The 70909-nt window shown below is 38.3% G+C and overlaps 8 protein-coding genes across 20 annotated transcripts; 3 read left to right on the top strand and 5 right to left on the bottom strand.

Moving 5' to 3' along the window:
* Positions 1–20860: 20860 nt before the first annotated feature.
* On the bottom strand, positions 20861–22369 carry LOC140839244 (uncharacterized). The gene has a single exon (XM_073205881.1). The coding sequence runs from the start codon at positions 22367–22369 to the stop codon at positions 20861–20863; it is 1509 nt and encodes a 502-aa protein (XP_073061982.1).
* Positions 22370–32444: 10075 nt separating this feature from the next.
* LOC140839531 (zinc finger CCCH domain-containing protein 30-like) lies at positions 32445–35929 on the top strand. Of its 3 annotated transcripts, none has more exons than XM_073206295.1 (2): positions 32445–32829; positions 33469–35929. In XM_073206295.1, the coding sequence occupies exon 2, from the start codon at positions 33490–33492 to the stop codon at positions 35656–35658; it is 2169 nt and encodes a 722-aa protein (XP_073062396.1). In that variant the 5' UTR covers positions 32445–32829; positions 33469–33489; the 3' UTR covers positions 35659–35929. The 3 variants fall into 3 exon arrangements, with proteins under 3 accessions (XP_073062396.1, XP_073062395.1, XP_073062397.1); XM_073206294.1 differs by having other exon boundaries at positions 32445–32729; XM_073206296.1 differs by having other exon boundaries at positions 32445–32649.
* A 5930-nt stretch (positions 35930–41859) lies between these two features.
* Positions 41860–44853, bottom strand: LOC140839532 (uncharacterized). 8 transcript variants are annotated; one of them, XR_012119747.1, is made up of 5 exons: positions 44307–44852; positions 43009–43053; positions 42656–42784; positions 42476–42546; positions 41860–42375 (listed from the first exon to the last, which is right to left on the bottom strand). XR_012119747.1 is itself a non-coding variant. In XM_073206301.1 (4 exons), exons 1-3 carry the CDS (start codon positions 44699–44701, stop codon positions 42486–42488), a joined length of 501 nt encoding a protein of 166 aa, XP_073062402.1. In that variant the 5' UTR covers positions 44702–44853; the 3' UTR covers positions 41863–42338; positions 42476–42485. The 8 variants fall into 8 exon arrangements, 5 of the variants coding, with proteins under 5 accessions (XP_073062402.1, XP_073062401.1, XP_073062400.1 ...); XR_012119746.1 differs by having other exon boundaries at positions 41860–42388; XR_012119745.1 differs by having other exon boundaries at positions 41862–42546.
* Positions 44854–45721: 868 nt separating this feature from the next.
* LOC140839534 (polyol transporter 5-like) lies at positions 45722–48269 on the top strand. The gene is made up of 3 exons (XM_073206303.1): positions 45722–45933; positions 46186–46548; positions 46892–48269. The coding sequence occupies exons 1-3, from the start codon at positions 45780–45782 to the stop codon at positions 47923–47925; spliced, it is 1551 nt and encodes a 516-aa protein (XP_073062404.1). The 5' UTR covers positions 45722–45779; the 3' UTR covers positions 47926–48269.
* A 270-nt stretch (positions 48270–48539) lies between these two features.
* Positions 48540–50425, bottom strand: LOC140839535 (alpha-1,6-mannosyl-glycoprotein 2-beta-N-acetylglucosaminyltransferase-like). The gene has a single exon (XM_073206304.1). It carries the CDS (start codon positions 50050–50052, stop codon positions 48751–48753), a length of 1302 nt encoding a protein of 433 aa, XP_073062405.1. The 5' UTR covers positions 50053–50425; the 3' UTR covers positions 48540–48750.
* Positions 50426–53236: 2811 nt separating this feature from the next.
* LOC140839536 (uncharacterized) lies at positions 53237–55420 on the bottom strand. 4 transcript variants are annotated; one of them, XM_073206307.1, is made up of 5 exons: positions 54982–55420; positions 54543–54647; positions 54353–54417; positions 53928–53978; positions 53237–53828 (listed from the first exon to the last, which is right to left on the bottom strand). In XM_073206307.1, exons 1-4 carry the CDS (start codon positions 55084–55086, stop codon positions 53930–53932), a joined length of 324 nt encoding a protein of 107 aa, XP_073062408.1. In that variant the 5' UTR covers positions 55087–55420; the 3' UTR covers positions 53237–53828; positions 53928–53929. The 4 variants fall into 4 exon arrangements, 3 of the variants coding, with proteins under 3 accessions (XP_073062408.1, XP_073062407.1, XP_073062406.1); XM_073206306.1 differs by having other exon boundaries at positions 53928–53948; positions 54353–54421; XM_073206305.1 differs by having other exon boundaries at positions 54353–54421.
* Positions 55421–56103: 683 nt separating this feature from the next.
* Positions 56104–59626, bottom strand: LOC140839537 (adenylosuccinate synthetase, chloroplastic-like). Its single transcript, XM_073206308.1, has 4 exons — positions 59164–59626; positions 57629–58321; positions 56861–57172; positions 56104–56416 (listed from the first exon to the last, which is right to left on the bottom strand). The coding sequence occupies exons 1-4, from the start codon at positions 59494–59496 to the stop codon at positions 56246–56248; spliced, it is 1509 nt and encodes a 502-aa protein (XP_073062409.1). The 5' UTR covers positions 59497–59626; the 3' UTR covers positions 56104–56245.
* Positions 59627–66407: 6781 nt separating this feature from the next.
* On the top strand, positions 66408–66905 carry LOC140839245 (uncharacterized). The gene has a single exon (XM_073205882.1). It carries the CDS (start codon positions 66408–66410, stop codon positions 66903–66905), a length of 498 nt encoding a protein of 165 aa, XP_073061983.1.
* Positions 66906–70909: the final 4004 nt, after the last annotated feature.

The raw sequence follows: 70909 nt of genomic DNA on the forward strand, positions 1-70909 counted from the left end.
ATAAAATATTATGGACAAAACATTTCAAGAAAACGAATTATTTTAAAATCGTGATGAAGGTATCTTCCGATCATATGATGAATAAAAAACATTTTTAGTGATTAATATCAACTCGTAGAAAACATTGTTCAAAAAAGTACAAATGAAATATATTGAATTCAGAATTTAGGAAAAAATATATATGAATTTTCATAAACTCTACATTATATCAATGTGTTCAATTTGTTCCATCACACCAAATCTAACTCGTAGAAAACATTGTTCAAAAAAGTACAAATGAAATATATTGAATTCAGAATTTAGGAAAAAATATATATGAATTTTCATAAACTCTACATTATATCAATGTGTTCAATTTGTTCCATCACACCAAATCTTTATATATCGTGCTTCTCTATGTGCCCACCATTAAGATGACACTTATATATTAAACACGATTAAATATATCAAAATTATATATTTACTAGATGAGTATCACTTCAGTGATAGATATAAAAATTAGTATGGTCAGTAGATAACATATCAAAATTATATATATAATTCAAAGTTTATAATAAATAATAAGGCAAAAACTTGGGTGAGACGGTCTCACAGATCGTATTTTGTGAGACGGATCTCTTATTTGAGTTATCCATGAAAAAATATTACTTTTTATTGTTAATATCGGTTATCCATGAAAAAGTATTACCTTTTATGCTAAGAGTATTATTTTTTATTTTTAATATCTGTAGGATTGATCTGTCTCACAGATAAAGATTCGTGAGACCGTCACGTACTCAAATAATAATTGATGGTAGAAACTAGAAAGATGAATTATTAAATTTTAAAGGGGAAATTGTTGTTCAGTACCCAAAGCCCCACCATCTTTCTTTTTACTCCCCATTTCCCAAAATATCCTTAATTTTTTATTTTAAATAATTGATTTTTTCTTTTTAAATAATGGCCCACCATGCTTCCGTAAAATAAAATAAAATCTTATACATCTTCGACCGGAGTACCACCGGGTTATATCCACCATATTTTACAGACTGCTCCTCACAGCCCAACCACGCGATCGCAACCGATGGTTACAGACGCAGACTCCTTCAGCAGCACTTGGCACAACTCTATTTCGTTTCCTACCTTAGAGTGTACATTATAAAATAAATATTTGAAAATAATACATGAGAGGGGCTAGAGCACAGATCTCTTTTATTCAAACACAAACATTTATTTATTACATAGTAACCTCCTGTAGAGAAGGAGAAATTTGTTTAGCTACTAATAGTAGCTGAACTCTCCGCACACATAAATTTGAAAGAGAAAATATTACAAATGGTTTGAAGAAAATGAAGAGGTTGATCGATGCCTTCATCTTCCTTCTGCTTCCTTATTTATAGAAGGCTTCTTCGGATATGAAACTCGGACTTCAAATCTTGATAAGCCTTTACAGCTTGCATATGGACCATGTAGTGGTTGAGTGATCCCTTTTTGACTTGTCTTCTTCTAGATTATTAGTTTAGAAATTAGCTTCTCATCTTCTTTTATTTCTTTGAGAAACCAGTGTCGATGAGTATGTAGGAGATCTGCGGTGATCTGATCTCCTTTCTCCTAAAAACGCTGAGCCAGCCATTTAAGAGCCTCAGCTTATTTTCTCTTATAACTGATTATCTTTTTCAAACTTTTAGATATAGCCTGATACATCTTCAAGTTTTGTTTGGGTGTATTTTACTGGTTCCATTCGTTCTTATTTATAGATAAAATTTCGGGACCAGTTGTCTTGCTTTTATTCATTGGATTCCCTTTTTTAAATTAGGTATTCAATGTTCCTTGTCATTTTCCACCTATTATTGGTGGTCCTTGAATTCCACTCACATAATTTTTCACATGGTGGTCCTTCTTTTCTTGGTGGGATGCTCACATGTTCCTTTTAACTTTGTCGAGGAATCTTTGGCTTTTGGTGTCCTCGAGGAAAACGTGAATGTGGTCCATCCTCACTTGTGCTTGTGTCGGTAAAGTGTTTCGATCAGATCTCGGTTCGAATCCTTTACCGAATTCAGGTTCCTTCTGGTTTCGGCATTCAAGGCAGATGTTTTCTGACCATCTTCCTATGTGTGCCATGTTACAGAATTTTCGGCGAGTTTCTTTACTGGCCGGCAGCTTGCTGTTCCACAAAAGGTTTCTCTTTTTCTCGAATAAATCTTCTGCAAAACTTGTTGTTTTTCCTGTCATGGTATTTAACAGGAATGATCCGTTCACTGAATGATTATAAAATTTGAACGGAAACTCGACTCCATCTCAGGGAGACAGACCCATAAACCCCAAGCTCTTCTGGTAGAAATATCATCTTCAGTAATTGAAGCAACCAGGGGTGTTTCTTCTGTTGGAGGATCCTTGATAAATTTTTGAATATTTGAATATGGCCTCCTTAACTTGATGAAATGAAAGGCTTCGTGAGAACCTTTTTCTGCCGGTTCTGGTGCTGCACTGAAAAAATATAGCTCCAAAACATCTCCTCTGGACAAATAATCATTATTCACCCAAGTCTCGTGAACAGCTTCCTGGATCCACTTTGGTAAACCTGAGATTTCCGGAAAGCTGGGTGATGTAGTATAAATTGAGGCGAGAGCCCCGAATTCATACCAAGCTTTGACCTCCTTAGGATAGGAATTAGGTTTCATCCATACCCTAGGATATTTCCCTGAAACATCAACCCTATTGGTGGCTGGGTTAATACCAATTCTTGTTTTTAATTTCTCCCAATTCTGTAGGTAAACCTGAAATGGAGAAATTGTAACTTCATTAATAGCAACCTTAGATTTGCCTTTGTCGATACGAGGCCTAAGGTTAATCTCTCCCTCTTCAATCCCCGAGGTGAAGGGTTGACTTGAAGACTCAAGATAAGGATCAGGAGTCTCAATTTTTGTTTCAGCCGACTCATCTGGTGATGATCCCGACTTAACACTTGTGCAAGGGGTATTTGATTCCCCCGCTACAGGTATAGAGTCCTGTACTCGAAAAATCTCAATTTGGGAAACCAATGGCTTCTTAATGCCTTGGAGGATAGGCCTTTGAATTACATACCATAACTGAGTATATGCCTGTAAACAACCTGTGATTCGATCAGAGACAATTCTCTTATCAGCTTGTTGTAGCCTTCCCGCAACTTCTGCGTTAACAGCCAACTTGTTGAACTCGGTTGGAAGCATTTCAAGGTGTTCCCCTTAAATGCCTCTGTATCTTGATAATAGCATCAATGTCAATGCTGTCCATCTCTTGTCAAAAAATTTGCAAGAATATTTTCATGAGATTTTATTATTATAATATCAAAAATATAACTTTGATATAATGCTTGCCATCTTAATAATCTGTCTTTCTCAGGTTTAGATTCAATTCTATTCCTTAAGAAAGCTTTCAACTGTGTATTATCAACTTTCAAAGTAAATTTCTTTGCAAGTAAAAATAATGGCCATTTTTCAAAAGCCCTTTTTACTGCATAAAATTCTTTCTCGTTGATATGCCATCTGATGGCTTCTGCATCTGAGAATAACCCACTACAATATCTGCATGGTTGTTCTCCATCTGGTGTGAGCTTAGTAAGAACTGCTGCCCACCAATGATCACTTGCATCGGTATATAATACCAGATCATCTTCGTCTTGCGGAATAGACATTTTTGGAAGATTTTTACAAACCTTCTTTAAATGGATAAGTCCTTCTGTGTGTTCTTTTGTCCATATAAATCTTGAATCTTTTTTCAATAATGGACTGAACACCTTCCTGTATTTTGCTAGGTTTTTGATAAACATCCCAGCAAAATTGACAACTCCTAAAAAACTTTGAAGTTGTTTCTTGTCTTTGAGACTTTCTGGAAAATTCTGCACCTTTTCAACTATGTGATCTTGCAGAATTATTCATGACTCATCGATTTCAATTCCGAGGAATTCAATCTTTCTTGTTGCAATGACTGCTTTCTTTTTAGATAAAATCAGTCATTTTTTTTGCAAACATTAGAGAAAATCTCCAAATGCTTAACATGTTCATTCATATCTTTGGATGATATTAAAACATCGCCAATGTAAACAAACATAAACTTAAAATAATCTTTAAAAAGATTATCCATCTTTCTTTGAAATATCTGGGGTGAATTAGCCAATCCCATTAGTAATACTTCCAAATATAATGTCCTTGAGGTGTGGAGAAAGCTGTGAATTTCTTGCTTCCTTCCTCCATCTGAATCTGATAAAATCCGGACTTACAATCAAATTTAGAGAATATCTTGGCATTGCATATGCAACTAATTAGATGTTCTCTGCTTGGTATAAAATATCCATCAAACTCCAGAATCTTATTAATTTCTTGATAATTAATAACTAATCTGGGTTTACCTCGTTTAATCTCACCATGATTTCTTACCAGAAGACCTGGACTGCTATATGGTGACATACCTGCTTTGATCAAACCAAGATCCAAATGTTCCTTGATTATAATCTGCATATCCCTTTGATCAATGATGTTCATTGGGATGGGTTTGCAACGGACAAATTCATACTCTTTGCCTTCCTTGATCTTAAGACAAGCTCTGAGTTGATTTCTGTCCCACCATGCCAAGGGATCCTCATTATAATTTTCTCTGATCCTCTTCTTGATATCTTCCAATGATACCTTAGCTTCAAACTCTACTTCATTTGTATGTAGAGTTATCTTAAGACATTCTATATCTTCTGGTTGGAGTTCTTTATCAGCTTTCAACTGGAGCATTGTTTCTCCAAACCGTCTTGAATCCTTCATTTTTGGGTTCAGAAGTTTTCCTGAATCACCACACTTGCTGCGAAACTGGATTGGCAATTTTCGGTAAAATGCCTCTCGTAGTCTCTGGACTATGATTTTGTGATCACAGGGTGTTGTGAACACTAATCGTCTAGTCTCATTTTCTTGAGTATATGATTAAACATTTGTAGGAAATTATTTCCTAACAATATGTCAGCTCCTGTATCATGAAAATAAATTGGTGGTGTCTTTACCTTGTACTAAGGTGTTTGTCCAGCACCGCCAATCATAATTTCAGTCATCTTAATCCCTTTACATAATATTAAGATTTTTCTGGAAAAATCTCTTCCAGCAATCTTTGATAGTTCTTCTTCCAAATTATTTGGAAAAACTCCTCATTTTGCTGTACATATTCCAGCACCTGAATCAATATATGCAGCAAAGTATTCTGCCTTATATTGTTCATACAACATTCCTACTGGAATGTATATGAAGAATGGACTACTGGTAATTGGATTTTCCACATTTTATCATCTGCCATAAAATCCATTCCATACTCTAGACGTTGCCAAGGTTTATGTTCCTCAAGAAATTCTAGTCCAAGAATCAGTCGATCTGATTCTTTCCCTGTAATTCCTTGAATGTGAACATCCAATTCTCCGATATTAATCAGTCCTTGGTAAGTTCCTATCATCGGTTGTTCCAATAGTATATTGAATTACAAGAAAATTGATTCATTTGTTTTGTAATATCAAATACTATTTCTACTTCCTTCCAGCCTTCTGGACATCTAAGTTTTCCCATTGTAGAAAAACTTTTTGGCTCCTGTTGGGTTTCTATGATCAGACGTTTTTCTCCACCTGTAACTTGTTATTCTATCTCCCTGAAAAGATAGTCTTCTTGATTCCAATCTAAGACTTTGATTCCTTGGTAGAATCGGTTTGTCTTGTATTTAGATATCTGTTTCCTGTATTAATGGAAACTCTACTCATTCTGGATAAACTGCCTGAGCAACTTTTCCGAATATTTCAGGGATTTCAATAAACTCATTTCTAATAAACAGTTCAGAATGATGTGTATTAGATAGAGCACATGAAATTTGATAGGTAATAGAATATGGCCTATTACCTTCTTTCATCAACCTTTTTTCCTTGAAGTTCTGATTCAATGTCAAGGCTCGGCTGAATCTCGATCGGCCAGGTTGTAGGCTATCCTTGGATAGATTACTACTATAATCTTTCCTGCACAGAGATTTCTGAGATGGTTCCCAGTACTGAATCTTGTAGATTACCCATTCTTTTATCGCATATAGCAATATCAATTGGTAAATCTATTCCTTCTTTGAAAGTAGCCTTTATCATAATTTGAATTGCTCCGATATGATTCCAGGACATGGTCCTTGCTACTTCAATCTTGAGTTTTTGTAATTCTTCCTTAAAATCTTCGGAAGTAATTAACTGTATCTCCATTCTATTTCCTGTAAGTTCAATCGGGATTGCCATTTCCCTTCTAGAAACTTTATAGATTAAATGATGCTTTCTGTTTCTTAGGCCAAGACTTCCTAAGAACTTTTCTACCTGTCCTGCAGAGAAACCTTGATATCTCTGTAGACTCGGATTTTCTCTCATAATTCTTTGAACCATGTTATGAGATATTGTAGTTTGGCTGAAAAATCCAGACAAATCTTCATGTGTTTCGTGTCGAAACACCTCGTCTTCAGTCAGATTCCGATTCTGTCCAATCAGATCCTTCCTGACTTAAGACTTCTTCTTCTTCATATATACTTTCATCTGAGGCGATATCCTCTAATCGGTATACTTGAATAAGATCTTGGTAATAAACTGCATCTTCAATATCCGGGGTAGGATCAAAGCGTTTAATACCCTTTTTTTCATTTTCTGGACAATTGGTCGAGATATGACCTCTTGCTCCACATGTCCAGCAACTATAGTCCTTGAAACTTTCATTGGCTCGAGTATGAGCTCTTCTGAAAGTTTTCTTTGTAGGTGTTCTTCCTGTGCTTCGAGATGAACTCGATGCTTGGGATGATATCCTACTTCTTGATGGTCCGCTTCTTTGTCCAGATTTGTAAGATCTGGCTTTCTGTCTAAACCATACTGTTCTTGGTTTCCAAGAACTTCTTCCACTTCGAGCATAAGGATGAGTCCTGAAACTTTTCTTCTTATACTTCTGTTAGAGTAGGTGCACGTCGAGCCAAGTGTTGGCCGAGTGTTCACAATGAAACTCTATGTATAAACGATCTTTATTTTAATAATATTTGAATTTATTCTTTTGGCACTTCTTTATCTGTATACCCATGCTAGTTGCATAGATAAAGCCCTTGAATATACAAATAGTAGAAAGAATATGAGATGCTCATATAATAAGTATCATGAAATTCATATTTGTAATACTGTATATTCTAAACGGTTCCTAGTCAATTCAGCCGCCACTAAGAAGGATATAGGCCGCTAGAGCTCGAGACTAGTATCTGCGATGTGAGTATCATATTTCATTGGTAGGGGACATTGTGATGTCTGAGCATGCAGATAGGTGCTCCTGGTAGAGTGCACTGAACAACCCTCTATAAAGGACTTTCCAAGTGGTTCTCACTTATCGAGTGGAAACGTCCTAGTTTAAGGTTGTACACCATTAGTCCTTATGACCCGGGACAACATTGAGACTCTATATGCTAGCGTTTCAATTTGACTTGTTTACCGACTCTCATGGGTCATCAGGTGGCAAGGTTGGGTGTTATGTTGAAACATTTAGGAGTCGATGCATTGTAGTCGGGGATTCACAGCTTACCTACGGGTATGGATATCCTATGTGTATTCATGTATATGTAGTTTGAAATCTCTTATCAGAGTATGGTGGTAATTATGAAAGGGGTTTCATAGATTACACCATCGATGCAACTACAACATGACACATAGTATCGATTCATTGACAACTCTCGATAAACCAATGGTTGTCGAATCGATCGGGATATATGAGTTGAAGGGACCGTACTGTACGCTAACCATAATTGAATGGTTCTTGCAGACACTATCATTTGATATCTAGGGAATCATGTAAGCGATGCTGCTAGGCGTTTAACATGATTGGTTGGGTACCATCAGACTTGAGTTCTGACTGTTCTTATTATCAAGGAGTTGATAAATAAGAATGGAGCAATTGAGGTATGCTCATATAAGGACATGTTTAGTCCGAATCACATGGAGATGTGAACCCACGGCTAGTTGTATCAGTGAACCATTGAGGGCCACACAAGTACTTGCTTTCTAGATCCCGTTGAGAAGTAAAATAGTTCAATGTGTTGAACGTCTTATAAATGAGTTTATAAGCGTAAAGAAAAATAGAAGTATGACTTCTATGAGAGAAATGTAAATTTTAATTTATGAATGTGTTCCTAAATTAAAAGTTGGCCAAGTGAATAATGTATTTGAAAACTTGTGATTTTCATAAACATTATTATGGACTAAATTAAATTAATTCAAGTATTGAATTAATTAAACACTAGTGGACCTAATAGAGTCCAAATAATTAAATTAATTCAAGTGTTGAATTAATTAAATTATATTGAGTCTTGTAGAGCTCAATTTAAATTAATTATTTAACTAGTGGGACATGAGTAAATTCAAGTAATATTTAATTAGTCTCAAATATGTCTGAGATATTAAATTTAGTCCATGATTTTTTAATTTGTTAAAAAACCATATAATATATGCATGCATCGGAGGTGAAGGGTTGGAGACAACTTCTTGTGTCTCCAAGGCTAGGCATGCAAAAGTTGGTCTCTACTTTATTCACAAACCAAGAGACAACTCATTCACTCCTCCCACACACAAGACTTGGCCGAAAAATTGCTCTCAAATCTCTCTCAAAAATTTTCTTCTTTTCTTCTTCAAGTGTTGAGGAAGAAATAATCTTCTCCTTGAAAAATCTTCTTGTTTTTCTAGTGCAAAACAAGAAGGGATTTACCTTGCAAGTGGTGGGCCTAATTTTTTAAGGAATGAGAGCTTGTAGACTTGTCATCCATACAAGAACTTTGTTGTATAACAACAAAGTTTGAGCCACAATCAATCTTTTAAGGTTGATAGGTATATCTCTCAAACACCCTATGTATGACATGTGTTTGTTTTTGTATTTGCTACACAAAAGGGAGGTGGCCGAAATTTCTTCGTGAAAAATAAAAATTTTAAACTTCCGTTGCGCTTCCGGTCACCGTAACCGATCCCATTTCAACTTCTGCGGTTTGCTTCCAATAATAGTTGGAAGATCATTTTCCTTACAACACAAAGGTGTCCTTTTGTTGATATCCTTTAAACGTTTGTAATTCTTTTGTAATGATGCCATGTGACACCATTCTGCCAACTTTCCTTTAAGGAAAGAGGCTCTTCTTGCCAACGTATCTGGATTACCAGGTACGTATTCCCTTATGAGCATTTCTCTCCAAGGGCTTGACATTTTTACGAAGAAAAGCTGCATAGCTATATCTTCTTCGACTCTTGAATTCCATATATATTTAGTGAATAACATCATATATTCATCCACCAAACATATATCATGTAATTCCAGACTATACAGAGCTTGAGTATATTTCTTCTTCTTCTCTGTATCTTGACTATTGAAATAGTCTACTCCTATAAAGTGTGCTTTAAATAGGGTAGCCATTTTCCCAGCGATCTCACTAAGAGATTCACCAGCTAGGACTGACTCCTTCATGTCAAATGAGGTCATGTCCCAAGCAATTTTCACTGATCCCATAAGACTCATTTCCAAAAGTTTAATGAATCTTCTTTGTTGAGATCGAGTGTTCCTGCTGCAATTCTCATAGCAGATGTCCAATCATCTATGAGATTTTCTCTGTTTTTGAAGTCTAATACATTAAGGCTAAGCATAACCCCGCAAGGATGTATAGGCTCCAAAATAATTTTCCCATAAGGTGTTTGGTGCAAATGAATTTGATTTCTCCTTACCTTGTTCCCGCTGGGTGTGATCCTCCACCAGTTTGGAAATCAGATTGAGATTCTCTCATGTTCACATTCTGAGATCCCACACTTTCCCTTGGTAGTTCTTGAGAAGATGACCATGTTATAGCAGGGGGTGTTTCACCCACTGATGTTTCATCTTTAGATCTACTACTTTGAGATTTGCGAATTGCATTATCTTTTCTGAAGTTGTCATCAGATTAATTTCTTTTCTGAGACAGACTTAATTAGATTGATCATCTTTTCTTCTTCAGTCAAAGGCTTTGACACCACTTTGGCCTTCCCTTGTTGATGTAACAAAGGTTCGGTACCAAATGATGGTGGTAACCATCCTCCTGAAGTTCTTCTACTAGAACCTGAATTTTGTCCTAGTTTCTGAATTCTTGTTTGAATGTCCTTCAAGGTTACAAGAATTTCTTCTTGTTTCTCTAGGACTTTCTCAACTCGTTGAGGTACATAATATAGCAGATTGCCATAACTTTGTACCATTTTCTGGGTCTCTCTAAGATCTGAAGAGAGCTTAGAGGAATCAGGTATTATCTCCAGAAACTTATTGTTCTGAATCATAAATTTACATGAGGGTGCTGTAGCTTCCCTTTCTGTTTCTGATATCTAACAATAGTTAGATACACTTGTTTATATTCCAAAATTTTGGAATATTCCTTGTAAATTAATTTTCTCGAACCGTAGTTCGGATTCATAATTTTTTCAAAATTCTCCTTCTTACACAATTAGTTACTAGTAATAATAAATTTGTGTTTGAAATAAATCAACCTAAGGCTCTGATACCAATTTGAAAAACGCGGAGCATCAATTTAAATAAAATAAGGAATAAGGGTATGGATATTAAGATAAGCTTTTTCTCTCTCATAAGGAACAAACTGAATTTGGTTTTGAGGACTGATTCTCAATTTACCCAATTTTAAATGGTGATGGTGCTTTTCTTCGCAATCCGCCAAATCTGAATTTATTTGGCGACTAAAACGTGACATGTGTACATAGAAACCAAACCGGCCATCGAATAATGTCCCTTTTTTTATTCCTTGATTTGTGACTTACGCTATCACTTTCACTAGAGAAAAATGGTTTTATCATTATAAAATAAAATAAAATAAAATAAAGCATTTTAAAGACTACTCACATATAATATAGTTAGACATTTACCATATTTGACATTTATTTATAAGAAAATATAATTTAAAAAAAATTGATTCTAAATAAATTTAGAAGTACTTACACGGCAAATGTTTACAATTCTTTATCCAAACAATTTTTTTAAAAAAATAGTGTTATTTTCGTAACACAATTTCTTACAATAATAATCATATTTTCTCATTTATGAATTAGAACTAACATAGAGTTATGAAAACTCATATTGAGAATCCTTAGTAATTAGTTACAATATTGAACTTAAATTAAACAACATGAGTAAAACAACAATTAATTATTTTCCAAGACCTAAGAAACAGAACCGTATGATAGGGGAATTCTAGTTGAAAATACAAATACACTTGCAAAACGGAACCAAAACCCCTAGAATTGCGATTAAACAAGACACAAAAAATTTGTCGAGCCATTGCTATATAGAAACTGATAAGATCCCGCTTGAAATGGGTGAGTCGGGTAAGGAGCTCCAACGGATCAAATCAACAATTTATAGTGTTGTTTAGGAAAATGAACAAGATAGATGGCTTCGATCGTGACCTGCAAACAATGAAAGGAACTCGTGAATGGGCGCCAGAGGAGTGTCCGACGTGGCCACTCCGATGCTTAAGTCAGCAGGTTATAAGATGATGAACTCGAGCAATATTTGAGGAAAAATACGTAGAGTGCTTAAAGTTCAAAGGTTTTTTTCAGGATCATTAAATGACATTAATACCTGCTATTTATAGGAGAGGAATGGGTAGTTACCTCGATTCCCGTGTCATCTACTAAGTCGGTTTATCATACTAGCTTCTGATGACTTCTCGGACACTCCAAACCCAAGTTGTTTTGGAGGATTGGACTACTTGCAATGCTCACACTCGAGTGCGGTTCACTTATCGAGGTAGCACCATTCTCGAGGTTGCCCAAGTGGTTGTGCAGCTGAGAGCTATGCCCGGGAAGGTGAGAAGCACCCGGCTAACTTTATGAGGACCCGAGCTACTGGTAAAGGACTGCGGATAAAGCCACCACACCCGGGAAGGGGAGATTTACCCGGGCGTCCATAAAACGATTCCGGTACCCCGGGTTGTATATACGGGTATCCGGTGAACGAACCCATATCCTTATAGAGGTATCACCACCCATCCCTAAAATAGTCGGGCTAGAGCTTGACTCGCTGTCCCGATTCGATCCTTTCTGTTCACTCTCGGATTGCAATTGCGAATAAATACCAAGTGAGGGAACTTTTCTAAGTGTCTTGTATCCCATACTCCCGATTCTTCGATATCTGACAATTACTATTTCCGAGAAAACTAATCAAACACATCATTACGCCTGCACTAGTAAGGATGCCGCCGAAAAATCTCTTCATATTCTGAGGTAATGATGAGCATACTTCCTCGATATCCGTACATGTCTTTTCATCTGCTTGCCCAGTTTCCCAGACTTTTTCTGATCGTTCGATTGGATTCGAATCCACGATAGAGATTGATTACCTTTTATGTATATAATGGATGGCTTGCCCATTATATTTCAACCCCACAATTCCATACTCATGGCATATAATGGCAGGTTTCAGTAGTTCAAAAACTCCTGACATGACAGCAGAGATTATGCAAGCCGCCCTTGAGAAGCGCAAGTCTGAGTTGGAAGATGAGGTTTTCCACCAAATCCTTCATTACTAGGAGGAACTGTCAGGGTTCGAACTGATACACGAATGGGAGGAGGCTATCACTCCTCAACTGGTGGCCAAATTGGCCAAATATCGGGAACGCTTGCAGCTTCTTGATATGGAGAATCTCTTCGAAGACCGCTACATACTTCGACTGATGCTCTATAAGGAGAGGAGGATCCTGCAGAAGCTTTTCTCCTCGGATGGTTTTGTCAAGGCGTTTACCGGTAGCTCGGTAAAGACCTTTCTTGCCAAGTGGATGATTTCGGTTGAAAAAGAATTTTGTAATGTAACGGGTGGACCCTTCCCCAAATAAATGAAATCTTATTTTATCTTATCACTTGCACTTTACTATCACCTTCTTTTTATTAACTGCCCCAACTGATAAATAATTTACAGAAATGAAATCTAAAACTTTCCGCATTTAGGATGGGGTATCCCGGCCTCGAATCTCTCGGGTAATAAAACCAAATACCGGTTTCAGGGTACCTCAGCTGTACAACGGAATATCATAGTAATATGATTCTGAACATTAAAATGCTCGTATGGGGAGAGTACCCACCCCTCCTAGGTTATGATGGTGCCGTGACACTGATAATTGTGCCCACCTTTTCGGCTACCTGGAACAATTTACGAGGGGCATCCTGATCATCCACATGTCTAGATTGGACGGCTTCGATCAACTCTTGCCTTTGAATAATAAAGGAGACGATTCGACTGGCTGAAACTCTTGGACTTCCTCCACATTTAAGGACGTTTGCCTATAAATAAGAGGGTATAGATGCAGAGTGACCCTCCATCCAAAATGTCGAGTTCAAGTAGTTCCAGTGCCTGCAGCAGTACACATGTCCTGGTGACTCCGGAAATGCGTCCTCATGTGGAAGAGCTGAAGAAAAGAATTGAACAGCGCATATGGGCGAAGGTCATGGCCGTGCGGGACAAGGTTTACGACCTGGATTATACCTACCGCAATCATCTCGCCACTACTCGAGCACAAAGAGCAAGAGCGAGGAAGTATACCCGAGAGTTTGTAGTAAATCGGGTGACAGATCTGGTTGATGACGAAGTTCTGCTGCACATGATGCTGTGGAAAGAGTGGCATGCTTTGAACAAGATACTGAAGGATGAATCCTTCGTCAACCTCCGCATTCATGAGTTAACTAATTGGATAACGGAGTGGCAGGATTCTGTATCTCATACAATGGATCCCATAACTTTTCGCCGTTATTTTATGTAATGGAAGTTTTATCGATTTTTATTGCTTCATTATTCTTCTGCAAACAAATCTTGTACAAATTTACGCGGACTGAAACAACAGACGTACCATAAATTGTAATAACCCAATCTTTAAAACTGAAACTATCCTTGTGACATACCTGATGAAAATATGGTTCCAGGATCTAGTGTGTCCGTCATTCAGAACATACTCCCGGGCTGGTCACATCTTTGAATTTGTAACAAAATACCAGGGTCTCGGACTACCCGGACTTAGAAATCACCATCCCGGGTTTCTAGGTTTCCTGAGCTACGAGACAAACCCGCCGGGGTTTCCAAAACCCCCCGACTTACCCACACAGCATCATAATGACACGTGTTACTCTATTCCAACAGGTCAGTAACGTTTCATATTTCGAGGAACAATAGGCCTGACACTAATCATGGCGTGTGTCCCTTCGCCTATCCTCACGGATTCCTAGGTTCATTTCACCCGTTCGATCTGTTTTCAATCAACGATGCAGATCCACTCTCTCTTTTATAAATTCTAACTGCCTCTTTTCGGGAGAATTATTTTCAAATTCGAAACTCCGGCGAAGCCCTTGCGAAAAATCCTCTCAAAGCTTTTTTACGAAGTTTCTCCCGTCTCCAGTGCGCCTCTGATATTGCCATTTTCCCCGACCGCATGTCTTCAAAGTTTGTAAGTCTTTCTTTATAAAATGTCTAACTCTACTTCTTCCACTTCTGGGGCCAATGCGCGAGGCTCGCCTAGCGACGAATCCGCTGCGCTATGTTCCGATGCTTCTCAATCTCCCCCACCCCGTCGCTCTATTACCCAACCTGCTAAGAAACCAGTAGTCCCTCCCATCAGACCTTCTTCTTCTTCTAAACCCTCCATTCATAGTCACTCCCGAGCTCTTGCCCAAAAGAAAGGTAAGGGTAAAGCTCGGGCCGCGGGCCCCCTTATGCTGAGGCCCCGGGAGTTCCCTGGTTCTCCTCTTTGAGCAGCACCCTGCGCTCGGGGGCGGATGGGGAACTTAGGACCTTGGGTAATATTCCTTCCACTCTTTCTATCCTAATACCTGGGTCCTCGGATAGGGGAAAAAACCCCCCTCCCGGGTACACTACTTTCTTCCGGGATCAAATTAAGAATGGTCTTAGGTTTCCGGTTCACCCCTTTTTCATTGCAGTCGCCAAATTTTTTGGCATACCAGTTAACCAATTTCACCCCAATTCCTTTAGAATAATGGCTGCTACTTATGTCCTCTTCCGTATGAACGATTTCCTCATCAACCCTCTCATCCTTCACTATTATTTTTCTTGCCGGTTCGGGGATAATGCCTTTTCCTTGACCGCCCGGCAAAACACCCGCTTCCTTGATGACATACCCTCTTCGCAGAAAGGGTGGAAAGGAAGATACTTTTTTATTCGACTTCCGGGAGATCTTCCCTGCTTGACCGGTTTTCTCTCCTCTCTGCCTACACAACCTTCCCTTCCCGGCACTTATAAATTCGACGAACCCTTCATTGTGAGCCAGGATTTGGTGGAGGGGCGCAAATACTCATCTTCCACACTAATTTCTGATGAGAATCTGATCACTTACGGGTTGAGTCCCCGAGCTGAGGATCTCGAAGACCGCATAATCGATGAGGTGGCGGGCTCGGGCTCTCAACACGGTAATTCACCCTTCCGCCTTATTGCTCTTTTTCTCGTTTCCCTCTCCGTTTACTTACCGTTATTTCTTCTTTGTACAGATAATTCCGAGAAGCAGGCGGCTTTTGCCAAAAGACGGGCAGCTGAGAAAGCTGCCCGAGAGAAGGATCTTGCGGCTCGCCGCGCAGCCGCTGAAGCAGAAAAGAAACGAGCTGCTGAGAATGCGTCTCAGAGAGTCGAGGTTGCCCGGGAAGATCCTCATCGGGACAACACCATCCGGGGGATGGCTGAGACTTCAGAGGAAACTGAGGATCTTATTCCTCTAAGTCAGAGGAAAAGAAGAGCTGTGGCAGAGCCCGAGCTGGTCATTCTTGAAAACCCGCCTGAAGGGGATCCAAGTGCTTCCCAGTCTACCCAATCCCGACCTTCCCAACAGCCTGCTGAGGTTCCAACTCCTGAGCTTCCTTTGAATAATATTTTTTTCGAAGGAGCTACTTCCAGTGGTGCCAAGCGCTTTAGGCAGATGCTTCGTCCTGCCGAAGCAATTTTTCTGAAGAGTGTCCCTGCTAGCAGCAGGTTTCTTGAAGGATCAAACCGGCTTTTCTCTGTAAGCCCCTCTTCCTTTCTTCTAACATATTCACCGGTCTATAATTTCTGAACTTTGTTTTCGTTCAGGCTGCTCAAATGATAGTCTCGGCCTTCGAAGAGGTGGCCTCCGTGGCTACTAAGACGAACAGGCAAGCTCGAGCGACTCAAGAAGTCCACGACCAACTTCAAGAGGAGATCGCTCGGGCTGAAAAGGCGCATGAGGAGAAGGTCGCCGGTCTCCTTGCTTCCTTGGAAAGAGCCAATCAACAATTGGCCTCAACTCAGCGGGCCTGGGACGAAAGTTTGGCTCGAGAAGAGGCCTCTCAACGGAAAATTGCTTTCCTGGAATCCCGGGCTCGATTTCTCGAAGAAGAAGCCACTCTTCAACAACATCGGGTTGTGGCTGCTGAAGATAGGCTCAAGCTCCTCCAACTTACTCACGAGGAATGGAAGACTGTCTTCCTTCAATCTTCGGACTTCCAAGCAGCTGTTGAAGATAGATCGTACAAATACTTCAACGTTGGCTTTGAGAAGTGCCAGGAACAATTTGAGGAGGAGGGCTTAATTCCGACAGACAAGGAGGGCTTTCCGGACATAGACCGAGCCATCGACTCCCTTCCTAAGGACGATGCTGCTAACAAGGAGACCGAGAAGGCTCCCGAAGAGGCCGGGGAGGAACCTGCTGCAATATTTTTAGTCTAGGATTTTTCTTTATATTTCCATGCTTTCTTGTGTAATTATCGCCCCGGGCTTTGGTTATGAAAATTATTTTCCTTTTCGCAATATCTTAATCTCTGGCGAACCAAATATTTATATTTGATAGGAAGTTAAAGAATGCGAACCTTGCTAAATACAGAGCCCCGAGCTCGGGTGTAACTCCCTGGGCTTTTTAGATAACCAAGGTACGGAGCCTTGGGCCGGGGAGCATGTCCCGGGACTTGGGAATGGTCGAGGTGTATTGCCCCGAGCCAGGGTGTAGTGCCCTGGGCTTTTAAAATAACCAAGGTACGGAGCCTTGGGCCGGGGAGCATGTCCCGGGACTTGGGAATGGTCGAGGTGTGTTGCCCCGAGCCAGGGTGTAGTGCCCTGGGCTTTTTAGATAACCAAGGTACGGAGCCTTGGGCCGGGGAGCATGTCCCGGGACTTGAGAATGTTCGAGGTGTCTTGCGCCGAGCCAGGGTGTAGTGCCCTGGACTTTTTAGATAACCAAGGTACGGAGCCTTGGGCCGGGGAGCATGTCCCGGGACTTGGGAATGGTCGAGGTGTGTTGCCCCGAGCCAGGGTGTAGTGCCCTGAGCTTTTTAGATAACCAAAGTACGGAGCCTTGGGCCGGAGAGCATGTCCCGGGACTTGGGAATGGTCGAGGTGTGTTGCTCCGAGCCAGGGTGTAGTGCCCTGGGCTTTTTAGATAACCAAGGTACGGAGCCTTGGGCCGGAGAGCATGTCCCGGGACTTGGGAATGGTCGAGGTGTGTTGCCCCGAGCCAGGATGTAGTGCCCTGGGCTTTTTAGATAACCAAGGTACGGAGCCTTGGGCCGGGGAGCATGTCCCAGGACTTGGGAATGGTCGAGGTGTGTTGCCCCGAGCCAGGGTGTAGTGCCCTGGGCTTTTTAGATAACCAAGGTACGGAGCCTTGGGCCGGAGAGCATGTCCCGGGACTTGGGAATGGTCGAGGTGTGTTGCCCCGAGCCAGGGTGTAGTGCCCTGGGCTTTTTAGATAACCAAGGTACGGAGCCTTGGGCCGGGGAGCATGTCCCAGGACTTGGGAATGGTCGAGGTGTGTTGCCCCGAGCCAGGGTGTAGTGCCCTGGGCTTTTTAGATAACCAAGGTACGGAGCCTTGGGCCGGGGAGCATGTCCCGGGACTTGGGAATGGTCGAGGTGTGTTGCCCCGAGCCAGGGTGTAGTGCCCTGGGCTTTTTAGATAACCAAAGTACGGAGCCTTGGGCCGGAGAGCATGTCCCGGGACTTGGGAATGGTCGAGGTGTGTTGCCCCGAGCCAGGGTGTAGTGCCCTGGGCTTTTTAGATAACCAAGGTACGGAGCCTTGGGCCGAGGAGCATTTCCCGGGACTTGGGAATGGTCGAGGTGTGTTGCCCCGAGCCAGGGTGTAGTGCCCTGGGCTTTTTAGATAACCAAGGTACGGAGCCTTGGGCCGGGGAGCATGTCCCGGGACTTGGGAATGGTCGAGGTGTGTTGCCCCGAGCCAGGGTGTAGTGCCCTGGGCTTTTTAGATAACCAAAGTACGGAGCCTTGGGCCGGAGAGCATGTCCCGGGACTTGGGAATGGTCGAGGTGTGTTGCCCCGAGCCAGGGTGTAGTGCCCTGGGCTTTTTAGATAACCAAGGTACGGAGCCTTGGGCCGAGGAGCATTTCCCGGGACTTGGGAATGGTCGAGGTGTGTTGCCCCGAGCCAGGGTGTAGTGCACTGGGCTTTTAATTGTTTTCTTCCGGAATGTGGGAGATAATAATACAAAACCTCTGGAAAAAGCAAATCTTTCATTTATACCCTTAGCGAATCGATTACATGTGTCATGTATAATATTGCTTTAAATTAAATACATTCCAAGGTTTCTTGAGAGAGCGTCCTTGCGCATCCTCTAGATAAAAAGACCCTGAGCTGACCCTCCGAATAATTTTGTAGGGCCCTTCCCATTTTGCTTCTAATTTTCCCACCTCTCCAGCTGGGTTGACCTTTTTCATGACTAAGTCTCCGATTTGAAAATCGCGGACTCGGACCTTCTTATTGTAAGATTTCATAACTCGACCTCTGTATGCCTCCATGCGTATAAATGCCCGGTCTCTCTTTTCTTCGACTAAATCCAATTCCCTGGCCCGACTTTCATCATTATCGTGTGGGTAAGATTCTACCCGAGGAGAAGTCTCTCCAATTTCAACTGGGAGAACTGCTTCAGAACCATATACAAGGCTGAAAGGGGTTTCTTGAGTAGGCAAACGAGGAGTAGTTCTGTAGGCCCAAAGAACACTAGGTAATTCTTCAACCCAATCCTTCCCTTTGCCTTGAAGTCTCGTCTTTAATGCCTGTACAATAATCCTATTAACAACTTCTGTTTGGCCATTTGCTTGAGGATAAGCCACAGAGGTGAAGGATTGAGTGATCTTCATTTCTTGACACCACGAAACGATTCCTCTGCCTTGAAATTGCCTGCCATTATCTGAGATTAGTCTCCGGGGCACTCCAAATCGGCAGACAATATTTTTCCACAGGAATTTCAATACTTCTGCCTCGGTAATTCTTGCCAAGAGCTCGGCTTCTACCCACTTGGAAAAGTAATCGACGGCTACTAATAAGAATTTCTTCTGAGCTCGGGACATTGGGAAATGACCCACAATGTCCATGCACCATTGATCAAAAGGACAAGACGCCCAAATAGGCTTCATAAAAGTAGCTGGGCTATGCTTGAAGTTTGCATGATGTTGACATCCTTCGCAAGCTTGAACCACCCGGGTGGCATCTCGGTTAAGAGTTGGCCACCAAAATCCTGCAAGCATGGTTTTTCGAGCCAGAGACTTTCCCCCAAGGTGCTCCGCACAACATCCTTCATGAATTTCCCGGAGTACATAATCTACCTCTTTTTCAGGTAAGCACTTTAAAAGGGGTCCCTGGAATGATCTCTTATACAAGATTGTGTTTAAGAGAACAAACCTGGGAGCTTGTCTCTTAATTTTCTGAGCTTGACTTCTGTCCTCGTGGTGGTGCACCCTTTTCAATAAATCTTATTAAGGGCGTCATCCAGGAGCTTTCCGGATCAGGTCCGTTGAGAGGATCAAGCGGGAGACGTGCAATACCTCCCGAGTGCTTACTTCACTTAGGGATGCTGCCATTTTTGCCAGAATATCTGCCTCGTCATTTTCTTCTCGGGGTATTTGCTCGATACTCCAATCCGCAAAGCCTTCTGCTCGAGTTTTGATAAGCTGTAGATATTTCAGCATCCTATCATCTTTAGCTTCATATACACCCTTTATCTGCTGAGTGACGAGTTGTGAATCAGAATATATAATTATCCGGGAAGCCCCGACTTCCCGAGCAGCTCGAATTCCAGCTAGCACGGCCTCGTACTCGGCCTCGTTGTTGGTTACTCGGGAATCAATCCTTATTGCCAATTTGATTTTTTCTCCCGGGGGAGATATTATCACGACTCCTACTCCACACCCCGCAAGGCTAGATGCCCCATCTACAAATACTCTCCACACTTCCTCTTCATTGGGCTGGATCGTCTCGGATAAGAAATCTGATAAAGCTTGTGCCTTGATAGCCACCCGTGGCTTGTATTCGATATCATACTCCCCTAATTCCACCGTCCATTTAATCATTCGCCCGGATACCTCAGAATGAGTCATGATTCTACCAAGAGGGCTGTTGGTAAGAACCACTATTTGATGCAATAAAAAGTAAGGTCTCAGCTTCCGGGCGGTCACGATTAAAGCCAATGCAATCTTCTCTACTTCTGTATACCGGAGTTCAGGCCCTCTTAGAGCGTGACTAACATAATAGACAGGCTTCTGGTTAGAACCTTCTTCTTTGATCAAAACTGAGCTGACAGCGTGCTCTGTAGAGGATAAATATAGGAATAATTTCTCTCCGGGCTCGGGCTTTACTAATATAGGGAGCTCTGCAAGATGGGCTTTCAAGTCCTGGAAGGCTTGCTCACATTTATCGTTCCACCCGAATTGCTGGGCCTTCCTCAAGATTTGAAAGAAAGGATAACTTCTGTGTGCTGATCGGGATATAAATCGAGAAAGGGAAGCAATCCTTCCTGTCAACTTTTGCCCCTCTTTTACAGATTGGGGAGAAGGCATACATAAGACAGACTTGACTTTCTCCGGATTTACCTCAATCCCCCGATCTGTAACCATAATCCCAAGAATTTGCCACTTTTGACGCCAAAAATACATTTGGCCGGGTTAAGCTTGATCCCATATTGTATGAGGGTGGCAAAAGTTTCCTCCAGATCATTAATGAAAGTAGTGACCTCCCGTGTCTTGCCCATGATATCATCCACATAGACCTCCACATTCCGCCCCAGCTGCTTCTCGAATACTTTGTCCATAAGACGCTGGTAAGTAGCACCTGCATTCTTCAACCCGAAAGGCATTACAATATAACAAAATGTACCTCTCGAGGTGACGAAGCTGGATTTGTCTTGATCATTTTTGGCCAGGGGAATCTGATGATACCCCTGGTACGCATCCATAAAACTCAGCAGCTCATAGCCTGAAGTGGAAACTACCAGCTGGTCAATCCGGGGCAGCGGATAATGATCTTTGGGGCACGCCTTGTTCAGATCGCGGAAGTCTACGCACATACGCCATTTGCCGGTGGATTTAGGTACTAAAACCACATTGGAAAGCCACGTAGGAAATTGAATTTCCCGAATATGCCCCGCCTTTAGGAGCTCCTTTACTTGTTCTGATATGACTTTGTCCTTTTCAGGACCAAAGTGGCTCTTTTTCTGCTTTATGGGGTGAGACCCCGGGAGGATGTTTAAATGATGCTCCGATATAAAGGGAGAAATCCCCGTAAGGTCCTGCTGGGACCAGGCAAACACATGGATATTAGTTTTTAAACATTTAATTAAACTTACCCGGATGGTCATGCTGAGATCCCGAGCCACCCGGATTTGCTGGCCTGGCCCAATTTCCACCGCCTCCTGCTCTTCCTCTGCCACAAAGTGTATCTCCCCTTCCTCCACTCTCCTTCCTCCCGTCTCACCTATCTTAGCCCTCTTCCCCTCCCTCTTAGATCTGCTCTGATCCGCCCGGACTGCCTCTACATAACACTTCCGAGAAGAGGGTTGATCTCCCCGGACTTCTCCTACCCTGGCTCCCACAGGAAATTTTATTTTCTGGTGGTAGGTAGACGCTACAGCCCTCAACTCATTCATGGCTGGCCTCCCAAGGATGATGTTATACGATGACGGGGAGTCCACCATAGTGAAAGAAGTCATCACTGTTCTCTTGAGATCGTGAGAACCCAAAGTCAGAGGTAAAATAATTTCTCCCTCCGGATAAACCACGTGACCGGCGAAACCAAAAAGAGCAGTTTCCACGGTTTCCAGGTGATAGCCCTGCAAATCCATCTGCTCAAAAGTATCTTTGAAAATTACATTCACAGAACTGCCTGAGTCCACGAAGACCCGCAGAATATCATAATTCGCCACTCGGGCTTGGATCACCAAGGCATCGTTATGGGGTAGATTCACCCTTCTTAGGTCCTCCGGGCCGAAACTGATGACTGCCTCACTCTTCCTCGATCCTTCCACCTCCAAACATTCTCTCCTACTCCTTGACTTCCTTGCCCGGTTAGAGTCTCCATCAGTAGAGCCTCCGGATATCATTTTAATCGTCCCTACAACCGGGGGCAACTTTTTTCTTTGCTCAAGCTCAGACCCCCTTCTCCTTCCGAGCTCGATCTAGGATTGTTTCTGACACCTCCTCTCCGAGAAGTAGATCCGGGCTGCCGGGATGTCCATGGCGGTAGCCTAGACACCTGGGTTTTGATAATGGGATTTGGGAGGGAAGGCGCAACATAATTTCCCTTCAGAACTTTGCAATCCTCAGTGTTATGGTAGCCCAACTTGTGAAGAACACAAAATCCCTTTTTCTCTGGCCGGGACAGCTGATGGTCCGGGGCCAAATCTCTACTACACTCATGTACCTCCCTCTCTCGGGCAATCTTCAGAGGCACATGATGGGAGAAATGCCCTGGATTGCCCCTCTTTTGCCCCCTCTCCTCGGGCTTAGATGTCCGGTCTCCTCTTTCTTTCCTCACGGCCTCCCTCTTCTGCTTCTGGGCTTCCTCCATATTTATGTACTTTTCTGCCCGGGATAACAGGTCCTCAAAATCCCCGGGTACCTTTTTCGTTAGTGACTTGAAAAATTCTCCCTCCCTCAAACCCTGAGTGAAGGCTGTAGTCTTAGTCTCGCCGGCACAAGATGGGACGTCTAGGGCTACCCTGTTGAAACTTTTGATATAAGCCCTCAAACTCTCTTCCGGGCTCTGCTTCACCTCAAAAAGACTAAAAGCAGTCTTTTTGTATTTCTTGCTGCTACTGAAGTGGTGTAGGAATACTTTTTGGAAATCTCTGAAAGAATGCACACTTTGAGGGGGCAAACCCTCAAACCATCTCTGGGCGGAGTCCACCAGAGTTGTCAAGAATACCTTGCACTTGATTCGGTCAGTGTAGCAGTGCAGCATGGCCATGTTTTCGAATCTGGCGAGATGCTCATCCGGGTCCGCATTGCCATCGTAATCTTTTACTTTGGCAAACTTGAAATTCCCGGGAAGAGGCTCCCAGACAATAATATCAGCAAACGGGCACCCTTTGGCAACGACCCGGGCAGCGCTACGGCTCTCCAACTGTCCCTCTAGGACCCTCATCTTTTGCTTTAACTCTCTCAACTCCTCTGCTGTAGTCGGAGCTTTTGACCCGACACTATAATCCATGTTACCTCCACTCACTTCCTCCTCCTCCCTCCGTTCTTGCTCTTGCTCCTGCTCCTGCTCCTGCTCTTGCTCTTGCTCTTGCTCGGGCGGCGTGTTGTGTCGAGAAACCTCTTTCCTAACCATGGCTTGAGCTATCGCGTCGGCCATCATTTTTTTCAACTCTTCACGGGTCATGGTTACGAGATTCTGTTCGGTGTTATTAACACCCACTTGTCTTGAAGATTGTCCCCCGTCCCCCTGGGCCCGGGAGTTATTTTGGTCTATTCTCCTAGTTCGAGCCATATCAACGTCTCGAGCTCAATATATTTTCCCACAGACGGCGCCAATGATAAGATCCCGCTGAAATGGGCGAGCCGGGTAAGGAGCTCCAACGGATCAAATCAACAATTTATAGTGTTGTTTAGGAAAATGAACAAGGTAGATGGCTTCGATCGTGACCTGCAAACAATGAAAGGAACTCGTGAATGGGCGCCGGAGGAGTGTCCGGCGTGGCCACTCCGATGCTTAAGTCAGCAGGTTATAAGATGATGAACTCGAGCAATATTTGAGGAAAAATACGTAGAGTGCTTAAAGTTCAAAGGTTTTTTTCAGGATCATTAAATAAAATTAATACCTGCTATTTATAGGAGAGGAATGGGTAGTTACCTCGATTCTCGTGTCATCTACTAAGTCGGTTTACCATGCTAGCTTCTGATAACTTCTCGGACACTCCAAACCCAAGTTGTTCTGGAGGATTGGACTACTTGCAATGCTCACACTCGAGTGCGGTTCACTTATCGAGGTAGCACCATTCTCGAGGTTGCCCAAGTGGTTGTGCAGCTGGGAGCTATGCCCGGGAAGGTGAGAAGCACCTGGCTAACTTTATGAGGACTCGGGCTACTGGTAAAGGACTGCGGATAAAGCCACCACACCCGGGAAGGGGAGATTTACCCGGGCGTCCATAAAACGATCCGGTACCCTGGGTTGTATATACGGGTATCCGGTGAACGAACCCATATCCTTATAGGGGTATCAGAAACACATAAAAAAAATCAAATTTACAGGATAAAATAATATTGAAGGTATACAATACACGTAAATTACTTTTGAAAAATGGGATGAAAAAACAAAGTAGTGAGATGACACAAAATAAAAATAGTTGTCATGTTTATGAGTGTTAACAAACCGAATGGAGCTGAATATGCTGAAATTTTTAAATCTTTTGGTTCAAGTTCGATTCTAATCAGGGCTCGAGTTCGAGTTTGACTCGAAAGATCCGAACATGTTCGTGAGCTATTAGAATTATTGCTCGAAAATAAATAATCAACATATTCAAAATCTATTTATATATCTATATATCTATAAAGATATTATATATAATATATCAAACTAGCTAGCGAGCTAGCTAGCGGCTCGCTAACTATCTCGAATTCGAATGAATACTTTTCGAGCCAGATAAAAAATTTCGCAAACCGGCCCATTTTGTTTACACCTCAAGTCATGCCAACTACTTTGTCACATACTCATAATCTCATATGGATGAGATATCACAATCACACATCCTCAAAATGTGATGATCTTGTCGCCGGCATGATCCTCTATCCATTAGCGTCGTGAATTTAGAGATGACTTTTATCGATTCAGTGGTGGCCCTAGTGATGTATAACTTTGCCCCGCAAGTTAAGCAGTGACCCCACCCACGTAACACTCTGTCCCGCATAACACTTAGTTTTCACTGTTTCGGTTGATGATTGCCTCTGATACCATTATGTCGCATCCGAGCCCAGATCTGTGCAAGCACAACTTCACAATAGGTCTAATAGAAAATATTTTGTATCCTTCATTCTTTTACTAAGATAAATAACTAAAGATGCTATAGTAGTGCATTGTAATTCTTTATTAACTTATAATCGGATCGATATGGAATGAGATAACTGTGGGGACCCGGACGCTAATCATATTCTTAATCGTCATTGGGACTAATTAATCAATTAGAGTAATCAGGGTCTAATTTTTTTTTTAAAATGCGGAAAGTAATGGAATCAAACTCCTATACATATCAGTATAAAAATATAAATCTGATAAATTATACAATCATACATACTCAGGTTCAACAACTACTATCAAGTGTTCAAACCCTAGCTAGCTCTAATCCAAGTTTGGTATCACCACTCTAATCTCGATCTGTCTTCACCTCTGTGACCCTGAACCTATCCCACCTGTTGCCATGCATACATACAAACAAGACAACAGCCGGATAACTCCGGTGAGATATAAATATCCCAGTATAAACAATGTATGAAATGCAATAATATAAAACATATATAAAAGCATAAACAAACATCAAAACATGTATCTAATCTGACTACATGAATCAATGACTCGTGATCTAATCTTATCTTATCTCAATTCTAGGGATCCCAATCTAATTTAGACTTTGGTATGCTGTATCAAGTGTCTGAGATAGACGTCGATCTACATCTAAGGCTCTTCGATACACCGTAAGTCTAGAGTCTTATTGGTTCTGAGAAAGACTCGGCGGTTCTGCCCTAGCTAGGCTGATCTGCCCTAGACTCGGACTCTGACTCTGTTCTAAGTCAATACATGCACATATCAATCTGATAATCTGCAAATATCAACGCAATAAAGTAAAGTATGTGATTTAGGGAAACTCAAGTCAAACCTAACTCGAGTTGTGCAATCCCGAATCAACATTTATTTATACCTTTCTTGCTGTCGCTCTGATACAATCGGAGTCTCGATTCAAAATCTGTCACTGTTCAATCTGACAATGACAATATTAATATTCTGTATCAATATTCTAATCAATTCAAAACATCTCTGTTTTATCAAATTCTGACAGTATAATGGTACAATCTTGCGATACCAGTGATACCACACCAGTATATACTAATACCAATAACTTATAATTAACCACTGTACAAATCTGACATCACATCTCAGTCAATTTCATTCCGAAATTCATAACAATTCCATACTCAATCTGTTTCTTAATCTGACTTCGATTCTATGATGTCTACTATGTCAAGAACACCATATATGAATCGTATCTGATTCTGGACATAGCATAGTTTCAAATCTTAACAAAACGTAACAAAACTTACGTCCTGTTGTAGCTGTCGTTGCTAGGAACACGGTGCCGTACTCGGATTTAAATTTGGACGGACGGATCGAAATATAAAGGCGTAAGGATTTTTGCGGAGATTCTCGGTGCTTCTCTTTTCTTCTTTTTTGAAGAAGTTTTGCATGTTATATATATATATATATATGTATATATATATATATATATATATATATATATATATATATATATATATATATATATACAATTTGCATGCCAAGAGAAACGTGGCAACTTTCCAATTTGCAAGTCTCGCGCTCGGGCGGTGGTAAATTACCGCTCGAGCGCGGCCTTCTCTGCCCAAGCATTTTCAAAGTGCACCCTTGGCGCTCGGGCGGTCAAAACTACCGCCCGAGCGCCAACTCCTCTGCCCATGACAATTTCTTGATGAACACTGGCGCTCGGGCGGTCAAAACTACCGCTCAGGCGCCAGACTCTCTGTCCACAAGTTATATCATTCATATGCTTGGTCCGATTTAGTCTCATAATGGCCCGACTATAATCACATCAATTCCAAATTGATAATCTCATATTAATCTAATTAAAATCTTGGGCATTACAATAACACATAGCAATAAATATCCATGATAATTGAAAATTATAACACTATATAATTTGGTTAGGCAATCAATTTAGAGAGACAATATAATATTTAGAATTTTATATTTGAGATTTTTTAATTTTAATTTAAAATTTGTGATTGAAAGTAATATTTATAATTAAAACTTTGAGAATGAAGAAGAATCGAGGGGGAGGGGTATAATATTTTTATTTTTCATTAATTTATTTTTATATAAAAAAATTATAAATATAGTTTTTTTTTAAAAAAAAAAACCAAAACTAACAACTAGAGATAAAAGTTGAGGGACGCGGGTGCCACTGATGCTCCGTCTGTCCTTACACAATAACACATAGATAAATTAATTATAACTTAGTCTTGAATGACTTTTTGCTGATTAATAACCAACTAAACAAGAACATGCATATGTTGATTTTTGACAATATATTTTTTGTTCTTCTAAAATATGATATTATTGTTATCGGGTCATCCATTATAAGCGCTGAAGTTTCTAAGTTTGGAGGAAGAAGACGAAGGGCTAATTTATTGAAAAAGTAAGATTGTATATGTTGGTGAAAAACCTTGTTAGACGTGGGTTTAAAGAATCTAAAACAGGCGGTAGGACCAAGTCGAGCTAACGTTGAACATTATTTTCTTTAAGAAGATTTTTACTCTTTCACGATGTGATAGAATCCTACGTTCTTATTTCAATTTGTGATATCATTATTGGATAAATGAATAATGAAGAGTGAGGAGTTGTAAAGGGAAGTGGGATGTCTTAATGTGACTTGTCCCACATTGAGAAATTAACCAAGTGAGAGTTGTAGAGGAAAGTTGGATGTCTTAATGTGACTTGTCTCACATTGAGAAATTAACCAAGTGAAGTTTCCCTAATAAGCTCCAAGTTGAGACAAGGGTTTGGGCCCCAAGGGGTACCAGAAGTTTTTAGAAGAGGGAAGACGCTAATAAGATGTGTCTTGGTGAACACACACACGCGCGCACTCGGCCCGGTTCGGTGCGGTCTTTGACAAGTATTGATCTTTTTAGATCAAATTTAATTTGAGAATAAATTTTCAGTCGCAAATTTATGTGCTTGGGCAGAGGTACGCGCGCAGGGGCGCCACATCTCGCGGGATGCGCGCATGTTGCTGGAATTCGAGCATCGGGCCAGAACATGGCGCGCGCGCCCTACTATGCGCGCAGCATGCTGAGAAAGTGCCTTGCGCGCGGCTGCGCGTTGCAGCGTTGTTTCAGAAAAACATGCGCGTCCCTTGGCAGTCATGCATCTGTTCTTGGCTAGTTTTGGCTCAACCATTGTATCCCTTGACTAGAATGGTGTCTCTTCGAAGCATCCGGTCTGGAGAGACGTGTCTCCTCAACACAACCGATGATCATCTATAAATAATCCCTCCATTCATTGTCCAAGGCTGCTGAATTTTTCACTACACTTCTTCTTCACATATTGCTGCATCCTTTGCCTTTCGAAATACTTGAAAGTTCAAGCATATATTTGTTCGCTGGTTTCAAGGTTTGTAGTGCTGCAAACTCTTGATAGAAGTCGTTGTATCTTGGGGATGATTGCTTGTAACGTATAGCACTTTGATACGGGCAATTTCGTCTTGCGGAGAGAGGATTTTCCTTGCCTCGACTTGCTCTAACTGTTGCTGCGTTTTGTTCGAGTTTCAAGACTTCCAACACATCAAGACATCAAACATATCCAGGGTAATATCCAACTAACAATCATCACTATCAATAACAAGTTTTACCACCACAAAATGTTCCGAACTCTCTTTTGAATATTGGATCTCAATTTATTGTTGTTGTTGTTAACATGGAGAAATCATTGATCCATGAAAATTTGCACCATTTCATGAAATAGTTTTGCCTGGAAAATGCTCATGCAATGTCCACGACGCCTAGGCGTCTCTCATTTTGCTTGGCTGCAACAGTTGACTTGTGGACCCTTCTTTATTAATGATTTAGATGAAGTTGTTATGATCAGTTTGAAGGTTTAAGTGTTTAGAAGAGGGGTTGAATAAACACTTTGAGATGCTGAGTTTTTGATAATAGTGAATTAGTTTAGCGACAAATTGATTCCAATGATCTTGTTGTCGATATCAGTCAGTTAACTAGTTTAAATGAGGAATAAACCAACTGATAGATTGAATACTCAACGGATAACTGAAACAAAGAACACAAAGATTTTATGGATGTTCGGAGGCTTCAAATACTCCTACGTCACCATTTATATCAGAAGGATATGTTTTTCACTAAAAGACTTTGATTAATTACAGAAGCTGTAATAATCCACTTCAGTTTGAACTTAGACACTGCCAAATTGAAACTCTTAGTTCCCTTTACAATTTATTAGCATACAACTGATTTTCTTTCTTAGCACAACTGATCTTAGAAGATAAAATACAACAGCATAAGGTGCTAGTACTTTAGTTCAGATGATAGCCTTAAAGCCATGAATGTTTATGTGAAATGTGAGCTTTTTGTATGGTTTTCTTTGTTTTACTTTTAGTTAAATAATATTACATAAATAAAGAATAAATCTTTGAGCCTTGACAAATTTATAATTTTGTAAACTTCATTATTGCATTTGGTAATTTATAAAATAATAAAATTAAACTTAAAATACTCTTTCTGTGGATCGATCTCGTACTTAAAAAATATATTATTTGCAGACAACCTATGAATTATAATTCAAGCACTAGCACTTCCATACTCAATCGATATCTTAGACCTAAAATATCCTAGGTTGTCGTATCAGTATGTGCCATATGATCACGCCGTTTCTTTCGGTACCCAATCGTCCAAGAAACATGGCTAAGCAGCCCTTACTACTTCAAGGCATATATCAAAGGATACTCATGCTCAACATGACATGCAAATGCCGCATAAATATCATGTCGTGACAATAAAACATGCATCATACGAAAAGTAAAATACAAAACATCATAATACATAATCAATTGGATATCTCTGTCGGTACTTGCATACCTCTACTATAATCTTGAATCCCTACTCTCCAAGCCTAGACAATATGACCAAAAACAATATTATACTATAATCATTATTGATAACTTAAAATCTATCTCCCAATTATAGCCAAGGCCCTTGGACATACTTTCGTCCGCCGATAGCCCTTAGCCTTGCCGCTCGATCTTTGAGTTGCCGATTACTCCGGGAGAGTTTTGCAACTCATACAACATTAGGGAATAGCTGGAAACCCCATATGTTCTAGAAACAATAGACTAAGCTTGAGAGGTGTTCTTGGAAATGAATCCCGAGTGACCTATTTATAGGTGGAGTTTGGAAGATCCGAACTGGCTTCAGACATACTTGCCATGCTCGCTTTGACACCTCATCGAACAAGTAAGATTGGAAGCTTTGATCTTGAAAGGTCTGAACTATTGTATGTTGATGTTCGTTATATGCGTTGCTTCTTTTTTGGCTGCAAGGGTTCAGAAGGTCTGATCCTAGGTTCGGAACGTCCGAATAGACTGGTAGTTCTGAATTGCTTTGTGATATTTTTGAACCGCGACTAATGTCTTTTTAAGTTTCAAGTTATTACACTTTGATATGAAGATCACTCTTGTATTCTGGATCTTGTGAACAACTAAGTACTTTGATCTTGATCTATTGAGCACTGGTGCACTGATCTCTCGTTTTCTGGTATGATATTTGACCTTAGCTCTGATCTTGATTTGACTGCATGAAACAAGTTAGTTCAAAAGTGTTTTAAGTATTGTTAATATCCAAAACTAGATTTTATCTTATAATTTCAACGTGCTTTTCCGACGCTTAAAGTAAAAGACAGGAGAAAAGAGAGGTGATAACAAATTAAAGAATATAATAAAGTCCTCAAACTTTGTTTTTATAAGAATGAAAGTGGAGACACATAAGTATTATGTTTTTCCAGCTATAGGGCGCGCCAGGTCGAGCTAGGACACCAGCACATCTCTCATCTCCTTCGTCACTTAGCAGCATACTTCATAACTCCTAAACAATCATCATGTTACACCTCATGACTAGAACACTCAGCTATCCTCTGGTTACCAACTTTCCCATCTACGGCGATCTAATAGATGGGAGCTCGCCTACTAGGGTCGAGCTCCATCCACGACCCCAACGCACCATTGGGTTCCCTAGCACATTTCCTAGCTACATGCCAATTGATGCTTACCTTAATGGGCTGGTCCTGTTGTTCAACCCTTGTTATTTGGACATAAGAACAACACGTTGGACTTAATTAAGCATGTGATAAGCTCACTTGTAAAATATCAATAATGAAAGTATAGACTTAAATTTATGAACAAACCAACAAATGGCCGGACGTAAAGCCTACATTTATGAACAAACCTACATTTATAGATAAAGGACCAAAATCAATCATAATTACTTGTAAAATTTGCCAATTACGTATTATTATTATTATTATAAAATCGTCTGTATATTTTTTTATATATATATTTTCTTGGATCGAAATAATATATATATATATATATATATATATATATATATATATATATATATATATATATATATAAGCATGTATTCTTATACCTCTTATTCGATCGACACTTGTGAAACAAGAATCGATGGATTTATCCCAAATCGACCAATTTAAATGTAAATGTGGGGAAACACTATAAGATGTTGGTCATTGAATAAAGTGTAGTCTTTCTTTTATATTAGATTACCGATCCCTCCACTAACTAAAAGACACCAATATAAAGCCAAAAGATGTCGACTTGAGAAATTACTCGATTACCACCAATTTACCATATCATGGAGTAACTGTTATCTTTAACACATGTCTTGAATATTCAATGGCCACTAACTCAAAATACTAGAAAAGCATATATAGCATAAAAAGTTGTGTCTCAAGGATCGTATTTTGTGAGACGATCTTTTATTTGGGTCATCCATGAAAAAATATTATTTTTTATGCTAAGAGTATTACTTTTTAATGTAAATATTGGTAGGATGAACCTGTCTCACAGATAAAAATTCGTGAGACCGTCTCACAATGAACTTAATCTCGGGGAAGAGGTATATTTTAATCTACACAACACACATTATTGGACTCGAACACAAGATTCAAAGTTTCGGAGCATCAGCCTTATCGTAGACCTAAAGATCCTCGTCGTTCGAAATAAATTTTACGTAAGAGGGATATGAGAGAAATGATGCATTTTAAAAATATGAGAGGGTAAAAAAAGATTAACTATTAGTATGAGGGCGCAAACTGCAATTTAGCTTTATATAGAGAAGACACGAGAGACTGAGGGCAGGCCACGGCGGGCAGAAAACATAAATAAACGTAGGAAATGGTTAAGAAAAAAGAGCGAAAGAGTAGAAAAGCATCTGCCCTTCTTGTCACTTCGACTTCTTTGTTCTCTCCACTTACTCTTCTTTTCTCTAGATCTGTGAATAACCAGGCCCTTACAAAGCTAACTCCTCCATCTTTACAGTTTTTTGGGTCTGTATATACTAAAAAGTGAATATTTCGCTGCTCTTGGTGATGGGGTCACTGGGTTTTTTTCATCTATTTTTTTCCTGGTACTGAGTTTTTGTTTGTTTTCTAGTTTCGGTTGCTTTTGTTTTGCTTGAATATGTGATAAATTCGTGAACTCGCTGCTAGCGAGCTAAATGTACTGGTGTAAGTATTCTGATGCTGGCAAGGTTCCGATTTTGGTTTCCTTTGTTTTTTGCTGCGCAAGAATCTGATATAAGTCCAGATATCTGATTTTAAATTCATGGGCATGCATCATAAAAAGGGTTGCGTTGTTTATATCCCTTTATTTTCTTTCTCAATTTTTTTTCCCTGGGGTTGAACTTTGACTTTATGAGAAAGGGTTGGATTTCTTGGCCGCCGGTTTCTTGTTGAACCATCCAAACTGGCAGTAAGATCGAGGCTTATTTTACTATTTTGATATTGTTATTTTGGGATGGCTCGATTATTTTGTTCTCGTATATATGACGGGTAGTTTTTGCTGTTAAAGTGCGGTGACCCCTGCCCCTTTTTAATCTTATATCCTCGTGCATCAATGAAATCTACGACCCTTTCTAATTCTGGATGTTACTATAAAGTTAGTTTTCATTTTTAAATTTCTTGTGTTTAACTCTTGTGTGCCTTTATTGTTTATTGTTTTGGGCGATCTTGGTGGACTAATTTTCATGTCTATCTATGAACTGTATGTTATTTAGGAATTTTGTTGTTATTCCTGAATTTATTGTTGCTGTTCTTTTTCTCTTTGTGTTCTGATATCAAGATTTCTTTGTTTTTGCCTCCTTGAAGTTGAAGACTAAAAATGAAAGCATGTGCAAAATAGATTGGTTAGGGCCTGGAGGTGTATCAATTCCCGTTTACTTTGACATTAGAAGAGACAGTGTGATAATGGATTCCAATCTCTATGTTGAAACACTAGATTCTTTTCATAACTTGCTTGAAGTTGCTGCGAACAATGATGTTGAGGGCTTTGAAAGGTTCTTGGATCAATTAGCATCTAGAGTTGATGAGGTCGGAGCGTGGTATGGACGACAAAAAGGCTCGAATCAAATAGTTTTGCAGCAAAGGACTCCCTTGATGGTGGCTGCGACTTACGGTAGCTTTGATGTTGTGAAACTGATTGTATCTTTACCTGATGTTGACATGAATAGGTCATGTGGTGTCGACAAGAGCACTGCTCTTCACTGTGCTGCATCCAGTGGGTCGGCATATGCTGTTGATGTCGTAAAACTACTCTTGGCCTCGGGTGCCGATCCTAATATAGCTGATGCCGATGGGCTGTTACCTTTTGATGTTATTGTTGTATCCCCGAAGTTTCCGGAAATGAAAAATTCCCTTCAAATGATGCTCGCAACGGATATGATGTTTGAGAAAGCACACAACCTTAGGGTGTCAATTGAAACTCCAGATTCTCCACCATTTTCACCGGCCCATGGACATGAATCCCTGTTTTCCCCCTCCCAACTGGCACCTTCTCCAAAGAGTGCAAGATTTCATGACATTCCCATGCCATCTGCACCAGAGAAGAAAGAATACCCAGTTGACCCTTCTTTACCTGACATCAAGAATGGCATCTACTCAACTGACGAGTTTAGGATGTTTTCTTTCAAGGTGCGGCCCTGTTCTCGTGCCTATTCACACGATTGGACCGAGTGCCCATTTGTTCACCCAGGTGAAAATGCTCGGCGGAGGGATCCAAGGAAGTATCATTACAGCTGTGTGCCCTGTCCCGATTTCCGCAAGGGGGCCTGTCGAAGGGGGGATATGTGTGAATATGCTCATGGTGTTTTCGAGAGCTGGCTCCACCCAGCACATTATAGGACTCGGCTATGCAAAGATGGTACAAGTTGCAACAGAAGAGTTTGTTTTTTCGCCCACACGCAGGATGAACTTCGACCATTATACGTCTCTACTGGTTCTGCTATTCCGTCTCCTCGATCAAATACCTCAGCTGCTAATGCCATGGATTTTGCTGCAGCGATGAGCCTTTTACCGGGTTCACCCTCGATTCCTATGATGTCACCATCTCCATTTTCTCCTCCTATTTCTCCATCGACTAATGGGATTTCGAGCACGGGTTGGCAGAGTCAACATAACGTTCCATTGCTGCACTTGCCCGGAAGTAATCTCCAGTCCAGTCGGTTGCGATCATCTCTGAATGCTAGAGATATCCTCACTGAAGGCTCGAGTTTTTTTCCAGAAGTTGATGTCCAACAGCAGCAGCAGCTCTTGAATGAGCTATCTCTTCTGCAGAATTCGAGTATTAGTACCAATTTGTTGAACCGATCTACTCATCCAAAAATGCCAAGTCCTTCAAATCTGGAGGATATATTTTCTGCAGAGAATTCTCCTAGATATTCCGATCAGGCATTTGGTTCAACGGTGTTTTCGCCTTCACACAAAGCAGCGGCCCTTTATCAATTCCAGCAACAGCAACAAAGCATGCTATCTCCAATCAGAACTAACTTTTCACCAAGAAACATCGATCACTCTCTGCTGAAAACACCTATACGTGTTCCGTCTCCTGGGAGATTGTCACCTCGAAGTATAGAGCCAATATCGCCAATGAGTGCTCGAACATCGTTGCTAGCTCAACGTGAGAAGCTACATCAACCGTTTCGAAGTCTTAGCTCACGTGAACTTGGTTCTAATGTTGCAGCAGCCGATGCTTCTTCAGAAGACACTTGGCCCAATTGGGTCTCCCCTAATGGTGCACCAGAGTGGTCAGTCCATGCTGATGAGTTTGGGAAGATAAAGAGATCTTTGTCATCCGAGCTTCTCAACAATGGGGAGGAGCCGGATTTATCATGGGTTCAGTCACTTGTCAAAGAATCTGGTCATGATATGAACGAAAATTCCGTAGCTGGTACATCCATGAGTATGGGTGAGAATCTGAGTAACCAGATGGAAGAAATTGATGAATCTGTTTTGGGCGCATGGCTTGAGCAAATGCAGCTTGATCAGCTGATGGCTCAATAAATTCGAATGCATAATAAATTCGAATGCATCTACTACGACTTACTATCCGTTAACACGAGATTTTTGTGGAGCATACCAGGTTTGGGAACTGACACAGAAATGGCCTAAGTTCCATCATATCGGATAAAATTAATATTGTTTTTTCCTTTTCATTCATTCTGAAACTAAATATTGCAAAGAATGAGTAGCTATGTGTTGTTGGATGAGGGCCTAGTCTAGGAAGCACTCTTCCAATTGCCGATAAATATAAATATATTTTTTGGTTTATAAATAGATTTTGCGCTTAATTTTCCAATGCTGTGGTACGATGGATGTCTTTGAAGGTCTATGCGTGTGAGCCCAACATGGCTGTGGGTGGGTAATTCTCGATTTGGTCTTTATTGTTTAAGTAATTATTAATTTAGTCTTTTTTTCTTGTTTAGTGTATTTATTTAGTTTCGTTGCGTAGAAATTTTCCCTTATTATTCCTGTAGTCTCTATTCCTATTTACCCTGTTTTCTATTTTTATTTTATTTTTAGATACGACTACTTCACATTGTTATACCTATCGAGCATGTCCAAAAACATAAGACTACGCAAGTTTCTTAGTCTATATATCATATATCTTTTTATGGTCTATCATGTTTTCATATAATCAATTAAACATTTTACGTCTTTGATCGAATTGTCGTCGGGTTATATACATCAGGTTTTACAGACTGTTCTTCCCAGCTTAATCACACAGTCGTAATTGATGGTTCTTGAAGTAGATCTATTTAACATAACTCAATACAACTTTGTATTGTTTCCTATCTTATGATGTAAAACAAATAAGTTTAATTTTAAAATAAACACAAGAGACATAAGATTTGGTTTTTTTGTTCAAACATATGTATTATTATTACAAAATAACTTTTTGTAGGAGAGCAGAAACTTGTTTAGCTATCTATTGTAGTTGAAATATCATAATATAAACTAGAAAGAGAAATATTGTATATTTTTTTGAAAAAAATGAAGATTTTGAATGATGTTTTCATTTTTATTCTGTCTTGATATATATAAAGAAGATTTGATGGATTTGAAATTCGGGCTTCAATCTTGAATTATTTCTTTCCCTTATTTCCAGTTGTGGTCGACAATGTCTTATAATTGGTGGTTGAGTGGTTCATTCTTTCACAAGCTAATGGTCCAATATTCTATTAATTACTAACTGTTTTTTTGTGGTGGTGAGTTACATCCCACCTGCATTCTTTATTTCCGTCGAGGAATATTTTACTTTTGAGGTACCTGAAGAGAGTTTTTTGTGTGGTTTTTCACCATTTGGTCACGTCTCTGCAAGATGTTTTCAGTCAGTTCTTGGCCGAAAGCCTTTATCAAATTCTGGTTTTTGTTAGTTCAGACATTCTGAATAGATGCATTATGACCATATTTCCACATGAACCATGTTACAGAATTTCCGGCTAATTTTTTTGCTCTCAAGCAGTTTGTTATTCCATAGAATATTTTTTTCTTTTCAAATATGTCTTATGCAAAACTTGTAGTTTTTTTTTCTGTATAATATTTAACTGAAGGCAAAAAATTGTGTAAAACAGTCTCACGAGCCATATTTTGTGAGACGAATATCTTATTTGGGTCATTCATGAAAAATTATATTTTTTATGCTAAGAGTATTACTTTTTATTGTCAATATCGGTAGGGTTGACTCGTCTCACAGATAAAGATTCGTAAGATCGTCTCATAAGAGACATACTCTTAACTGAATGATACATTTAAAGAATTTTGATAAAACTTTAATGGAAACTTGATTTTGTCTATCTCTGTAAGACAAATTCATAGATCTCATGTTCTTCTCGTAGAGATGTCATCTTCAGTGAATGAAACAAAAAGAGGTGTTTCTTCTGCTGGAGGATCGTGGATAAATTTCCAAATAATTATTTCTGGCCTCTTTAGCTTTTGATAAAATGAAAGACTTAATGTGAGCTTTTCTCAGATGGTTTTGGTGTTGTAATGAAAAAATATAGCTCCAGAATATCTTCTCGGGGCAAATAATCGTTGTTTGGTCATATTTCATGAACAACTTCTTGGATCCACTTAGGTAGTGCTGCTATTTTTGGGAAACTGGGTGATGTATAAACCGAGACTAGTGCCTCAAATTCATACAATGTCTCGACTTCCTTAGGATAAGAATTTGGTTTCATCAATATCCTTGTATACTTTCCTGTTATATCAACTCGAATTGTGGCTGGATTGATACATATTCTCGTTTTCAATTTCTCGTAGTTCTGTTAACATATCTGAAATGGAGAAATTATAAGCTCATTAGTACCACCTTAGATTTACCCTTGTTGATTTGAGGTCTAAGGTTGAACTTTATTTTTTCAATCCCCGAGGTGAAGAACTGACTTGAAGACTCGAGATAAGGACTCAGAGCTTCAATTTTTGCTTGGACCGACTCATCTCCCGACTTAGCACTTGTGCTAGGGGTATTTGGATCCATTGCTCATTGTATAGAGCCATTTACTCGAAAACTCTCCTTTTCAGAAGCAAGTTGTTTCTCAATAGTCTTGAGGATCGAATTTATATATAGATCATATCTGAGTATAAGCATGTAAACATCCTGTGATTCAATCAGAGACATTGCTCTTATCAATTTGTTATAGCTTACCCTCAACTTCTGCATTTATGGGGAGCTTGTTGAACTCTGTTGGAAGCATTTTAAGGTGTTTTCTCAAATGACTGCATTTTCATCGACATTAGCGTTGTTCATATCTTGTTAAAAAATATAAAAGAATATTTTCATGAGACTTAATAATAACAATATCAAAAATATAAATTTGTCATAAAGATTACAATCTTAATAATCTAAGCATACCATCTTAATAATTTAACCTTATTGAGTTTAGATTCAGTTACTTTTTTCAAAAAAAAAAATTTCACATGTGTATCATTAAATTTTAAGGTAAATTTCTTTGTAAGTAAAAATAATTATCATTTTTCAAGTCATTTTTGCTGCATAAAATTTTTTCGTTGATATGTCATCGTATGACTTATGCATCTCAGAATAGTCCGCTGCAATACCTACATGGTTTTTCTCCATCTGATGTGAGCTTTGTAAGAACCACTTCCCACCATTGATCACTTGTTGTTCTCCATTTGGTGTGAGTATTGTAGGGACTTGGCATTTTAGCAAAGAAATGTTACAATGCTATATTTTCGACCATAAATTCCATCTATATTTAGTGAATAACATGATGTATTCATCCGCTAAAAATATATAATGTAATTCAAGAGTATACAAAGCTTGAATATATTTCTTTCTTTTTCTCTCTACCTTGAGTGTGAAATAATCTACCTTTATATTCAAGCTTTGTATACTCTTGAATTATAAAATGTGCTTTATATTCAAGCTTTGTATAAAATGTGCTTTAAATAATCATTCTTTATGTTATCTCGTTAGGAGATTTCCCGGCTAGAACTTACTCTTTGGTTTCTACCGAATTCATGTTGCAAGCAATTTTAACTGATTTCATAAGATTCATTTCTCAAAGTTTAATGAATCATTTTCTGTTGAGATCAAGTACTCATACTACGATTCTCATAGCCGTGTCCAATCATCTATGAGATCTTCTCTGTTTTTTATGAGCATAACCCCATAAAGTTGTATTGGTTCCAAAATAGATTTCTCATAAGTTGTTTGGTACAAGAGAATTTGACTTCAGTTTGACTTGGTTCCCGTTAAGTGTTTTTCTTCACCAACCTGAAAATCATTTTGGGGTCTTCCTATGTTTGTGTCATAGGATCTCACACTTTCCGTTAATGATTCTTGTATTCTACTAACTAACAACTAGTTGTGTTCATGTTCAAATCTACAACCTAGACCAATCCTATATATAGTTGCCATCAGATTATTGTCTTTTCTGAGACAGTTTTGATGAGATTAATCATCCAGATCAATCCTGTGTTCAGTACCAAATGATCGTGATAATCTTCATTCTGAGAACCTTTTACTAGTATGTGGTTGTTCTATATTTTGAATTCTTGTTTGAATATCATTTAGTGTTCCAAGAATTTCTTTAATTTTACATTGTACATAGTATAACAGATTGTCATAGTTTTGTACCTTTTTTTGGATATCTCTAAGATTTCCGGAGAGTTTAGAGGAATCCAAGATTATTTCTAGAACATATTGCTCTAAATCATAAATTTACCTTGTGATTCTTATATGTTCCTCTTTGCTCATGATATCTAATTTTTGTTAGATCTTCTTGTAAATATTCCAAAATATTGGAATAAGTCATATGAAAATTTAATCTCTAACCTAGCTTCGGATCCATAACTTTTTAGAAAATCTCCTCTTCAGATATATAATTACACAGTAATAATAATTTTGTAAATCTGAAATAATTTATTTCAACTCCAATACTATTTTTATGGTCCAGTATAAAATTCCTTAATGAAATAGAATCAGGATAGTTTGGGTATATTTTGAAAATATTTATTGGACAAATTCTTTGAAACATATGGAAACAATTTGGGATAGTGGAAAGAAAATGAATTAAATTGAGATTTTGTTAAACAATAGAGATCTAATTGAATTTTTGTCCGCTTTGGGTCTCTACTAAATTCTCAAATGGCCAAAAGAAAGCATGGTGATTTCTTGATAATGCCTGAACTTTCAGTGATATTTTCTGAATTTTTTTACTTGCCTAACTTAGGAAAAATTATCAAGAAAATAATGAAAAGTGGGAAGCAGAGGGATTTGAGTTCTTAGATTTCAAGACAAGGATTTTAATTCAAAAAAGGGGAAAACCATTTCTTTTCTTCTCTTTTTTGTGACAAAGGTTGGGAGATAAGAAAGCATTTAACTTCTACATGAATCTTGGTTTGGCGTCACTACAAAACAATAATGGGATATGGACATGCATGATGATAAAAGTGATGGAGGACATTGCTTAGGTACAAAGAGATGAGGACATCTGGACATGGAACGATAATGCGGAACTAGATACTTTGCACACGCGGTTTTTTTTTATAATTATCTATGGACTAAAGTGAAATTTAATAAATTATCGAGGGACTAAAATGCTATTTGAATTGTTGTAATTTAAAAAAAATCAAAAATGTTTTTTGAAACTTAAAAAAAATAAAAACAAAAATGTAAATTTGATATCAAATGAGGGCAAAATTGGTAAAACAAAAAACAAATCAAATTTGTCTCTATTAGGAAGATTCTTAATAATAGTAATAGATAAGCCACAGTCGTTCAATGGATAAAAACTACTGTTGAATTTCCAAGAATGGCCGAAATAAATTAAATTTAATCATGTATTCAAGATAGGAAAATAGTTTTTTTTAAAAAAAATTTTGAAAAATAAATGGGAGGATATGGTATTTAATCTATTTCATCTTGGTATTGGTTCTGGTTAATGGATTATCATGCAACATGCACTTTGAGCGTTTGGAATCCCAAACTTGCATTTTCCAATTTTTAATTAGAGATAAGAACATTGGGATGTGGACGTGAATAAAAAAAATGCTATTATTCCTTTAAAAATTCACGGGGATCAAACGCTAATGGGAATTTACTTATCTACAATATAAAACAATGGAAATTAGTTCAAATTATTTTGCCTGTCCCATCAGAAATACGAAAGAATTCCATCTATTCATCCTCTTTCGGTGGCTAAAGAACCTTTTTCCTTGTTCCAATTAATTTTTGAAGATAATATTACGCAAGAAAGGGACTTGAGGCCAAAGGGTACAAGGATTTGTGATCAAACTTATTCATCTTTCCTTTTATTAAGAAGAAAAGGGGAAAAAGTAAAAAGAAAAACTTAAAGAATATATATATGCTTTGGCCATTTGTCAAAAGCAAATCTATGTATTGATCAAATCACTAGATTTTATTTCTGAAATCTTTCGGAGTAATTTATGAGCAATGACGCAGAAACAGCATTTGTCAACTTTTAAAGTTTGTAGTTCAACTATTTCTTGTACCTTTTTTCTGGTAATAAGAATTACCATTTGTTGCATTGTCTGAAAATTGAAAAGTAAACACAGTTGCCCCACCCATCATTTAATAATGCTTGACGTTGGTTAGATGCAATTGACCGCACTACAAATCTGAAAAACACACTTTCAACCCAAAGCCATGTTGAATTTTATGATATGATCTCATAAGAACAAGACACTGTTGGGTTGAGTCAGTGTCTTGAGAGGGTTTTACACGAAAACAAGACAGGTACAATAGAGCCGCTAATGCTTAATCAATATTGTGTGCAAGAGGAAAACCGAAACAACTCATAAATTTTGAAAAAGAAACTTGTGTATACTGTAGGACATGATATTCAGTTGTCATAAAATGGTAACTATAATTCCCAAGTTGTACATGATATGCTGAAATGCGATTGTCATACACGATGTCGATATGCTTGGAGAGGGTCAACGGATCACATGTTGGCAAATATCACATTCTCGGCAGATTCAGTTGCATAGATTGAACATTAAACGGCTCAAGGGATCGGATGTCATTGATATGGGATTTTCACAAGGTACAAAATATACAATGATCGCTCGCACAATTGGCCCGTCTTTTGAATTTGACTCACTCCAGCCAAAACCAGTACCTCAGGATTTGTGAAATCACACTTGCTCGGAGGAAACCATGAGGATCCAACAGTTTCAGGCATCATATATTGATACTGTGATCTTGAAGAACTTAAGTGGATTTACAGTGAACTGTATGTAGGTACTTGTATAATGAAAAAACAATCTCATTCCAACTGTATCTTCAATGTAAAATCCAGTAATTCGCTAAGGGGGACAAAATTGCACGTACCAAGAATGATTCAGGATTCAACATCATCACCATCTCCAATCAAATTACAGCTATCAGAGCACTCCGAAAGACTGCTGACAAGAGAAAAATTTGAAGTGCATAAGAAATGGCTACACATCTGCATCTTAACATCTAAAGCCTAATAAGTAAATGAAGATTGTTAGTGCTATCAGGGGGAACCTGAGGGGAGAAGGGGGCCCGACCTGCCTTGGCCTCCTCCCCTGATTTTTTGGGTCTGCCCCAGACATCCGTAGCCATCAACTAAGCCCCTTGACATAGCATTTAGTTTTGAAGGACATAGGTTATGTGCTTGTTTGTCAAAGCAATAGAGAGTTGATCATGATTCAGATCACTTGCAACTAATTTTTTGGCAAGTTTACATCATTCAATTCCATGACATGTATTGGATTGAAAGAACTGCTGTACATACTATCAAATGATCGGGGTAAATTATGAAAATGTAGAAAGCAATAAGCATAAAGTAAAGTTATGTAAGACAGTGATGAAATATTAAGGGGAAAAAGGAAATATACCAATATTTACGACTCCGGAAGTCGTCCTTGAAAACAACCAGAGGTCTGTACATAAAGGCAAAACATTCTCATCAATATATGTATCGAATATCAATATATAAATACCAAACATCATGCATTTGCAAGCACCTTTCAGATATGTGCATTTAAAATTTGAACACACTGAAAACTTTGAAGCATAGAAAATGGCATGCATATCAGCAATACCGATATCATTGGAAAAAATCATTTTCACGAAGAGTTAGATACAATGCAGTCATGCAGACATTACTATTTCAGAGATCATGATGATGCTATCTATGTTCGCCCTCTCGCTCTATTTCCATCATGCATTACACCAGAAGGGTGTAGTTCAAAAACATGCAAACATTGTCTTTCGACGTGTGGTCGATTTAGATCCTATTGCATAGAGATAATATTATCTATGAAGAGATTAAATTATTCACCAGTTTCATTTTTTGCAGGTCTTGATAAATATATGTTTCTGTGATTCTTCAATTTTGTGTTGGCTTATATCAATTTTTTGGAAAGGAAACATCATCATATGGTAATATTATCATCTTAGACTTACACTAACTTCTGATACATAGAGACATTATTCTGAATTCATGTGCTAAATTGGGAGGCTATGCTACCAATCCAAGAAAGCAAGGTTCTATATGTATTATGGACATGCCAGAATGGCCAAACCAAGAATGAAAACTAGCATTGACCACAATTAACTTCGAAGATAAGCTGAGTAATTTACCACCGCAGATCATCCATTTAGATCAGACTCCAGATATTCAAGATTGAGGAGGTAGTTGCCACTATGCTCGTTCATTAAGTTTGAAGGACTATCTATAGAAATCAACTTGAACTTGCATCTCCATGAAAGTCTAAGTTTTCTTATTTCTCAGTCCAAGTTTTTACAAATCAACTAAAGGAAATGAATGTGCGGTAAATTTCAAAGTGTATACAATATAATTATAAATGCAATCCACTTCACGAACCACATCACAACTCAAATTTTACCACAAGCAAGAATGCCAATCTGAACTTGTCCAACAAAAAGGCACTAATCACGCGTGGCAGGCCCACAAACACAATAGAGAAGAACCAAGAAACATATTACGAGTTGATAAATTTTAGAAAAAGTAAATGAAAAAATTAGATAGTTAGTCTCCACTAGGTCCATCCAAGCGTTAATGCATGTATAATATCTCTTTCAATCGAATACAATGTGAAACATTTTCATGATCATGGCTAATCCTACATCTCTAAGGCAGGATACATAGGATAAAAAGCCTCATTTTTACCTCCTAATACTGAAAGGGACTTTGCCAGGAGAACCAAATCCACCCTGCATGCAAACGGTCGTACATTTACTGGTGCAAATCTCGGCTTTTCTTGACTTGGGCATTTGGATTTTATACCTCCTTTTGCAATCCTTCAGTTCAGCAGTGCACTCACTGGACAAAGTTTGCAGTATGTTCGATAGAGTCTCCTCCTGCTGTTGCGGGCCCACCACCTCACTTCTGCCCGCACACAACATCAATGCGATGGCTGCGACTGCAGCTATGACGGCAGCTATTTGCTTGCCTGCGGTGACGCTTGTGTTAGCTAAAGAAACAGGCTTGCTTCTTGTTGGCAATTTACCTCCAATGGGGTATATCGCCGAGCATATGGTGGACGTCAAGCCAAAGAGTAACATCCCTGTTCTTGAATTATTTTTCCATGTTTTATCCTAAAGTTTTGCATTCTTCCATTTACATCCCCGTGTTCTAGTGGGGACTTCTCCAACAGCCATGTCCGAAACCAGACAAGGCGAGAATACTGTCGTGGTGACTCATATGGTCGTATTATAACCAGATTCAACTATAAATAATTCAATACATAAAAACATCGTAAATTTGATTTTCATTCGGTTAATATTGAAATTTATACTTAACTCAACTTTAAAAATTAAATAATAAAAAAATAAATTGTAATTTAATATATGCAATTTTCAATAACTCTGTCCAACTAACGTAACAGAAATTAACAACATATCATGTGTATTAATTATATAAACCAATCAAGCAAGCTTATCAAAATTCAATAAGAACAATAACCTTAATTAATACAATAGTTCCAAATTTTAGTAAAAAAATAATAAATTTATTAAGAAATTTAAAAGCCTAAAATATTTTCAAATCGTGAAATTGACACATGAACCACACGACATATCTTAAGAAATTAAAATAGGAAAAAATATCTTCCTTTTTTAAAAATATTATTATTTTGATTTCGGTTGTGTGTGTGTGTGTGTGTTTTTTTTTTTTTTTTTTTGAGTTGTTTATAATCATTAATTTCCTTTTTTCTTCCTAAATATATACCATATTTTCTTCTTTATTTTTTTGCGAATAAAAATAAATTAAAGATGGAATGGTAAACTTTGCTTGTTTCTCCACGCATTCATGAATGGCAAAAACTTGTGTGAAACGGTCTCACGGGTCATATTCGTGAGACGGATCTCTTATTTGGGTCATCCATGAAAAAGTATTACTTTTTATGCTAAGAGTATTACTTTTTATTGTGAATATGGGTAGGGTTGACCCGTCTCAAGGATTATGATCCGTGAGACGGTCTCACATGAGACTCACTCTTCATGAATTTGTCTTGTGGATAGAGATTTCTAATTAAACATACTTTATTGAGTCACTCGACATGCCAATCATTCTGCATCTACAGTGAAATTTTAGATAATAACAAAAGATCCTTCGTATATTTATCCAAAGAAAATATTAAGAATGGATGACCAAAAGCTATCTGATAACGTCAATGAAGTTTCCAGCAAAGCCCAGATGCCTGATAATTCTGCAGCCGCAAAGAAACACAAAAGAAACAAATATGCTATGGCGATATCAATTCTTGCTTCTATGACATCAGTCTTGCTGGGATATGGTAGGTGAACTTATTATTTTCTTTTAACTTAGTAATATTTTTTAATTAGTGTGGGATTTTTACATTTAGGCATGCATATTCTCATATATAGGAGTAGTTTTTTAGTGACCAACTTGTGATATCATCAAGATTGATAGAATAAATGATCTAAAGTAGTAACAATATTGAAAATTTTGTCCATTGTTAGTTATAAATTATGTTCAAGATCATGTAATAAGAATGGTTTCCTTTTTATCAACAATCAATATGCAGATACAGGAGTAATGAGTGGAGCAACTCTATACATCAAGAAAGATTTGAAAATCAGCGACGTCCAAATCGAGATTCTGGTGGGGACCATTAATATTTACTCCCTCCTTGGATCCGCCATGGCGGGGCGGACCTCCGACTGGATTGGGAGGCGCTACACCATAGTCTTCGCCTCCGCAATCTTCTTTGTAGGTGCAATACTAATGGGATTCGCCACTAACTATGCCTTCCTCATGGTGGGTAGATTTGTGGCTGGCATCGGGGTTGGTTACGCACTCATGATTGCGCCGGTGTATGCTGCGGAGGTGGCACCCACCTCCTCCCGTGGATTCCTCACTTCTTTCCCTGAAGTCTTCATCAACTTTGGTGCGTATTTTGGCTTGGCCATTTCGGTTTAGTGTATGCTGTGTTAGGAGGAACACTTTCTGCATAATATAAACTTGTATAAAGAGAAGTTTGTGAAGAGTTAATGGCAAATGCTAATAGCATGTTTGTGAAGCAATGACATGGCATGCATAAGTTTTACTTGTTTCCTTCTGTATATACGCATTAAAAGATCCATGCATACATATAATTCCGCATGGTAATCACTTCTCAAATCGTTGCGAAATATCAGTCGGGTAAATTTTCAAGAAGCATAGGATCACTTTTCTCACTCATTTAATTGTAATCTAAAGATGTTTGCTGATTCATTCAGTTATATGAACAGGTGTTTTACTTGGATTTGTATCAAACTATGCATTCGCCGGCCTCCCGCTAAAATTAGGCTGGCGACTGATGCTCGGAATCGGCGCAGTCCCATCCATTTTCCTGGCCATTGGTGTACTAGCCATGCCAGAGTCGCCTCGATGGCTTGTCCTCCAAGGCCGCCTTGGTGATGCCAAAAAAGTACTCCTTAGAACATCAAACTCACCAGAAGAAGCTCAACTGAGATTTGCTGACATCAAAGGGGCCGCAGGATTGCCTGAAAACTGCAACGACGACTTCGTGACTGTCCCAACACACAGCCACGGCGAGGATGTGTGGAAAGATCTGATCCTTCATCCGACACCACCGGTTCTCCACATTCTAGTCGCTGCCATTGGCATACACCTCTTCCAACAAGCTAGTGGCGTAGATGCAGTCCTGATGTACAGTCCAAGAATCTATGCGAAAGCTGGGATAAAAAATGATTCAGACAAGTTACTCGCCACCATAGCCGTTGGGGCAAGCAAGACCTTATTCATTCTGGTGGCTACATTCTTAGTCGACAGGGTGGGGCGGAGGGTACTCCTGCTGACAAGTTGTGGCGGAATGATGGCATCCCTAATGGGACTTGCTGTTGGATTAACCATAATCGACCACTACAAAGATCAAACAATTATATGGGCAGTGGCGTTGTGTATCATCACAACTTTATCGTCTGTCGCCTTCTTCTCCATCGGAATGGGTCCTATAGCATGGGTGTACAGCTCCGAGATATTTCCATTGAGGCTGAGAGCTCAAGGGTGCAGCATAGGAGTTGCCGTGAATCGGTTTACGAGTGGAGTCGTTTTGATGACCTTTATATCACTGTACAAGGCTATCACGATCGGCGGGGCATTCTTTTTATTCAGCGGAATCACCACAGTGGCTTGGGTTTTCTTCTACACATTGCTACCTGAGACACAGGGGAGAACCTTAGAGGAAATGGAGGCTTTGTTTGGGAGTTTCTTCAAGTGGAGGTCCACTAGTAAAGAGTTGGACAAAAGAAATGAAGCCTGACCTTTTATATTTTGTTGTTTCATTTGTATGTATGGGTGTGGGTGTGATTTAGTCCTTCCAATCACCCACCTTTTTCGTGTTGCGGGTGAAACATCGAGGCTCGCTTCATATGTTATTTCGAAAACTAGAAGTTCAAGATGCAGCACAAACTTCGAATACAAGATTCGAGTGTTTTGTGTCTTTCGATTATAAAGTGAACCATCTATTCTTGGTTTATCACCTCTCTCCTTTTTTCTTGGAAGACGAAACTTGAATTGGCTCTCAAGCTTGTTGAATCGAAGAGTCAAGTCTGAACGGACCGAATATATATTCAGATTGAATTAGAGCTGAATTATTTTATTCAACTGCTTACAAATCCCTAGTAGCTCTGATATATTCATCAATAATTTATCCACTAGTATAGAAAAGTGAATTTTACTTTTCACAAATCACTTGAAACTATCATGCTAGACTGATCAAGTGTGTAGACTTAAAGTGTATATAATAATAGTATTTTGATCTGTTTGCACCTCTAGGATATCGTGCTAGACTGAAGTGTCTCTCAAGGTTCAACCCTGTATGTAAACAGTAACGAGTGAAAATTAAGAGCAAACCGATAAAAATCAGACAATAAGGGGCATAAACATGCTAGTGGAATACATTACTGGTATAAATTTGGGAAAAGTTGAATTACAAATTGCAAGTTCTTACACACGATAATGAAATGACAGTGTAATAGACTCCTCTAATGTACAACAAATATGCAAATACTAAAGCTATATCCCCATTCATCACAGGACAAACAACGTCCACTTCAGGGGTGCGTGAACGAGCTAAAAGTTATTCTCACACCTCTCTCAAATCTGTAACCATATACATCTTGGAAAATTGCATACACAATTCACGATCTCGTGAATCTCCCCACCCTCCCCAACCCCGAAAACCAGCTTTATAACCAGGTTGGTTCTTGTATACATGTACTCCCCAATTTGATTTAATATTCGGAACTCTATCCTCTTCTTCCACTTCGAAATTCACAGAACCATTATGAACGCATGCCGCTTGCTCGCCCTGTCCTTGATGCAATCCGCATTTCCCAAAGTGAATGGCACTAGTCCTAGGTCCCCGTAAGGAGTAAACGGGTCTTCCAAATGAAGGATACACGGTAGCCCACATTGTTATATCCCAATTATAATCATCGAAAGAGCAAAACTCTCTAGCTTTCTTATGTATCTTTCTCCATACGGTTCGGTTAAAGGCATATCCCACGTTTCCCATCCTCTCTGCAATCAGAGTCTCCAACCTTTCTCCTCTTGACTTCACATCAGAGGGTGCAAGATTTGTAGCATAGCAAAGTGGGCATTTTTTATGCTTCAACTCCGTTAGTAACATCAAATTTCGATATGCATTAGGATATATAAAGTGATCCTCTTCAATGAAGAGAGTATGACCCGAATGTTGGCTAGTCTCTCTTAAACCATCCCACACAGTGTTCATCATCCACCACCAATGATGTTTCAATGACACAATCTTCGGTGAACGGTGGTTGCCATACTGATCCGGATTCCCTTTACACTTAATCATAGTAGGATCTTCTTTGTCCTTACAATCGCCAGGCGAAACACCAGGAAAGCTACTATCAAAGACATGAGGCGAATACGGGGCAAAAATTTGTTTCACTCGGCAAAACTTGATACTCTTTACAATTTTATCCATCTCCTCAAAAAACCCATCGTGACTAACTATTAGCAGCGTTTCGCTAATCCCTACAACTTGGGAAAGGCTATCGACAACCACTTGAAGATATTTAGGCCGGTTGTGAACATACAACACGATGACTATATGATTCTTGGCTAACTTAGGATATAAATCTAAGTTCTCCGGTGGCATCTGATTACGCTCCTCTAACAACATAGAAAGCTCGTTTTGTCTAGGGAGCTCCAAATTCTTGGAAAATCCCAAAGTATAGTTATCAGTAGTCAATCCAAAAGAATCATCATCACCCTCAAAGGTGTATCTGTTGATTAAATCTACGATAACATTTGTTCTTAATATCAAAACCAAAAAAACAGTTCCCAACAGAAGGATAAAAAATGCACGCCTAAAAGACGCATCTTTTATTTTACCTTTTCTTAACAAAGCCGCCATATCTATAATCTCTACCCAATAATACAACTCAATTAAAAGAAACGATTTTCCTTGCAAAATCTTCGACAAAACAATCAGAAATCAACGAGACTAGGAGAAACTGTGAACAACAAGAACCTCGAAAAAAAGGATATTCGGAACGAAGAGCACGCAGCCCATCCCCCCTCGAGCTGCAGAGTTAACTTTTTCAGAGAATCGATGAGATTCAACGGTAGACTGGTGAAGGCTGGAAACCCCTTGAAGAAAACCAGTTAAAATTCAGGAAATGGAAAAGAAAAGCGATCCTTTGTAGAAGGAAAATAAATGCCGGAGAGAAATTCAAAGAAGCGGTTTTAGATGTAGGACAATGGGGGCCTAGTCTAGGAAACACTCCCGAAAAATATAAAATATATTTTTGCGATTAATTTTCCAATGCTACGGTACGAAGGATGTCTTTGAAGGATGTCTTTTTCAGCCTAGCGTGTGAGACCAACATGGCTGTCGGTGGGTAATTATTTTGATGTTTTAAGTCATTATTAGTTTAGTCATTTTTTTTAGTGTCTCTATTTAGTTTCTCTGCGTAAAATTTTTTCCTTTTTATTCCTACAGTCTCTGTTCCTATTTACCTTGTTTTTTATTTTTAGATATGAGTACATGATATTGTTATACTTATTGAACTTGCCCAAAAACATAAGGGTACGCAAGTTTCTCAACCTATATATCATAGACTTTTTATGGTCGATCATGTTTTTTATAATAAATTAAACATTTTACTTCTTTGACTGAAGTGTCCTCAGGTCACATTCATCAGGTTTTATATGTTGTTCCTCACAGTTTAATCACGCAATCGCAATAGATGATTCTTGAAGTAGATCAATTCAACAACACATGACATAACTTTGTATTGTTTCCTACGTTATGATGAACATGAAAAATTTGTTTAGCTACCTATCGTAGTTGGAAATATCATACACAAACTAAAAAGTGAAATATTGAAAATTTATTTGAAAGAAAATGAAGAGGTTGAATGATGTCTCCATCTGCCGTTATATATATAAAGAAGCTTTGATAGATTTAACATCTGAACATCAATCTTGAATTATTTCTTTCCTTTATTTCTAGTTGTGTCTTGTAATGGGTGGTTGAGTGATTCATTCTTTCACTAGCTAATGGTCCAATATTCTATTAATTAGTGGATCGGCTTTTTTGTGGTGGTGAGTCACATCCCACCTGCATTCTTTATTAACGCTGTGGTATATTTTTCTTTTGAGGTCCTCGAAGAAATAGTTTTTTTTGTGGTCCTTCACTATTTGGTCATGTCTCTACAACATGCTTTCAGTCAGTTATTGGCTTAAAGTCTTTATCGAATTCTGCCTCCTTTCAGTTTTGGAATTCAGGACAAATTTTTGCTGACCATCTTTCTACATGAGTAATATTACAGAATTTCCAACGAGTTTCTTTACTTCTTGACACCTTGTTGTTTCATAAAAGATTTATTTTCTTTTAAAATATATATTATGCAAAACTTGTAGTTTTGCATGTCATAGTATTTAAGAAAAAATCCTTTTAAAGAATTTTGACAAAACTTAAATATAAACTTGATTTTTCCCATCTCTGTAAGACAGATCCATAGATCTCATGTTCTTCTTGTAGAGATGTCATCTTTAGAGAATGAAGCAACAATGATAAATTTTTGAATATTTATATTTGGTCTTCTTAACTTGATAAAATGAAAGGTTTCGTATGAGCTTTTTCCAGCTGGTTTTGATTTATACTAAAAAAATATAGCTCCAAAATATTTCTTCTGGACTAATAATCGTTCTTTGCTCATGTTTTAGAACAACTTCTTGGATTCACTTTGGTAGTGCTGATATTTCTAGGAAGCTGGATGATGTATAAACTGAGGCTATAGCCCAAAATTCATACAATATCTTGACTTCCATCGGATAAGAATTTGGTTTCATCTATACTATTGGATACTTTCATGCAATATCAACTCGAATTGTGGTTGGGTTGATACATATTCTTGTTTTCAATTTCTCCAAGTTCTTTTGATAATCTGAAATTGAGAAATTATAAGCTCGTTAATACCAACCTTAGATTTACTCTTGTTGGTTTGATGTCTAAGATTGATATTTCCTTATTCAATCTCCGAGGTGAAGGGCTGACTTGAAGGCTCGGGATAATGACACTGAACTTCAATTTTTTGCACTTGTGCTAGAGGTAGTTGAATCCCCTACCATAGGTATAGAGCTCTATACTGGAAAACTCTATAATACCTATAAAAATGTGGATGATGAACAAAATTTTTGTAGTGTGGTTTTACCACATTGTCCAAAAACAATGTATTATGTGTATTAATTATACGGACTATGGTGGAAAAGTATATAAAATTTAGGATCAAATTTGAGATATTGAATTTGTAGAAGTCAATGTATTGCTTATTCACTTAATTAATGTATTTTTTTTTTAAACTCATTAAACACATGAAGATCATAGTAGTGTTTTTATTTTTTTAATAAAAAATTGCAATACAAAATACTTCGAAAATAAATTTAAGTAAAAATTGAATAAATATTGATAATAAAAAAATATTAGAGAAATAACATTTTCTTGATGCATATTTCTTTAAAAAAATAATAAAAGAATAGATTTTTGAATAAAAAATATAATTTTCATTAATAATATTAAATTAAAAAACATTTAAAAGATATATATTTATCTAATATACTTATAAAAGTGTATAAATAATGACAAAGTTTTTCATTGTCAATTTTTTACTATCCCCTTAAATTGTGTATTGTTAGATTAATTGCATGGAAATTTTCTACACAATTTTTGAGAAATCTAATAACAATTATACATTAAAAATGAATATATGTTTGATAATAAAACTATTTTTTTTAATCTATATCTATATCTATATAAAAACGTGGATTATAGGCATTTTTTCCAATTGTCAAAAAATAAAAATGACCTCTTTATCAAAGTTTTTGTAGACAATGATCATTATTTTCATTATCATGTAAAGTGTTAATTTTTGTTTTGAATCAAATGAGTTAATGTACTTCGATTTCACAAAACAATGAAAATGGACGAAATTATATTAATGTCAATCTAATGTTTATTACTTTAATGGATCAACGTATAATTAATATGTGTTCTTCAATTTTTATTCATCTATTTTTTATTTGTTGGATACATATATTTTTATTTTAATAAAGATAAATTTAACTTTTTCGTACAAAAATTGAATCAGAAAGTTGCACTCGTATGCATTTGATTTTATATAATTAATTCGTCTGTTTCGAATTAGTGAATGCAGTCATTAGCCCCTATTATCCCCACACAATACCTATACAACATCAAGAAAACAGTAACACTATCAGTTCAACAAAATTGTATCACAAAAGGAAATAAACCAACAATGCCCACTTGTGCAGCACAAATAAATGCCAAACCGAAGAACTTAGTTTTCTCATGTAAAATAAGGAAAAATTTATCTTGAAAAGTACATACCATGAGACATGCAGGACAAGATGCAATGAAGTGTGGACAACTTAAGAAAAGGACAGAACAGAATCGTGATTAGAATAAATACAAAGATCAGCTAAACTTTTCAAAAAGTATCTAAAGATGAAAGGAAAGAAAGCAAATAAAAGGAGTGAAGGATCAAAAGGAACACGAAGAACAAGAAAAACAAGTACAAATGGTAGAATCAAAATAGGAGTGAAGGATCAAGGGAATGTTTAAACCCTCTTCTGTGATGTCATCAGAAGCAACCGTAATAGATTATCCTGCTCCATACGAAAATGTATTATATTATTAATGTGTAGCATGATGTTTAATTTCCAAAACTTTGAAGCAAATGCATTGCTTTGGGAAAACATATATACCTTTATTCGGTAAACAACACCCTGCCCAAGTGGAGGGGAGCCCAAATCAGCCTTGTTTCGTTTCAAAACCACGACATCATGATTTCCAAACCGGGGAGCATTAAGAATTGTTGAGGAAAGAAAACAGAACAGCAGCAAAGAAGAAAATGTTCATGCATGGAAAACTTGAATCATTCTTAAAATACAAAAGAGGTAGTAAAAGAAAAAAAAGAAACAATCATACTATTTCAAAAAGTAATATATTGCAGATTGTCCACTACAGCAATCATGTTATTAGGCATATCATAACTAGTTCAAAGAACCGGTGAAACTCAAATGGAAGCGTCAAAAGGAAATCTAATTTTCTCCTTTTTACTGAACATTGACACATGCTTCGTAGGGCATCATCATGCTTTGTAGGTTACTGCATGATATCCACTTAATACCTTGTGAGGAGGTAGTACATCTCCCTTATTAGAGTGAAACTCCAGGAGTGGCTTTCCCAATAGCCCTGTCTACATAAATGCAGCAATTAGAAAGTTAGAAGAAGCCAAAGAACAACCTAAATATTTCATCCAAAATACAACTAATATTAGCAGCACACACACACATAAAATATAATTTTAAGATAGTAACCTGAGCATCTACACACTTCAAGCTCAGAATAGTGGACCCTTTCTTTTGAGCAATGTCCAAACTCCTCATCGCCCCCGAGTTCATTGAAATAGATATCTCAGCTTCCTGAGACAATCAAAATATACCCATTTAATTACTCCTAACGATAACCAGAAAAAAGATATCACTTCTTTCACGAACACATATTATCCGAATACCTCAGTCAATAATTTCCTTGATATCCAGTAATTATTATTATAGTAAAAAGGCCGAAGCTTGCAAATGAAATTAATATAATACAAACCAAACCTCGAAATGACGATTTAAAAAATGGAAAGAAAACATCAAAAACATAATTCTTCCATCAAAATGCATATGAAAAGGCACTGGAAACAAGTAATCAAATCATACAAACAAGCAAACAAATAAATACACGGAAATTTTGACTAAGAACACATACTTTCTCCATGTCGATGAGAGGCACCATGGTAGATACAAAATGTTCGAGCGTAATTTTGTCAGCCGAATACTTGTTTCTCGACTTCTTTCCTTCGTCCTTCTCCATTGCTTCACACTCCACACCACTCCGCTCAACTCTTCGCTCTTCGAATGTGCTGTTCGTAGCAGCAGTATTTAATGTGCAGACCTGAAAATCGTGTTTCTCTGCAAGGCCTGAAATCCTTTCTCGTGTTTGAACAAGGTGCGATCTTCATTCCATAAGGTATAAACAGAAATCCGATTATTTTATTTGAAGATTTTCTTCCTTGGTAGTTTTCCCATATTTTTATTTTGATTTTTTCTTTAATTTATATACACCACTCATTTGAAATTAATTGTTATAAATATAATTATATTATAACTTCTTTGATAGCAACATACTTCCCGTTACTGCATAGAACTTCTTGAATCATTTAGGCTACGTTTGGTTGGAAAGATAGGATAAACTAATGATTAGTATGTAAATCATAAAGAAATTGATTGTGGTAGGATTGTAATATATGATGTAAAATAATATTAGGTTTGGTACGATTTTTAAGTGTAGGATAATTTTGAATTTTTTGATGAAAAGACAAAATTGCCTTTTCCCTTCGCAGCGGTGGCGACAGTGGCGGCGGCGGCCGGCTGGCCGGAAATGGTCGGCCGGAAACGGCTGACGGGGGGCGGCGGCCTGAAACGACCGGCCAGAAAAATCGACCGGCGCCGGAAATGGTCGGCGCCGGCTGTCGGCCGGTGGTCGGCGCCCGCGGTCGGTCGGCCGGTGGTCGGACGGCGGCGGTCGTGGCGGCGGCGGTCGGTGACGGGAAGTGGTGGTGAGTTTGAATATAAGAGAATGGTAAAATTGGAAAAATAGGAGGTATTAAGAGTGAGATAAATAATCATATGGAGTGAGGAGGTATTATTTTAACCTACCTAATATAACCTAATAATTCATAGGAGGGATTGACTTAGTTTAATAAAAATCGAACCAAACGAGTGATTAGGTGGGTTTAAAAAAAATAAACCCACCTAATCAAGCAAACCAAACCCACCTAATCAAGTGACCTTTTCAAAAACCGACAAAAACAAAAATAAAAACAAAACAGAAAACAAAACCCATTAGCGGGCAGGGCAGGGCAGGGCAGGGCAGGACAAAAATGCCTTCATCCCGAAAAAGGTGCATGTTCAATCTTAAAGCAAAGATGATGATTTTCACCAAGATTTAAACAAGCTGCAATATCGAATTATCATTTGTATATAAGGGCATCACGCCCTGGTCCAATACCAACGTAGTGAATGGGAACACCAATGAGTTCTTCTATCCGTTCGACATACTTACGAGCAGTCTCAGGAAGTTTGGAGTACTCTCTGATAGACGAGATATCAGTTTGCCACCCAGGTAAGACTTCATATTCAACCTAAACATATTTAGAGAAATGTAAATAGTCGGTATATCAAAAGAGATCTGGGTGGAGATGAGTAATTTTCATGGTGAAGAGAAATCCTTGAAGATTTAGTTTTTCATATTCTCCAGGTGATGTTTACTTTCATTCATGTCGCCACTGGAATGATACGATGCCATCCACTAAATTTGCTTCCGAAATTTTGACATGGGAGGTGGTTATAGGGAAGGGGAGATGGGAGATATAGAGAATGAAGGAACATGGCTGAATCCAAATATTAAATAAAATGAAAGAAACGCGAAAAAGGCGAGAACATGCATGGTCCAACATATACATGCACATAGATATTTATGATACGATAACTAATTTAAATTTAAAATCTTACGCTCTAAAGCCCCAAATGGGGGTAAGTTATGAAGGACGATGAAATATGGGGTAAACAAATAAATTAAAATGTACCTGTATTTGCTCCAAAGTCCGGAGGTCAGAAGGAAATGATTGGACTTGAGTGCCATTTATCTGCTTGTACCCAACACCCAACTGAATCTCTGAAAGATCTGACAATACATCAAGCTTGGTGAGGTTCAACGAAGAGAATCCATTTATCTGACAGCAGTATTTCAGCGCAACTATGTCAAGCCAGCCACAACGACGAGGTCGGCCAGTTGTTGTGCCAAACTCCTGTCCTGCGAACCTAAGCAGATCACCACCTTTACCCAAGATTTCAGTTGGAAAAGGACCTGAACCTACTCGTGTGGTGTATGCTTTGACCTGCATAGCGATGGAGAAAAATAAATGCCATTCACAATAGTAGGATATGTAAATAGGGTATAGGATGATTCTATAACACGAACATGTATATACGACAACTGAAACTCAATTTTCGTCACCCCTCTCCAAACTATAAGATATTCCTACAATTTATCCTTGAATTTCGAGAAAATACGTGTGGGACTGAGTATCCGTTGGAGAACTGACCAAAACTATAACTAGCAGCAATGGAAAAACTCATTTCAATCATAGAACAGCTAATGCACAACATTTAAATGCAATGCCACTTTAACAAACACGCAAGATGGAAGCTTGTGTGCTACATTTCAATGATATCCCATGAGCAACCACACAAGACAGTAGGGATAATTGTTGCTCCCAAACAAAACTATCAACCATTTTCAAAAACCGTAGCAAAGAAATGCAATATGAGCAATATCGAAAAAGCCAGCTTACCACCCCTACAAGATCACCAACAACTCTAGGGGCAATACCAAGACCAGTGCAGATTCCTCCAGCAGAAGGACTAGAGGAAGTGACAAAGGGGTAAGTCCCAAAGTCAACATCCAACATGGTCGCCTGACCACCTTCAACCAAAATCTTTTGCTTCTGCAATATAGCATCATTCATGAAGTGAACGGTATCTGTGATGAAGGGCTCCAACCTCTCAGCATACTTCTTGTACTGCTCCACTTCTTCCCTGAGCATGTCAGGGCCATAGTTAAAACCTTGGAATCTCGATGCAGCATCAGATAATAAAAGGTCGAGCTTCTGAGGAAAAGTGTCCATATGCCTCAAATCACTAACTCTTATACCATTTCGATTAACCTTGCTTGAATAGCAAGGTCCAATTCCTCTCCTTGTAGTGCCAATAAAGGATTTAGCAAGCTCAGCTTCTCTAAGCTCATCCACCACTTGATGAAAATCAAATAACAAATGAGCCCGATCAGATACCAGGATCCTTCCTTTGCATGAGACTCCATTAGATTCAAGACCATCTATTTCTTTAAATAATCCAGGTAGATGCACTACTACTCCATTACCAATTACACAGAGAGTTCCCTCGTTGAGGATACCAGAGGGGACAAGGTGAAGTGCAAATTTCTTGCCTTCTGAATTGTAAATAGTGTGCCCAGCATTAGCTCCACCCTGACATTGAATGGTGACGAAAGTTGAAGAACAAGCAAACCACAACAATGAAAACTGAGACCTACTATGATACAATTTGTGTAATATTTTAGAAGAATAGAATCAAGGTCCCCCTAAACTAACTACAGGTTCTCTCACTTCCACAGTACATACAAAAATCTCGTTGATCCAGAACGATTGTGTCGGGGGTAGGAAATGAAAAGGAAAACTATATCATACAACCTAGCGCAAGATACAAAATAATTGACATATCAAGTTGATGGCCATGCCATCCATCTATTTTCTCCCAAAGAAAGCAGTCAAAGATAGGGTAAAGCAAGCATGTATCCAGCTTTTGAGTTAGCTATCAAGTGATTCAAGGGAAACACCTTGGTTGTATCAACGTATTCTTCCCAACAAACATTGTAACAACTTCAAAAAATTAGGAGCTAAATGTTTCTGGAGGGGAAGGTTGCTGCCAACAATACTCTCTGAGGCAGAGATAGGAAGGGAGATTAGAAATCTTCTCTGCGTAATTTTCCAAAATGATAAATACCAATCCCCCAAGAAAGACCGTTTCATCGAGCATACACAAAAATTCTTGGCATTCATTTAAAGTTACTGAGAATTTTCAACAGCTGATCGAGAAAGATTAAACAGAAACTAAGATTTCGCTGAAACTAAAATTCCATAATTTCCGGTGTTTTTACAGAAAACGCTGTTGAATAGCATAAGCTACATAATAGTACATTGTACATCATTATTTACCATTTTTATTGCCATTTAATTACATTTTATGACGAACAAATGTAAAAATATAATCTTTTCACTGCCATCCACAAGTCTATATCAATAATATGTACCTGACAACGAGCAACAATATCGAAATGTTTAGCCAGGATATCAACGAGCTTTCCTTTCCCTTCGTCTCCCCACTGACAGCCGAGCACGCCGGAAACCTGACTCAGTGATCCAATCCGACTCAGCGCAGAGTCCAACTCACTAGTGTCTTGCTCTATTATAGCTGAGCCACTATTCCCGGTGGAGCAGACAATTGAAGAACCAATCGATTTGTGCTGCTTGACTAGAAGTGAATGGGCGAGGTGGCCGCAGAATTTCACCGAGCTGGGGACGGATGGGGTAGAGGAGATGGAAAATGAGGTGGAGTCCAGCATGATGGGTGAGGAGAGGTTCATGGCCCCGGCAGCGGCGGCGGTATAATTTTGTGATTCAGCCGGTTAGAAGTAGACGGAGTGGAGTCAGAAAAGATACGGGGTGTTGAGAGTTACATGGAACACGACCAAACCAAGCGCACCAACTCAGAATTTCAAAACAAAATACAATATGAATATATTTGGGATTTCATTTTTTAAAACATGTACCATAAATGAAACCCAAAAAAATTGAGAGTATGTTTTTTTTTTTTTTTTTTTAAGATAACTCAACTCTACCGATGTTTAAAATAAAAAGTAATATTTAGCAAAAATAATAATATTTTTTCATGAATGACACAAATAAGATATATGTCTCATAAAATATGATTCATGAGACTATCGCACACAAATGTTTGCCAAAAATTGATCATCTTCTTGGTTTGTTATACCTACTTATTGTGATTTCTTCTTCTTCTTTTTTTAGTGACGAGAATCCGTGACAACTATTCTTTAGATGTATATTTGAGAAATAATAGAACGTAGTCGTCAGTAAATCATGTCAGATAATTAAAAAAGCATTGATTAGAGAAGCCAACATACTAGAAATGCTTTTAAAATAAGTGTTTATCTTAAAAAAATATATGATTTAGTTAACAAAGTTGTTTTAAGAAACACTTATTTTTAAGAAGTCCTCATTTTTTATTTTTATGCTTATATTTTCTATTTAAAATGAAAATAAAAACACTATTTAACATTTATTCAAATGCCAAACCGCTTTTGACTTTTTCAATAAAAACATTTTTAGAAGTTGAACTTATTTAAGTGTTTTATAAAATTACAACTTCGGTATCTCCAAATTCGTCGTAAACCACATTAAGCAAATCACGTATGGCATACTCAATCGAGAAAATATTAATAAAGAGAATTGAAATCAAAACCATCTGAACAAGCACTCACTATTCCACTAATTCGAATACCTCGTGTGCTGAATTAGTTTTATTTTCTCATATAATTTTATTATATTTACATTTATTTGTGATGAACTAACTCATACACTGTGTCTTGTTTTAAATTTTTGTAAATACCTCTCTATAATCATTCCTTTGAGTATTGAATTCCCAACCAGAGAAAACCGACAAACATATATATTGTTGTATTTTCGAGTATATATATAATATACTTGTTCAAAATCAGCATTCATCTTGGCCGTCCATATTGATCCGTCTCGAATCCCAAACCCATAAATGATTTTAAATAGAATAGAATAACATGCATTCACGGCAAACTGTGATTCATCTATATTTACATTCCATTTTTTTTATTTGACCTTTTCATTTTATATTTGACAATATTATCCTTATCCATTAATTTATATTTTTTTAAAACCATACGTCCCATTATAAAATGTCGGTTTACCGACACAAAAACTTTTTTTTATTTAAATTACTTACTTTGTTCGGTTTAAAATTTTAATTTAACAAGTTGATAATAAAATGTAAAATAAATTAAAATTTTAGATTAGAATTAATACATTGAGAATATGTAAGTAACAAATTCACTTAGGAAAGGAACAATCAATAAATAGTTAATATTGCCAATTTATATAACAAAAAACAAAGATTGAGTGCACTTATAAAATAAAATAATAAATTGTAAATATCATTTCCCGTTTAACGTGATGCATATCACTGAGGGGCTTTTTTCTAAAAATATTATTATTTAAAAAACAATTAATTAAAATATTGTAAAATGGTGGAGGTTGTATAAATATTGTAATTCGTAAGTTGTTGTGCCGGATTTTTTTTTTTTTTTTAAGGAAAAACAAGGAGATGCACGGATTCTTAGATGGGTTAATTAGGATTCAGTATCCTTTATAAAAGAAATTGGGTTCTAGTACATAGAAAGAGAAAATTTATTTTTAAATGCCAAGAATACCCTCATTTCCTATTTTAAATTTAATTGATCCCCGTGCTCCCGAAAATGGTATCAGAGCCAAAGGTTGATTTATTTCAAACACAAAATTTATTATTACTAGTAACTAATTGTATGAGAAGGAGAATTTTGAAGAAATTATGAATCCGAACTTCGGTTCAAGGAAAATAATTTACAAAGAATATTCCAATATTTTTGAATATAAACAAGTACATCTAACTATTGTTAGATATCAGAAACCGAAAGGGAAGCTACTGCACCCTCAGGTAAAATCTCAGGTAAACTTATGATTCAAAATAATAAGTTTCTGGAGATAGTTCCAGACTCCTCTAAGCTCTCTTTAGATCTTAGAGAAATTCAAAAGACAGTCCAAAATTATGGCAATATGCTGTATTTTGTACCGCAACGAGTTGAGAAAATCCTTGAAACCCAAGAAGAAATTCTGGGATTATTAAAGGATATTCAAACAAGAATTCAGAAACTGGAACAACAACCAAGTTCTAGTAGAAGAACTTCAGGAGGTTGGTTACCACCATCTTTTGGTACTGAACCTTTGTTACATCAACAAGGGAAGGCCAGAGTGGTGTCAAAACCTTTGACTGAAGAAGAAAAGATGATCAATCTAATCAAGTCTGTCTCAGAAAAGAAATTCATCTGATGACAACTTTAGAAAGGATTGGTTTAGAGGATCTACAAGAGCTTGCAGAATCTTTCGCAAATCTCAAAGTTGTAGATCTAAAGATGAACACTGCAGTAGGTGAAACACCACCTGCTATAACCTGGTCATATCCTCAGGAACCACCAAGGGAAAGTGTGGGATCTCGAAATATAAACATGAGAGAATCTCAATCTGATTTCCATACTGGTGGAGGATCACACCCAGCAGGGACAAGGGCAAGGAGAAATCAAATTCCTTTGCACCAAACACCTTATGGAAAAACTGTTTTAGATCCTATACATCCTTACGGGGTTATGCTTAACCTTCATGTATTAGACTTCAAAAACAGAGAAGATCTCATAGATGATTGGACATCTGCTATGAGAATTGCAGCAGGAACACTCGATCTCAACAAAGAAGGATTCATTAAACTTTTGGAAATGAGTCTTATGGGATCAGTGAAAATTGCTTGGGATATGACATCATCAGACATGAAAGAGTCAGTCCTAGTTGGAGAATCTCTTAGTGAGATCGCTGGAAAAATGGCTACCCTATTTAAAGCCCATTTTATAGGGGTAGACTATTTCAACAGTCAAGATACAGAGAAGAAGAAGAAATACACTCAAGCTCTGTATAGTCTTGAATTACATGACATATGTTTGGTGGATGAATACATTATGTTATTCACTAAATATAGATGGAATTCAGGAGTCGAAGAAGATATAGCTATGCAGCTTTTCTTCGCAAAAATGCCGAGCCCTTGGAGAGAAATACTCATAAGGGAATACATACCTGGTAATCCAGATACGTTGGCAAGAAGAGCCTCTTTCCTCAAAGGAAAATTGGCAGAATGGTGTCATATGGCAGCATTACAAAAGAATTACAAACGCTTAAGGGGTATCAACAAAAGAACTCCTTTGTGTTGTAAAGAAAATGATCTTCCAACAATTATTGGAAGTAAACCACAGAAGCATAAAAGGAAAAGTTTTAGAACTCATCCTTATGCACGAAGTGGAAGAAGTTCTTGGAAACCAAGAACTGTATGGTCTAGACAGAAAGCCAGATCTTATAAATCTGGGCAAAGAAGCGGACCATCAAGAAGTAGGACATCATCCCAAGCATCGAGTACATCTCGAAGCACAGGAAGAACACCTACAAAGAAAGCTTTCAGAAGAGCTCATACTCGAGCCAATGAAAGTTTCAAGGATTGCAATTGCTGGACATGTGGCGCAAGAGGACATATCTCGACCAACTGTCCAGAAAATGAGAAAAGAGGTATTAAACGATTCGATCCTACCCCGGATATTGAAGAAGCAGTTTATTACCAAGATCTTATTCAAGTATACCAATTTGAGGACATCGCCTCAGATGAAAGTATATATGAAGAAGAAGAAGTCTTAAGTCAGGAAGACTCTGATGGAACAGAATCGGAATCTGACTGAAGACGAGGTGTTTCGACACGAAACACATGAAGATCTGTCTGGGTTTTTCAGTCAGACAACAATATCTCATAACATGGTTCAAAGAATCATGAGAGAAAATTCGAGTCTACAGAGATATCAAGGTTTCTCTGCAGGACAGGTAGAAAAGTTCTTAGGAAGTCTTGGTCTAAGAAACAGAAAGCATCATCTAATCTATAAAGTTTCTAGAAGGGAAATGGCAATCCCGATGGAACTTACAGGAAATAGAATGGAGATGCAGTTAATTCCTTCCGAAGAAATCAAGGAGGAATTACAAAAACTCAAGATAGAAGTAGCAAGGACTATGTCCTGGATTCATATCGGAGCAATCCAAATTATGATAAAAGTTACTTTCAAGGAAGGGATAGATTCACCAATTGATATTGCCATATGTGATAAAAGAATGGGGAATCTACAAGATTCAGTACTGGGAACAATCTCAGGAAATCTCTGTGCAGGAAAGATTGTAGGAGTAATCTATCCAAGGATAGCCTACAACTTGGCAGATCGAGATTTCAGCCGAGCCTTAACATTGCATCAGAACTTCAAGGAAAAAAGGCTGATGAAAGAAGGTAATAGGCCATATTCTATTACCTATCAAATTTCATATGCTCTATCTAATACACATCATTCTGAATTGTTTATTAGAAATGAGTTTATTGAAATCCCTGAGATATTTGGAAAAGTTTCTCAGGCAATTTATCCAGAAAGAGTCGAGTTTCCTTTGATACAGGAAACAGATATCCAGATCCAAGACAAACCGATTCTACAGAGGAATCAAAGTCTTAGACTGGAATCAAGAAGACTATCTTTTCAAGGAGATAGAATTACAAGTTACAGATGGGATAAAAAGCCTGTCATAGAAACCCAACAGGAGCTGAAAAATTTTTCTACAATAGGAAAGCTCAGATGCCCAGAAGGTTGGAAGGAAGTAGAAATAGTATTTGATATTACAAAACAAAGGAATCAATTTCCTTGTAATTCAATATACTATTTAGAACAACCGACGATAGGAACTTACCAAGGACTGATTAATATCGGAGAATTGGAAGTCCATATCCAAGGGATTCCAGGTAAAGAATCAGATCGACTGATTCTTGGACTAGAGTTTCTCGAGGAACACAAACCTTGGAAACGTCTAGAGTATGGAATGGAGTTTATGGCAGAAGATAAGATGTGGAAAATCCAATGACCACAAGTCCATTCTCCATATACATTCCAGTAGGAATGTTATATGAACAATATAAGGCAGAATATTTTGCAGCTTATATTGATTCAGGGGCTGGAATCTGCACAGCAAAACGAGGAGTTTTTCCAAATAATTTGGAGGAAGAATTACCAAAAATTGCTGGAAGAGATTTTTCCAGAAGAATCTTAATCTTATGTAAAGGGATTAAGATGACTGAAATCATGATTGGCGGTGCTGGACAAACACCTTGGTACAAGGTAAAGACACCACCAATTTATTTTCATGATACAGGAGCTGACATATTGTTAGGAAATAATTTCCTACAAATGTTCAAGTCTTATACACAAGAAAATGAGACTAGAAGATTAATTTTTACAACACCATGTGTTCACAAAATCATAGTCCAGAGATTACGAGAAGCATTTTACAGAAAATTACCGATCCAGTTTCGCAGCAAGCGTGGTGATTCAGGACAACTTCTGAACCCAAAAATGAAGGATTCTAGACGGTTTGGAGAAACAATGCTACAGTTAAGAGCAGATCAAATACTCCAACCAGAAGATGTAGAATGCCTTAAAATAACTCTACAAACAAATGAAGTAGAGTTCGAAGCTAAGGTATCATTGGAAGATGTCAAGAAGAGGATCAAAGAAAATTATAATGAAGATCCTTTGGCATGGTGGGACAGAAATCAACTCAAGGCCTGCCTTAAGATCAAGGAAGGCAAAGAGTATGAATTTGTCCGTTGCAAACCCATCCCAATGAACATCATTGATCAAAGGGATATGCAGATTATAATCAAGGAACATTTGGACCTTGGTTTGATCAAAGCAGGTATGTCACCATATAGCAGTCCAGGCTTTCTGGTAAGAAATCATGGTGAGATTAAACGAGGTAAACCCAGATTAGTTATTAATTATCAAGAAATTAATAAAATTCTGGAATTTGACGGGTATTTTATACCTAGTAGAGAACACTTGATAAGTTGCATTCGCAATGTCAAGATATTCTCTAAATTTGATTGCAAGTCCGGATTCTATCAGATTCGGATGCAGGAAGAAAGCAAGAAATTCACAGCTTTCTCCACACCTCAAGGACATTATATTTGGGAAGTGTTACCAATGGGATTGGCTAATTCACCCCAAATATTTCAAAGGAAAATGGATAATCTTTTTAAAGATTATTTTATGTTTATGTTTGTTTATATTGATGATGTTTTAATAGCATCTAAAGATATGAATGAACATGTTAAACATCTGGAGATTTTCTCTAATGTTTGTAAGAAAGAAGGACTGGTTTTATATGAAAAGAAAGCAGTCATTGCTACAAGAAAGATTGAATTCTTTGGAATTGAAATCGATGAGTCAGGAATAATTCTGCAAGAGCACATAGTGGAGAAAGTGCAGAATTTTCCAGAAAGTCTCAAAGACAAGAAACAACTTCAAAGTTTTTTAGGAGTTGTTAATTTTGCTGGGATGTTTATTGAAAACCTAGCAAAACACAGGAAAGTGTTCAGTCCATTGTTGAAAAAAGATGCTAGATTTATATGGACAGACAAACACACAAAAGGACTGATCCATTTAAAGGAGGTTTGTAAAAATCTTCCGAAAATGGCTATTCCTCAGGAAGAAGATGATCTGGTATTATATACTGATGCCAGTGATCATTGGTGGGCAGCAGTTCTTACGAAGCTCACCCCAGAAGGAGAACAACCATGCAGACATCCAAGAGGACTGCCACTGGAGTGAGCCCTTTTTCCCTTACCTTTGGCCATGATGCAGTGCTCCCATTGGAGATTATGGTGCCATCAATGCGAGTGGCAAAGCAAAATGAACTTTCCCTTGAGCATTATAATGAAGCAATGATCATGGAGCTAGAAGAACTAGATGAGTTGAGAATCCAAGAGTGCAATGCTTTGCTGTTACAGAAACAGAAAGTGGCGAGGATCTACAACAAAAGAGTTAATAAGAAAAGTTTCCATGAAGGAGAGATAGTGTGGAAGACCATACTACCACTAGGAACAAAGGATAGGGAGCTGGGCAAATGGTCTCCCAACTTGGAGGGACCATTCAAGGTACATAAGGTGTTAGACGGAAATGCATATTGGCTATCAAAAATAGATGGCCATCCACACAAAAGATGCATAAACGGCAAGTATCTCAAGCCGTATTTTCCAAGTATGAGAGAAGAAGTAGGAAAAGCTTGCGAGTGAAGCAAACACGAAGGCTAATATTCAGTGGGGAGTTGGCCTTCATGGCCACTTTTGTATATATTAAGTTCTTTATTTAAAGATTTCATGTGAGGTAGGCCTTAGGGCCACTGAAATAAATTTCTTTTGCTTATGATTCAACAATAAAATTGATCGGAAAGAGTGGGACAGTAAGCCACTTTCATTCATTATCGTTGAAGGTCCTTTATTTCACTAGGGAGTTGGCCTTATGGCCACTTATTTCCAATGTTTTTATGGTACCAGAAATCCTGGTGAAATATACCATACCGCCATTATAAATTGGTTGTTTGCATGTGCAGTGACAGACTCATGAAGTAGGCCTTGAGCTTATGGTCACAAGAGTTTAAAATATCTATTTTCACAGTCAGAACTAAATATAAGGCAACGTAGATGGCTTGATTTGCTGAAAGATTTTGATTGTGGAATCAAATATTACCCAGGGAAATCAAATGCAGCAGCTGATGCACTGAGTCGAAAATTATGTTCTTTATCCCTATCGACGATTGGTGTCTCGGATTTGATTGAAGATTGCCATCTTTCTGGATTTGTATTTGGGGGTAATCAGACAGGGAAAAAAGAAAAGAGAACTGACCCGGAGGGGACGTGAAAAAAAACTACTCAAAACCCGCAAGGGTGAGCCGGTAATGAGCACAAGTGTGGTGCACGCTCGTGCGGGCGGGGGTGCGCTGGGCGAGCGCTGGGTGAGCGCTGGGCGAGCTCGTGGCAAGGTGTGTGCGCGCGGCTGGGCGGGCGCTTGGTGAGCTCGTGGCAGAGGCGAGCGTGCAGCAGAGCGAGCTCGTGGCAGGGTGTGTGCGCGTGGCTGGGCAGGCGCTGGGCGAGCTCGTGGCAGGGTGTGTGCGCGCGGCTGGGCAGGCACTAGGCGAGCTCGTGGCAGGGGTGAGCGTGCGGCTGGGCGAGCTCGTGGCAGGGTGTGTGCAGGCGCTGGGCGAGCTCCTGACAGGGGTGAGCGTGCGGCTGGGCGAGCGTCGTGGCAGGGGTGAGCGTGCGGCTGGGCGAGCTCTTGGTAGGGTGTGTGCGCGCGGCTGGGCGAGCTCATGGCAGGGGCGAGCGTGCGGCAGGGAGAGAAATGGGCGAGCTCGTGGCAGGGCTGTGCGCGCGGCAGGGACGAGCTCGTGGACAAGGCGCTGGGCGCTTGTGTGCGCGTCGAGCGAGCTCATGGTAGGGGCGAGGCGTCGGGCGAGCTTGCGGCAAGAGCGCTGAGCGGGGCACTCGGACGAGGGTGAGAGCGGCTAGAGTGTGGCGATATCGCGGGTTGGGAGAGGCGCTGGCTCTGGCGGTGGCTGCGCGCTAGGCGAGGCGCTGGCTCGGACGGTGGCGGGTGGTGGCTGCGCCCTGGGCGAGGGGCTGACTCATGTGCGACGGTGATGACGGGGTGATGATGAAGCTGCGTTAGGGTTAACGCGCAGGTGAAGCGTGGGTGGGGAAGAGCTGGTGAATGAATTGCAGAGAAAATTTTTTGTGGAAGAAATGAGAATGAAATAAAAAGGTGATCTCTATTTATAGGAGAGGTCCAACCAAATCTTTCCTCTCAAAGCGAGATTGCGATTTGATTTGATATCTTTCCCTTCAGAGCAGGATTACGTTTTGATTTGGAAAGAGACTGACGAACGTAAGAAAGAAAATGCACGTCCTCACCCTTGCGAGTGATTGTTTCTAGAGAGCTTTTGGGGGCGTTGCCCCCAAACCCCCACGACCTGATTGGGTAGGTCGATCCTCGTAAATTTCGCAGCGGCAAACATCGTTCGTTAACGACAAACGAAATAAATTTCTCTAACACGGTATGCCTTCGTCACTGGTAAATCGAGGAGATCGCAGTTAATCGAACTTTGAACCTATGATTCAGTTCGAATAGGGAGGAGGAGACTGGTGATACCCCATGGATGAGCCCACTACCCCTGGCTCATCTCAAGCCCAAATGGTAGACAAGCACATCAAGAGCCCAGGTATTCTCCTATAAATACCAGGTTTGAGCGTATGATATTTCATTCACTATATTGTTTCACCAGCACCCTTAGCTACTCCCCTCATATATCTTCAGTCACTGACTTGAGCGTCGCAAGGGCTACACCAGGACACCCTCCTGGCCCCCTTCTAATAATCTTATTTGTGATTTCAGGCTCAAGGTAGTTTCCTAACATGCATCTGACTAGTGACACTTACTGGAAGCAGACCTTAAATTTCCTGTGAGTATCAGGTTCTTATTTTTATTTAGGTGAGAAATTGTAAATATGTGTGAAAGTTGATTTGTTTGATATGAAAGTACATAAATTATTAACATTGTGTGTATCGGATTTTAAGTGTTGTCTACAGGTGTTATAACACATATCCACAACATGCAGCGAAATAAATTACTTAACCACACAAATAAAGTTTTTAGATTAAAACTTGTGGGTGTTTAAGGACAAAATATTCACTAGAAAATTGTAAATGATTTACAAAACTAATGTTTAAATAAATTTTTAATATGATTTTAATTATAAATTATGAAACATTTATGGATTTTAAAAAGATTTCACCGACACAATAAAACAAATTAGTTACTCTAAAAGGTTTTGATATATTTAGTAGTATAGATAATGAAAGCAAAATCCTAAAAAATAGTATAGTTTTCGACGTGAAGCTTTTTTGGTGACTATCTACAATAAAATTTCCGGCAAACTTAATTTTTAATTTTTTTTATAAATAATTTGATTTGTCTATGCAAGTTTGAATTGAAATAAAGTAGTAGTGGCTTTTAGTTAATGATATATTTTTTTATCCTACCGTATATATAACTTTTTAGATTATAAATTTTTCAAAAGCTTAATACCGATATAATTCTTAATTTATTGGGCTTATTTATATTCCTAGCAAAGGAGAGATTAATAGTAATAATTTCTGGAAAAAGTCAACATTGAATGGAATATATTGCTAATGAATTATTTTATTAATATTTAATAGACTACATTAGCATCAATCATGTTAATTAAAAAAAATTTGGGGATATTGAGATTCAGTCTTTGACGTCAAATATAAATTATGATTCACTCTTCATGTCAGAAAACTTAGTTTGAGCTCTATTAACCTCACATGCTTTATCAAATATAAGTTATGATTCAGTGTTCATGTCAGAAAACTTAATTTGAGCTCTATTAACCCCACATGCTTTTATCACTTTAACTTCATGCTATTTTTTTTATTCCAAATAAGTACAAATAGTTGAAATTGTGACATAAATTTATGAGCTTTATATATAAATAAAATTTAATTTGGTATGCTTTTTATGTCATATGTAAGACACGAAAACAAACAATACATATAGTACAATCAACTGAATCAAATTATGTATATATTTATAATTTTTATTTATGAAGTGTTGATATTTTTTGGGACTATAAGGTATATATTGTTGAAAATAAGGTATAAATATATGTATTTCAGATACCAAGTGAATTAAATTTAATATCAATCAACTTAAATTGGTTATTTTTAATATAATATTCAGATTTTTAATTTCAAAGAATTTAAATGAAAAACATGTTAGATCAAATAATTAAAACTAAGCTTTTCTGATATGAAGACCATGTGGACCTTCATCGCTTGGACTTATATCTACATTATGTTTTCTGTCATAATTGGTCCGAAAACCGTTCTTGAATTCTTGGTTTCTAGTTTGGGCATTCTGGGTAGATTTCTTCTGACCATCTTCTCACAAGAGCCATATTGCAAAATTTACAATGAGTTTTTTTACTCCCTGACAGGTTGCTGTTCCATAGAATATATATTTTTTCTGCAAAGCTTGTAGTTTTTCATATCATGATATTTAACAGAAAAGATCCATTTATAGAATTTTTATAAAATTTGAATGGAAACTTGACCTTCTTCATCTTTGTGAGACAGACCCATTATCCTCGTGCTCGTCTAGTAAAGATGTCATCTTCAGCGAGTGATGAAACAATAAGTGTTTAATTCTCTGAAGGATCTTT

This window comes from Primulina eburnea, chromosome 8 (assembly GCF_022965805.1).
Source record: "Primulina eburnea isolate SZY01 chromosome 8, ASM2296580v1, whole genome shotgun sequence".
In the NCBI taxonomy this organism is placed as follows: domain Eukaryota; kingdom Viridiplantae; phylum Streptophyta; class Magnoliopsida; order Lamiales; family Gesneriaceae; genus Primulina; species Primulina eburnea.

Bases quoted from the DNA above. Each gene is read 5' to 3' on its own strand.
- LOC140839244 (XM_073205881.1), bottom strand. From the start codon at position 22,369: ATGATATCCGGAGGCTCTACTGATGGAGACTCTAACCGGGCAAGGAAG.
- LOC140839531 (XM_073206295.1), top strand. From the start codon at position 33,490: ATGTGCAAAATAGATTGGTTAGGGCCTGGAGGTGTATCAATTCCCGTT.
- LOC140839532 (XM_073206301.1), bottom strand. From the start codon at position 44,701: ATGTTACTCTTTGGCTTGACGTCCACCATATGCTCGGCGATATACCCC. The intron at 43,054-44,306 runs GTAAAAATGAGG...CTTTATGTACAG, and splicing joins GTCCCTTTCAGTATTAGGAG to ACCTCTGGTTGTTTTCAAGG. The intron at 42,547-43,008 runs GTATATTTCCTT...TCTTGTCAGCAG, and splicing joins TTCCGGAGTCGTAAATATTG to TCTTTCGGAGTGCTCTGATA.
- LOC140839534 (XM_073206303.1), top strand. From the start codon at position 45,780: ATGGATGACCAAAAGCTATCTGATAACGTCAATGAAGTTTCCAGCAAA. The intron at 45,934-46,185 runs GTAGGTGAACTT...ATCAATATGCAG, and splicing joins ATCAGTCTTGCTGGGATATG to ATACAGGAGTAATGAGTGGA. The intron at 46,549-46,891 runs GTGCGTATTTTG...TTATATGAACAG, and splicing joins TGAAGTCTTCATCAACTTTG to GTGTTTTACTTGGATTTGTA.
- LOC140839535 (XM_073206304.1), bottom strand. From the start codon at position 50,052: ATGGCGGCTTTGTTAAGAAAAGGTAAAATAAAAGATGCGTCTTTTAGG.
- LOC140839536 (XM_073206305.1), bottom strand. From the start codon at position 55,086: ATGGAGAAGGACGAAGGAAAGAAGTCGAGAAACAAGTATTCGGCTGAC. The intron at 54,648-54,981 runs GTATGTGTTCTT...TGATTGTCTCAG, and splicing joins CTCTCATCGACATGGAGAAA to GAAGCTGAGATATCTATTTC. The intron at 54,422-54,542 runs GTTACTATCTTA...GCATTTATGTAG, and splicing joins TGAAGTGTGTAGATGCTCAG to ACAGGGCTATTGGGAAAGCC.
- LOC140839537 (XM_073206308.1), bottom strand. From the start codon at position 59,496: ATGAACCTCTCCTCACCCATCATGCTGGACTCCACCTCATTTTCCATC. The intron at 58,322-59,163 runs GTACATATTATT...ATTCAATGTCAG, and splicing joins ATATTGTTGCTCGTTGTCAG to GGTGGAGCTAATGCTGGGCA. The intron at 57,173-57,628 runs GTAAGCTGGCTT...ATCGCTATGCAG, and splicing joins TTGGTGATCTTGTAGGGGTG to GTCAAAGCATACACCACACG.
- LOC140839245 (XM_073205882.1), top strand. From the start codon at position 66,408: ATGCAGACATCCAAGAGGACTGCCACTGGAGTGAGCCCTTTTTCCCTT.